Consider the following 70,997-nt stretch of genomic DNA (forward strand, 5'->3'; position numbering starts at 1 on the left):
TCACAGAACTTAGAACTTATTCTGTTTTTCCCTTTCCACACTTAAAACTATTTTCTCTGCTGAGGAACCTGGCTCTCATAATCCTTTATATAAATACACGAAATTCACTTCACATAAAATTAACTTTTTCAAGTGTACAATTTAGTGGCATTTAGTATTTTCACAGTGCTGTGCAGCCATCACCTCTGTCTTGTTCCAAAACAGTTCATCCCCCCGAAAGGATTTCCCATACCCGCTAAGCAGTCATTCCCCATTCTCTCCCCTCTCCTCAGCTCCTGGAAACCACTAATCCGCTTTATGGACTTACCTATTATGGACATTTCATAAAGTAGAATGATAAAATATTTGTGTCTGGCCTCTTGCACTTAGCACAATGTTAATAAGGTTAGTTTACACTGTAGTAGGTATTAATACTTCATTCTTTTTTGGCCATGACGCATGGCTTGAGGGATCTTAGTTCCCCCATCAAGGACTGAATCTGCGCCCTCAGCAGTGAAAGCATGGAGTCCTAACCACTGGACCGCAAGGGAATTCCCTGTACTCCGCTCTTTTTTATGGCTGAATACTATTCCATTGTCTGGATACAGCACATTTTGTTTACCCATTCATCTGTTGAATGACATTTTAGTTGTTTACATCTTTTGCCTATTGTGTGTAGTGCTGCTGTTAGCCTTTGTTTGTAAGTATTTGTTTGAGTACCTGTTTTCAGGACTTTCAAGTATATACCTAGGAGTAGAATTGCTAGGTCATATGGTTAATTCTATGTGTAACTTGTTGAAGAACTGCCAAAGTGTTTTCCACAACAGCAGTACCCTTTTTTGTTCCTGGGTAATAGATCCTTGTCAAATTTTGATTTGCAAATATTTTCTCCCATTCTTTGGAAGAAATCTTTTACTTTTTTCATAAGGGTCTTTGATGCACAAATTTTTAAATTAGGATGAAGTCCAATTTATCATTATTTCTTTTGTTGCTTGTGTTCTTGTTACCATACCTAAGTATGCCTTGCCAAATCCAAGTTCATAAAGATTTACCTCTATGTTTGCTTCTAAGATTCTTATAGTTTTGTCTCTTACATTTAGGACTTTGATCCATTTTGAGTTAATTTTTTGTAGATGGTATGAGGTAGTGGTCCAACTTTATTCTTTTGCATGTGGATATCCAGTTGTCCCAGCAGAATTAATGAAGAGACAATTCTTTCCCCATTGAATAATCTTAGCACTCTCTGTGAGAATCAATTGACCATAAAAATATGGTTTATTTCTGGACTCTCAATTCTATTCTCAATTCTATTCTGTGTAGGGATGGGCCCTTGGAGTTCCCTACTCTGCCATTTTCTCTGACATCACTCTATCCTTAATTTATTAACTTGCTTCATTCATCCCCCTGTATACAACCATCTCCCATAGCAGTTCTGTCCATGTTTCCACTCTCTCCCCTGATGCTTTCCTCACTCCAGTTGGGCTTTGGTATCACACAGCAGACCAGCCCCCTGCTCAGACACTTTCCTTACCCTACTCATGCTCCAACACCCCCATCAGAACATCCCCGACGTGGAAACCCTCCTCACCCTGCTTGGGCTCTGACACCTGACATCAGGGTGCACCTCTGCATAGACACCCTTCTCATCCATTTGCAGTTTTGCTCCCCACACTGAGTCATCCCACTATGGGAATATTCTTCTCACTGTGCTTTAACGTTCACAATTAGTGGCTCCCAAAAGGGATATCCAGGCTCTGACAACCCATGCTGGGCCCCATCCTGTGAAAACTCTATTCAAACTATGTTTTTATTCTACACTAGGAGGATTTTCTCAACTCTACCTTCCAATCTCTCTATTAAAGTTTTCATTTCTGTCAACATATTTTAATATCCAAGAACACTTTTTTGTTCTATGATTTTTAATATCATCTTGTTCTTATTTATGGATTCTATGTCTTCTTGTTTCTCTGAAAGGATGTTAATTATATAAATTTTTCTTCTAGTTCCTCTGTCATCTCTGTTTGTGTCTCATTTATTTTTCTATTTATTTTTTTTCCCTTTTGTATTAGTGGTCTTCCTGTTGATCCTTGGCTATCTACATCTAAGAGTAAGGGAGGAGGGTGGGAGGGAGGGAGACGCAAGAGGGAAGAGATATGGGAACATATGTATATGTATAACTGATTCACTTTATTATAAAGCAGAAACTAACACAGCATTGTAAAGCAATTATACCCCAATAAAGATGTTAAAAAAAAAAGAAATACAACTATTGAAATGAAGAAGAACAGAATTAAACATAAAAAAAAGAGTAAGGGAATAAAATATGAATTCGTACCTCTATGTATTAAACTTTACCTTAGGGGTTCTGGTGGAAATCAGCTCTTTACTGGAGGACACCCAAGTACCAATACATGGAGATCTATTTTTCAGGAGTTGTTGTTTCTGCAAAGAAAAATCTTGATTTCCTGTCTTTGGCTTAGATGCTCAAGTTTTGTCCTGGGGTGAGGAGCGCGATGATCCTCAGTACCTCTTAGACAGAGAAATTACCGCTGACCTCCTTTTCTTATTTGAGTTTGTGACCTCACATTTGAGTTCATGACCTCTGCTGTTAGAAGAGTTATCCTACATACGACAGAATTTGCATCCCTGTCAGTATTCTCTTGCCTCTGGTCCATCATGTTCATCCCCGTTTCCAGGTGCTTTATAAGAAGATAGCCTTGTTCTTGGGTGTCTACCCAAAGCCATTGCCAACCACCTCCCCCTTGCTTGTCCCCTATCATAAGTGTTCACCTTCCCAGAACACTTAGAAGCCAGGAGCGCTCATGTGTTCATGTGATCCGGTTCATGTGATCACAACAAACAGTGTGTTAGCCTAGGAGATTCTGGGGAAGATTTCTCCTCCAGGAGTAGAGGCAAGAGATGCAGGAGGAGAAAGAAAATGCCCTCCACCCGTTTCCTCCCCACCAACCTTTGAATGAGATGTGTGAGGACTTACACCATAAGGAAGCATGGAGGCCATCTCGGCTCATGAGGGCACCACAAAGGGCACCACAGACTCACTGAATCAGGGTCTTGATATCACTGAGCCATGGGTCCTTGTTGGCTCGTCGGCTTTCACACTCTGAATTTTCTTAATTACCTATTTATCCTCCTCCTTCTGTTCTTAGCTCCCATCTCCTTTTCCCTTTCTCCTCTAGCTCTTCACCCTCCTCACATCTTTTATGATTTTGAAGCTGGGATGGGCTGGGTAACGAACACAGAACACTTATAAGCCCCTAACTGCCCTCATGAAGTCTCTTCTGAAACAGGATGGGGTATGAACAAACAGAGGAGCTGCACCGCTATGTTCATCCTCTCAACTCTCCCATCTCTCCTCCTCCCTGCTGCCAGAGAGGCCCGCATCTGTCAGGTCATTCTTCTGTATGACGTCCTCCACCGGCTTCTCACCTCCCTCAAGGTAAAACTTAAGTGTATGAGCCTGGTCTCTTAACACTATTCACAGTGATTCCTGCCTCCTCTCTACCCTAATGTCCCTTCACTTCCCCTGTGCTCCAACCTTGTCAAGGCCCTGAGGGTTCTTGGAGTGTATGCTGTGCCAGTTCATCCAACCTTTGTGCCGTCAGAAACACACTTTCCCTCCTTTGTCTGCCTAACACATTTGAACTTTACCTCTGTTTAAATGTCATGTCCTCTCCAAAGTCTTCCTTCTCTTCCAGCCATGGTTAGCTGCTCGGCCTTTTAACCATTGGCCATTCTGCTAGTAGAGGTATCTCCTCTCTGAAGTGCCTTTATGTGTTCCTGGGTCTGTTTTTCGCATCAACCTGTGAGTTCCTTGAGAGGAGAATGGATTTCTTATTTTTGTGTCCGCAACATTGTGCATTGAGGTGTACCCAACCTGCCTTTTACTGGTCTCCTATTCTTAAAAAAGGATAACTTTCAGTTATGCTAACAAATAGACTGCCAAATATTTCCCAGCAAAGATGGGTTTATTCAGGATCAGCAGAGAATTGCAATTCAGGGTCTGCACCCATAGTGAGCCACGTGCAAGTCCCCAGTGGGAAGGGAACTTCTTTCTTTAGAGAGAAAAAAGAAGGTGGCAGGCTGTAGTAAAAAAAAAGAGCCCATGGCTTTTCTTTGGCTGAGTCCTTGCCAGGAAAGAAGTAGAGTCTTTCTTTTTCCTGTTGGGCTCTGCTATTGTCACAAGGTTTGAGAGCTCCCCCTTCTGGTCTCTCAACTCTATTTAATTGAAGCTTCTGTTTATTAATTTGTACACATTTATTGAATGTTCACAACGGCCCAAGTACAATAACTCCAAAACAATAAGCCACTTTGCAATCAATTTCTAAAACAGATAACTCGTCCGCAATCATGCTCTGAGGAATCAACTTTGGGGTTGAAATGTGTTTACAAACATTTATGTGACTTGAGAGGAGAAATATATAAAGTAGAAGATATAATGGCTTTCTTATTGAAAACCAAGTCAGAATTATAATTAATTAGTCCAGGTAATTTAATTAGTTATTGTTAATAATGTTACAGTTAGTGACATCTGACAGTCAAGGAGATTGATAAGACCTAGTCCCTTCCCCAGCCTCAACCCAGGCTATTTTAACGAGTGGTTGGTTTTTAAGTGGAATAAAGCTCTAAATATTGGGAAGAATTCATGTTTTTTCAATCTATATCTCTTGTATTTGGACAAAACCAGAGCTTCAGATAGTGTTTTTCTATGTCCTTGCTAAGTATAAATATTTGTAACAAAACAACTCAGATCATCCTGGAAATCTCATGTAGAAAGGAAAGCTACTGTACACCAAGATTAGAAATTCCAATTCTGGTTCATCATAATAAGAAAATATATGCACTTCCTGTACTAGTCCTTGTATGAAAGGAAGGATCTTACTGAGTAATAATTCATATATAAAGGGTACTAGAATGTTATAGATGGTGCAATAGAATTGGATATGGATGGGGAATCAACCTTGGGATCCAGTTGACAAAATAAAAGACCGATTTATAGGTTTTGTTTCCAATGTAGTATACAAATATTTTCCCACCTATAATGTTGTCCAAGTCAAGGTCAATTAATTCTTTTTCGAAAGGTAACCTATTAAACCAGTTGCCTTGATGATGCTGTGAGAAAGAACTGTTCATTCTGCTGACAAGAGCAGTGAAACTCAAAGTCAGTGGTTCTCAGACTGTGGCCCCAGATAAGCAGCATCAGCATCACCTGAAAACTTGTTAGAAATGTGAATTCTCAGGCTGCACCCCAACCTACTAAATGAAAAATCCTGCGTGGGAGTGCCTGAGTTTTAACATTCCCTCCAGGTGATTCTAATGCATGTTTAAGTGTGTGAACCACTGGTCTATGAAATGGGTCCTTCCAAAAATCCCAGAAATTTTGAGAGTTTCTGGCCTTACTAATCTTGATTTCCTAATCTTACATGTCATGAATCTCTACAATTTTCATTGTCATTGGTGGGTTTTTGTTTTGTTGTTTTTTAAAAAAATTTTGTTTGTTTGCTTGCTTTTTGCCCTCAAGGCAGACCTTTCAAACAGTAAGTGTTATTTTTTGTTGCTGCGTTGTTTTGTTTTTGGAGTTTTCATATAGAATTATTTTATTTGCACTTAAGCAGATGCATTAACAGAAGGTAGTTTGGTTATAGTCTCCATGTGTTAAATTATTTGCTCATGCGTTAATTCAGTTAATATTCATTAAGCTTCCAATATGTTCCAGGTATTCTTTTTTTGGGGGGAAGGGAGTTTGCAATTTTTTTAATTTTATTTTTTATACAATTTTTAAAGGTTACACTCCCTTTACAATTATTACAAAATATTGGCTATATTCCTCGTGTTGTACAATACATCCCTGTATCCTATCTTACATCCAATAGTTTGTACCTCCCACTCCCCACCTCTATACCACCCCTCACCCCCCTTCTCACTGATAACCACTAGTTTGTTCTCTATGTCTGTGAATCTGCTTCTTTTTTTGCTTTATTCACTAATTTGTTATACTTTTTTAGATTGCACATATAAGTGATATCATATAGCATTTGTCTTTCTCTGTCTGACTTATTTCACTCAGCGTAATGCCCTCAAAGTCCATCCATGTTACTGCAAATGGTAAAATTTCATCCTTTTTTATGGCTGATTAGTATTCTGTCATATCTATATACTGCATCTTTATCCATTCATCTGTTGATGGGCACTTAGGTTGCTTTCATGCTTTGGCAATTGTAAATAATGCTGCTAGGAACATAGGGGTGCATGTATTTTTTTCAAATTAGTGCTTTTGTTTTTTCCGGATATACACCTAAGGGTGGAATTTCTTTGTCACATGGTAGTTCTGTTCTTAGTTTTTTGAGAAACCCACATACTCTTTTCCACGTGGCTGCACCAATTTACAGTCCCAACAGTGTACAAGGTCTCCCTTTTCTCCACATTCTGGCCAACATTTGTTATTTCTGTTCTTTTTGATGATAACCATTCTGACAGGTGTGAGGTAATGTCTCATTGTGGTTTTAATTTGCATTTCCATGATGATTAGTGTTGCTGAGAATCTTTTCATGTACGTGTTGGCCATCTGCATTTCCTCTTTGGAAAAATGTCTATTAAGTTCTGCCAATTTTTAATTGTTTTTTTTTTTTGTTTTATTGATGTTGAGTTGTACGAGCTGTTTATATATGTTGGCTATTAACCCATTATTGGTCCTATCATTTGCAAATATTTTCTCCGATTCAGTAGGTTGTCTTTTCCTTTTATTGAGGGTTTCCTTTGCTCTACAAAAGCTGTGAAGTTTAATTAGGTCCCATTTGTTTATTTATTTTTTATTTTTTGCGGTACGTGGGCCTCTCACTGTTGTGGCCTCTCCCGTTACGGAGCACAGGCTCTGGACGCACAGGCTCAGCGGCCATGGCTCATGGGCCCAGCCGCTCCGCGGCATGTGGGATCTTCCTGGACCGGGGCACAAACCCGTGTCTCCCGCATCAGCAGGCGGACTCTCAACCACTGTACCACCAGGGAAGCCCCCATTTGTTTATTTTTGCTTTTATTTTCTTTACTTTAGGAGACATATCTCAAAAAATATTGTGACAATTTATGTGAAAGAGGGTTCTGCCTATGTTATAGTATACAGTTGTACATTTATGTCTTTAATCCATTTTGTGTTTATTTTTCCATATAGTGTTAGAGAATATTCTAATTTCATTCTTTTATATGTAGCTATCCAGTTTTCCCAGCACCAATTATTGAAGAGCCTGTCTTTCCTCCATTGTATTGCCTCCTTTGTTGGAGATTAATTGACTATAAGTGCATGGGTTTATTTCTGGCTGTCTATCCTGTTCCATTGATCTGTGTGTCTGTTTTTGTGCCCATACCGTTCTGTATTGATTACTATAGCTTTGTAGTATAATCTGGAGTCAGAGTGCATAATTCCTCCAACCCTGATCTTCATTCTGAAGATTGTTTTGGCTATTCCGGGTCCTTTGTGGTTCCATACAAATTTTTAAATTATTTGTTCTAGTACTGTAAAAAATGCCTTTGGTATTTTGATAGGGATTGCATTGAATCTGTAGGTTGCCTTGGGGAGTATGGTCAAATAGCAAGTGTTTCTGAAAGACTTAGAAACTTTTTAACAACTCCCATTGTTCCCTTGTCCCCATCAAGACTCATTCCAGCTCTGCTTCCTGTTCCCAGTCCAATAATTTCTCCCTAAGGATATCCCTTCGTCCCCAGGGTCATGCCGATGAGTTGTGTGTGTGAGGTATGGGCAGAGATCAGGAAGCTGTGAAGCTGCATAGAGAGGACCTCCCAGAAATATGTAAGACCTGAACTCTGTTCCCCCATTCGGGGCTAAAGGAAGGTGAGAGCCTGAGGATTTCCACTTCCGGATAGGTCAATGGTAGCTAGGTTCTTGAAAACACCTGCTGGAGGCTAGAGAGAATAAACAAGTGACATAGACTTGATGGTACTAAGTTTAAAGTTGGAGAAGAGCCTCGGAAAGTAATTGAGGGGATGTGTTTTTAAGCAGCTGCTTTAGGTTGCATGTAAAACCCAGTAATTTTAACAACCACTTATAGATCTGGCTTTATGAGATAGGGAACATAGGATAAGTAAATTCACTTTAAAAATCTCCACATAATTACCTCCTTAGTACATTAACTTGACAATATTTACTGAGCATGTGCTGTATCAGAGCGGCTGTTCCAAGTCCTGGGGTTGCCAAGATATTGAAATTACAATGTAGTAAGTTGAGGAGAGAAGCTGAAAAAATGAATGATGATAAACCCATAGCAGAGTATGTTTTCGATGTTTAAGAACACTGAAAAATGGGGAATTTGTTCTGTATGGGAGAAATGGTGACAGGAATGACAGAGAGGGTGATGTTTTAGTGGGCCTTTTCTAGGGTTGAGAAGGTATGAACAGAATTCCAGGGAACCAACATGGAAATAAATAAATATGGAGCATGTTTAAGACTTTAATCCATTAAAGAGCTAGTGGTTCATCAGAGGCGGAGATACCGATTAGAAAGGCAGGTGGAGCTTATGTTTTATAGCCCTGTGTGACATGCTGTGTTGCATGCACGTGTACGTGTATCCACCCTGACTTGATCCACAAAGTATTGGATGTGGCTCCTAAGGGGCTCTGGTGAGCATCACTACAAGGATAGAAGTGAGAGGGGAATGTGATCATTTCAGCATTTAGAAAGGTCTCATGGACAGCTGTGTAGAAAGTGGACTGGAGTGAAAAAAAATTGAAGTGAAAAATAAGAAGGGAGTGATCTCTCAGACATAGAGAATAAATGTATGGATGCCAAGGGGGTGGGATGAATTGGGAGATTGGGATTGAAATATATACACTGCTGTGTATAAAATAGATAACTGGTGGGAACCTACTGTGTAGCACAGGAAACTCTACTTGGTGCTCTGTGGTGACCTAGATGGGAGGGAAATCCAGGAAAGAGGGATATGTGTATACGTATGGCTGATTCACTTTGCTGTACAGTGGAAACTAACACAGCATTGTAAAGCAACTGTACTCCAATAAAAATTAATTTAAAAAAATAAGGGAGTGGTCTCTGATAGATAATGGATTGCATGAGGTCAGGGTGGGAGATGAGACGAGGCGGGGGTAGTGGGGAGGGCACTTAACCCTCACCTGTCACCTCTATCTCTCAACCTCTATGTCCTTCTTCCCCTTTGCTCCCATTCCTTCCCCTGTCCACCATCTTTCCATCTCTTCTTCCTTCACTCATTCTATTCCCCCATTTTCCTTCCTTATAATTTCCTTCCTCCCTTTAATTCTTCATCTATTTCCATTTCTTCTCCTTCAATATTTTTTTCTCTTCTACTCTTGGATTCAATAACATCTTCTGAAATTTCTGTCCTTTCAGAAGAGCTTTAAGTCTCCTTCAGACAATATATTCATTATCTATTTCTTCACTAATGATAGTTACCCCCTGCCTCTTGTCTTCACCTCTGATCTGGGGAGCCTCACCTAGTAAGGAACCACCGACTGTGAAGGATGGAAACAAATGGAATGCTCCAGATGTCCAGCTGTGTCCAGAGGCTCCCTTGCATGGACCTGCACACACAATAGCTTTTCACCCACTCAGCAGTTAACACCAGCTATTTATTAAGTACTGACTATGAGCAAGGATGGGTACTGCAGGGCACAAATAAATTATGAATCAAGACTTATGTCTGTAGCATATTATGAATTGTGGAGGAAAAATATAGACACATGAAAAGTTCATTAACATTATGATGTGCTAACTGTTGCATGAAAAATGATTGGTACAAAAATGTATTAGAGACTGGAAAGGGGAGGAGGTCTTTAGAGCAGGAGACCACACAGAGGAGAGTGATTACCATTTATTATTCCAGGCACTGTTCTAGGAACCTTATGTGTTATTTTATTTAATCCCCTAGACAATTTCTATAAAGAAAACATTTTTCTTATAGATGTGGAAACTGAGATTAAGAGAGATTAAGTAACTAGCTCAAGGCCAAATCTCAAGGAAATAGAGGCTTTGAAATTTGACTGCAGGTCCGTTGGACTCCAAGAGTCTTCCCACCACTATATTACACTGAATCTTTGAAAGGCAGGTTGCATGTGTTTCTGGATGGCTTTAAGATATCTCAAGAATGTGTATTCCAGCACCAACTAGTGAACTCTCCAGAGACAAGGCCATTTAATCATAACAGGTATTATGATCTGCACATAAATTTCCATCACCTAGACCTGGACACTGAACGCACTAAACGGGCAAGTAGTGACTTCATGCATCTCTGTCTGTGGTTTGTGTTTTTTAGGTGTATGGAGAAGACACCATGGAATCAGGGAACCTCACGTGAGTATCAGAATTTGTCTTCCTGGGGCTCTCACAGACTCAGGAGCTCCAGCTCTTCTTGTTTCTGGTGTTCCTGTTTGTCTCCACCTCCACTGTCATGGGAAACCTCCTCATCATGGTCACAGTGACCTTTGATTCTCACTCCAAACACCCATGTATTTTCTGCTCTGAAATCTGGCTGTGTTAGAGCTCTGTTTCTCCACAGTCACTGCCCCAAAGATGGTGGTGGACCTCCTCGCTGAGAAGAAGACCATCTCCTATCAGGGCTGCATGGCCCACATCTTCTCCTTCCACTCTGTGGGAGGGTGCATGGTTTTCTTCCTCTCATTTATGGCCTATGATTGCCTTGTTCCATCTCCCAGCCCCTCCACTATGTCACCATCATGAACACTCAGATCTGTGTGGGGCTGGTGGTGACTAACTGGGTGGGAGGCTTCATCCATTCCATTTCCCAACTGACTCTGATGATCCCCCTGCCTTTCTGTGGCCCCAATGTCCTAGATAATTTCTGTGATGTTCCACAAGTGCTGAGACTTGGCAGCACGGACACTTCCCTCCTGGAGTTCCTTATCATTTCCAATAGTGGGATGCTGGTCCTCATCTTGTTCCTCCTTCTCCTGACCTCCTACTCAGCCATCCTGGTGATCCTGAGGTCTCATTCAGGGCAAGAGGAGGAAGGCAGCTTCTACCTGCACCACTCACATCGTCGTGGTGTCTATGGTCTTTGTTCCAAGCATTTACCTCTACACCCAGCCCTTTACCTCCTTCTCCATTGACAAGGCTGTATCCATTAGCCAAACTGCCATGACCCTCATGCTCAACCCCATGATCTACACCCTGAGAAACAAGGAGATGCAGGCAGCAGTGAAAAGATTAAGGAGGTATCAGCTGGTTTATAAAAGGGAGTGACAGTGGGCGGATCACTTCTCTTTGGCTTTGTTTTCTATTTATAAGTTGGCGTGATAGCCACTGTTTACTTCTTCATAGCTTTGGAAATGTTGTGAAGTTCATCTTAGAACTTAATAATTTTGAAATTAAGCAACTCAGTTTTTTAGGAAAAAGGAAAATATCCTTATTTTGTGTGTGTGTGAAGGTTGATTTGAACACTCCTATGACAGTAAGATATGTTCCCCTGGAAATATGTTGGAAAGCCACACTCTCCTTTCTGCCTCTGGTGGACAGTTTTCCCTTAGGATGACAGCATTTCCCCAGAAGATCAGTTCTGTTTTCTGCCTTTTGATCTCTTTTCCCGATAACCCTTTTGTTCTTTGTCCAGAGTGATAGAGAACGTGCAGAACTTGGAGACTTGGCCCTAAACTGGGAGCCTTTGTCCCATTACTTACCAAACTAGTAACCTTGAATGAGCCACCTGACTTCTCTTGCATTCATGGATTCTTCCTCACCAAACTAGCATAAAGCAATATCTGTCTCAATAATTTCACTTTTGTTATAAGATTCAAATTTTAAAAATGTGTAAGAATATTTTGTAAACCATAGAACCTACGTAAGGATTATTGTTGTTGTCATTATTCCTGACATTTATTCTTCCATCAGTTGAGTAGTGTTTTGGAAGTAGGGCAGATATTCCTAAGTGCAGTGAGGGAGGCATGGAGAGGGTGGGAGCTGAAATCCAGAGGGTTCATGCAACATGCCCGAGGGTGAAACTGAGACTAGAGAGTGACATAAATTCAGGGGCATGCAGACACTATCAAACTCTTAGAGGAAAACATAGGCAGAACACTCTATGACATAAATCACAGCAAGATCCTTTTTGACCCACCTCCTAGAGAAATGGAAATAAAAACAAAAATAAACAAATGGGACCTAATGAAACTTAAAAGCTTTTGCATAGCAAAGGAAACCATAAACAAGATGAAAAGACAACCCTCAGAATGGGAGAAAATATTTGCAAATGAAACAACTGACAAAAGGTTAATCTCCAAAATTTACAAGCAGCTCATGCAGCTCAATATAAAAAAAAACCAAACAACCCAATCCCACAGAGGTGGGAGTCTGCGAGGGCAGAACCCAGGGCACGCAGATCCAATAGTGCCTGGTTCAGGTTCTTCTCCCTAATAATGGCGACTTCCTCAGTGTCCTGGGTTTTATTCCACTCATCTTGAGAAGGCTTCTACGCATCCTGGTAGAGGGTGTGGCCGCAGCACTGGTTTTGCATTTTCAAGAGACACTGGGCGTCCTCCCACTTCTCCTCGGCCAATTGGCGAAAAAAGTGGCCCACACAGTCCAGAGTCCCATTGTTGCTGTTGAAATAGAAACTCAAACAGGGCCACGTGGAGGACAGGCTCTTGGTGCTCCAGCCAGGCATCAGGGCTGTGCCACTGAGGTGGAACAGCCAAGTTCAGGACACTGGTCCACAAGAGACCTCCCAGCTCCACGTTATTTCAAATGGTGAAAATCTCCCAGAGATCTCCATCTCAACGCCAAGACCCAGCTCCACTCAACAACCAGCAAACTACAGTGCAGGACACCCTATTCCAAACAACTAGCAAGACAGGAACACAACCCCACCCATTAGCACAGAGGCTGCCTAAAATCATAATAAACCACAGACACCCCAAAACACACCTCCAGACATGGACCTGCCCACCAGAAAGACAAGATCCAGCCTCATCCAGAACACGGGCACCAGTCCCAACCACCAGGAAGCCTACACAACCCACTGAACCAACCTTAGCCACTGGGGACAGACACCAAAAACAACAGAAACTACGAACGTGCAGCCTGCAAAAAGGAGACCCCAAACACAGTAAGTTAAGTAAAATGAGAAGACAGAGAAACACACAGCGGATGAAGGAGCAAGGCAAAACCCCAGCTAACAAATGAAGAGGAAATAGGCAGTCTACCTGAAAAAGAATTCAGAATAATGATAGTAAAGATGATCCAAAATCTTGGAAATAGAATGAAGAAAATACAAGAGATGTTTAACAAGGACCTAGAAGAACTAAAGAGCAAACAAACAGTGATGAACAACACAATAAATGAAATTAAAAATTTTCCAGAAAGGATCAATAGCAGAATAACTGAGGCAGAAGAACGGATAAGTGACCTAGAAGATAAAATAGTGGAAATAACTACTGCAGAGCAGAATAAAGAAAAAAGAATGAAAAGAATTGAGGACAGTCTCAGAGACCTCTTGGACAACATTAAATGCACCAACATTTGAATTATAGGGGTCCCAGAAGAAGAAAAGAAAGGGACTGAGAAAATATTTGAAGAGATTATAGTTGAAAACTTCCCTAACATGGGAAAGGAAATAGTTAATCAAGTCCAGGAAGCACAGAGAGTCCCATACAGGATAAATCCAAGGAGAAACACGCAAAGACACATATTAATCAAACTATCAAAAATTAAATACAAAGATCAAGTATTAAAAGCAGCAAGGGAAAAACAACAAATAACACATAAGGGAATCCCCATAAGGTTAACAGCTGATCTTTCAGCAGAAACTCTGTAAGCCAGAGGGAGTGGCAGGACATAATTAAAGTGATGATGGAGAAAAATCTACAACCAAGATTACTCTACCCAGCAAGGATCTCATTCAGATTTGACAGAGAAATTAAAAGCTTTACAGACAAGCAAAAGCTAAGAGAATTCAGCACCACCAAACCAGCTTTACAACAAATACTAAAGGAACTTCTCTAGGCAGGAAACACAAGAGAAGGAAAAGAACTACAATAATAAACCCAAAACAATTAAGAAACGGTAATAGGAACATACATATCGATAATTACCTTAAACGTAAATGGATTAAATGCTCCAACCAAAAGACACAGACTGGCTGAATGGATACAAAAACAAGACCTATATATGCTGTCTACAAGAAACCCACTTCAGACCTAGGGACACATATAGACTGAAAGTGAGGGGATGGAAAAAGATATTCCATGCAAATGGAAATCATAGCAATTCTCATATCAGACAAAATAGACTTTAAAACAAAGACTATTACAAGAGACAAAGAAGGACACTACTAATGATCAAGGGATCAATCCAAGAAGATATAGCAATTGTAAATATTTATGCCCCTAACAAAGAAGCACCTCAATACATAAGGCAAACACTAACAGGCGTAAAAGGGGAAATCAACAGTAACACAATCATAGTAGGGGAATTTAACACCCCACTTTCACCAATGGACAGATCATCCAAAATGAAAATAAATAACGAAACACAAGCTTTAAATGATACATTCAACAAGATGGACTTAATTGATATTTATAGGACATTCCAATCAAAAACAACACAATAGGGCTTCCCTGGTGGCGCAGTGGTTGAGAGTCCGCCTGCCGATGCGGGGGACGCGGGTTCGTGCCCCGGTCTGGGAGGATCCCACATGCCGCGGAGCGGCTGGGCCCGTGAGCCATGGCCGCTGAGCCTGCGCGTCCGGAGCCTGTCCTCCGCAGCGGGAGAGGCCACAGCAGTGAGAGGCCCGCGTAACGCATAAAAAAAAAAAAAACAAAAACAAAAAAAACACAATACTCATTCTTCTCAAGTGCTCATGGAACATTCTCCAGGATAGATCATATGTTGGGTCACAAATCAAGCCTTGGTTATTTAAGAAAATTGAAATTGTATCAAGTATCTTTTCTGACCACAACGCTATGAGACTAGATATCAATTACAGGAAAAAATCTGTAAGAAATACAAACACATGGAGGCTAAACAACACACTACTTAATAACCAAGAGATCACTGAAGAAATCAAAGAGGAAATTAAAAAATATCTAGAAACAAATGACAATGAAAACACAATGACCCCAAACCTGTGGGATGCAGGAAAAGCAGTTCTAAGAGGGAAGTTTACAGCAATACAATCCTACCTTAAGAAACAAGAAACATCTCAAATAAACAACCTAACCTTACACCTAAAGCAATTAGAGAAAGAAGAACACAAAACCCCAAAGTTAGCAGAAGGAAAGAAATCATAAAGATCAGATCAGAAATAAATGAAAAAGAAATGAAGGAAACGATAACAAAGATCAATAAAACTAAAAGCTGGTTCTTTGAGAAGATAAACAAAATTGATAAACCATTAGCCAGACTCACCAAGAAAAAAAGGGAGAAGACTCAAATCAATAGAATTAGAAATGAAAAAGGAGAAGTAACAACTGACACTGCAGAAATACAAAGGATCATGAGAGATTACTACAAGCAACTATATGCAAATAAAAGGGACAACCTGGAAAAAATGGACAAATTCTTAGAAATGCACAACCTTCTGAGACTGAACCAGGAAGAAACAGAAAATATGAACAGACCAATCACAAACACTGAAATTGAAACTGTGATTAAAAATCTTCCAACAAACAAAAATCCAGGACCAAATGACTTCACAGGAGAATTCTATCAAACATTTAAAGAAGAGCTAACACCTATACTTCTCAAACTCTTCCAAATATAGCAGAAGGAGGAACACTCCCAAACTCATTCTATGAGGCCACCACCACTCTGATATCAAAACCAGACAAAGTTGTCACAAAGAAGGAAAACTACAGGCCAATATCACTGATGAACGTAGATGCAAAAATCCTCAGCAAAATACTGGCAAACGGAATCCAACAGCACATTAAAAGGATCATACATTATGATCAACTGGGGTTTATCCCAAGAATGCAAGGATTCTTCAATATGCACAAATCAATCAGCGTGATACACCATATTAACAAATGAAGGAGAAAAACCATATGATCATCTCAATAGATGCAGAGAAAGCTTTTGACAAAATTCAACACCCATTTATGATAAAAACCCTCCAGAAAGTGGGCATAGAGGGAACTTTCCTCAACATAATAAAGGCCGTATATGACAAACCCACAGCCAACATCGTCCTCAGTGGTGAAAAACTGAAACCATTTCCACTAAGATCAGGAACAAGACAAGGTTGCCCACTCTCACAACTATTATTCAACATAGTTTTGGAAGTTTTAGTCACAGCAATCAGAGAAGAAAAAGAAATAAAAGGCCACCTTATTATTTCTGGCTTCTCTTTCTGTATCTCAGATTAAATTTACTTATCCCTTCTCATTCTGGTCTCTATCACCTATTACCCTTTTTGGATAATTTTTCAGAAATATTTTCTGAAATATATCAGTCATTTTTCTGAAATATATAAATACACAAATATATACACATAGACATTATGTTTATATACTTAACAACTTATTATTTTTGTTACATATATTTTCTGTTTTATATATGTATATTATCACATGCATATGCATACATTGTAGTTCATTAATTCTCTTCATCTAATGTCTAATCCACCTGTTTAATTTTTAATCATATTTTTAATTGAATAGGTCATATTTGGTTATTTTGCAAATCTAATATTTTCTGAAATTATGTTGGTCTTCTTGTATCTTTCAATACCACTTTAAGTCTGTAAACATTTTACACATTAAAAACGTTTTATATAGTGAAAAAAAAGAAAGAAAGAAAAGGAATCCAAATTGGAAAAGAAGAAGTAAAGCTGTCACTGTTTGCAGATGACATGATACTATGCGTAGAGAATCCTAAAGATGCTACCAGAAAACTACTAGAGCTAATCAATGAATTTGGTAAAGTAGAAGGATACAAAATTAATGCACCGAAATCTCTGGCATTCCTATACACTAATGATGAAAAATCTGAAAGTGAAATTAAGGAAACACTCCCATTTACCACTGCAACAAAAAAAATAAAATATCTAGGAATAAACCTACCAAAGGAGACAAAAGACCTATATGCAGAAAATTATAAGACACTGATGAAAGAAATTAAAGATGATACAAATAGATGGAGAGATATACCATGTTCTTGGATTTGAAGAACCAACATTGTGAAAATGACCATACTACCCAAAGCAATCTACAGATTCAGTGCAACCCCTATCAAACTACCAATGGCATTTTTCACAAAACTAGAACAAAAAATTTCACTATTTGTATGGAAACACAAAAGACCCGAATAGCCAAAGCAATCTTGAGAAACAAAAACGGAGCTGGAGGAATCAGGCTCCCTGACTTCAGGCTACACTACAAAGCTACAGTAATCAAGACAGTATGGTACAGGCACAAAAACAGAAGTATAGATCAGTGGAACAGGATAGAAAGCCCAGAGATAAACCCACGCAATATGGTCACCTTATCTTTGATAAGGGAGGCAAGAATATACAGTGGAGAAAAGACAACCTCTTCAATAAGTGGTGCTTGGAAAACTGGCCAGCTACATGTAAAAGAATGAAATTAAAACACTCCCTAACACCATACACAAAAATAAACTCAAAATGGATTAAAAACCTATATGTAAGGCCAGACACCATCAAACTCTTAGAGGAAAACATAGGCAGAACACTCTATGACATAAATCACAGCAAGATCATTTTTGACCCACCTCCTAGAGAAATGGAAATAAAAACAAAAATAAACAAATGGGACCTAATGAAACTTAAAAGCTTTTGCACAGCAAAGGAAACCATAAAAAAGACAAAAAGACAACCCTCAGAATGGAAGAAAATATTTGAAAATGAAGCAACAGACAAAGGATTAATCTCCAAAACGTACAACCAACTCATGCAAGTCAATATCAAAAACACAAACAACCCAATCCAAAAATAGGTAGAAGACCTAAATAGACATTTCTCCAAAGAAAATATACAGATTGCCAACAAACACATGAAAGAATGCTCAACATCTTTAATCATTAGAGAAATGCAAATCAAAACTACAATGAGATAACATCTCACACCAGTCACAATGACCATCATCAAAAAATCTAGAAACAATAAATGCTGGAGAGGGTGTGGAGAAGAGGGAACTCTCTTGCACTGTTGGTGGGAATGTAAATTGATACAGCCACTATGGAGAACAGTATGGAGGTTCCTTATAAAACTAAAAATAGAACTACCATATGACCCAGCAATCCCACTACTGGGCATATACCCTGAGAAAACCAAAATTCAAAAAGAGTCATGTACCACAATGTTCATTGCAGCTCTATTTACAATAGCCAGGACATGGAAGCAACCTAAGTGCCCACTGACAGAAGAATGGATACAGAAGATGTGGCACATATATACAATGGAATATTACTCAGCCATGAAAAGAAACGAATTGAGTTACTTGTAGTGAGGTGGATGGACCTAGAGTCTGTCATACAGAGTGAAGTAAGTCAGAAAGAGAAAAACAAATACCGTATGCTAACACATATATATGGAATCTAAAAAAAAAAAATGGTCATGAAGAACCTAGGGGAAGACGGGAATAAAGACACAGACCTACTAGAGAATGGACTTGAGGACACAGGGAGGGGGAAGGGTAAGCTGAGACAAAGTGAGAGAGTGGCATGGACACATATACACTACCAAATGTAAAATAGCTAGTGGGAAGCAGCTGTATAGCACAGGGAGATTAGCTCGGTGCTTTGTGACCCCCTAGCGGGGTGGGATAGGGAGGGTGGCAGGGAGGGAGACGTAAGAGGGAAGAGATATGGGGATATATGTATGTATAGAGCTGATTCACTTTGTTATAAAGCAGAAACTAACACACCATTGTAAAGCAATTATACTCCAATAAAGACGTTAAAAAAAAATTCAGGGCCATGTCTGCAAGACTGACTACTTACTGCTATCCCCCCACCCACCCCCATTTTCAGACTCAACACTTCTTGCAAACAGGAATGGGAATATCCACTCATTTCCTCATTCATTTATTCATATTTGTAAATATTCCAGCATTCATTTGGGGCTTAATGCATTACTTATCCATAGAAAGTGCTCTATAATGGTTTGTTGATTATCTATCTCTATATATACCCCCCCATTCCCCTTCCTCTTTCCCTCTCTCCCTCCCGACATTGATTTCTGCCAGTTTAGTCTTCCTTACCTCCATCTGGGAATTTCCCCCCCCATTCACTGGTGTGCCTTGCTTGCTCTTTGCCTGGACCTCCATGCCACACAGCCATCATTTCTCTCCTCCACTATCACACTGGGTCTTTGGGGTTAAGCAGAGTTGAAGAGAAGAAATAGGCTATGGTTAGAGTTGCAAGGGGCTGCAAACCCAACAAGTTTAAATAAAAAGAGGGTGTTTATTTTAAGGATATAAAGCTCTTCTTGAAATAAAGTGAAGTTGGATATTACGGGAATAAGCAACTGTCAGTCTGACACAGCAGCTGAACCCTCCTTCTCCCCTCCTCCATTCATCAGTCCCCGCCTATGCAGTCGCCTTGTACATGGCTCACATGGGAGCCTCTGCCCCCAAACCTGACCTTTTCATGCTCCTTCCGCAGTCAGCTAGGTCAGTGTCTCTGGATTCAAATTCCAAAGTTCTATGAGAATAATCTGATTGGCTGAGGTTGGACCACATATCCCATGTGGCTGAGGGATGTGCAGGTCGTGTGACATAAGTGTGGCCATCCAAGCCCACCCCTTCAGCAGGGATTGTGGGTGAGGGTTGTCCCCAGAGAAGGAGCGTGTGTGTGGACAGACTCCCCCCAAACATGTCTGGCATGAAAGGAACAAGTAACACGCCTCTTAATTGGCACTATCCAGGAAACTTGTCATTAGTTCTGTCTAGACATTCATGTTTTTATTCATTCATTAAGTATTTATTGTGTCTACAATTTACTTCTTCTGTCTTACTTTGTTCTTTTTACCCCTAGGTTCTTGGAAAAGTTCCTGAATTTGTTTTGTCTGAACCAAAGAAAGAAAGGACAGGAGCCTGAGGAAGCAGGGCATTCTGAGAGGACACAGGTGGCTGTGGCAGTGGCTGACCCAGGAGGAGCCATCAGCTATTTCTGAGGGAGCTGGAATAGAGAGAGAGCTAAAAGCAGGAGAAGAGGCAGCTGGGGCACCCAAGGGCAATGATGCCTGCCTGGATCTCCACCTATGGCCGTGTCTCCTACAGTGCATTGACACAGGGACATACCAAGGACAGTGCAGAGGGTGCCTGTACAGGCCATAAGGGTTTTATTTTTCTCTGTTGAGTTTTAAAACAACAGGAGGTGCTTTTATAATTGCTATGCTCACTAAATAATGTCAGTGCTAAAATGCTCCTCCCTGCCAGGTGGGTTGCTCCCTACTCTTCATAAACCTGGTACGTGTGTGTGTGTGTGTGTGTGTGTGTGTGTGTGTGTGTGTGTGAGAGAGAGAGAGAGAGAGAGACAGACAGACAGACAGGATTCCGAGAAAGTAGGAGAATTAGAATTAGAGAGGGAAGAGCAGAGGCCTCATGAGGGAGGAGTGTGAGCGATTGAAAGAGGGGATCACATGCTCCCTTAGATTCTGCACAGGTGTCAATAAAGCAGCAAGGCTGTGGGGTGGCCGCTGAGGTGAAGGCTTGGGGGAGGGAGGAGGGTAAGCTGCAGCCTGTCTTCCATGACAGAGAATGTGCCCCAGGAGTCCCTGTATAGCTCTCTCAAGAACCTGGACACAGGGCCATGGGCCTTGGGCTAACCCCGCAGTGCGAACAGACAGAGAAGCCACGATGGCCAGGAGGCCTGCTGCTTTGCACTGGGAACTCTCATGGGGAAAGGACATATTGTCTCCCCTTCTCATCCTCCCCACCTCAATACCAGACGAGGGGGGCTGGAAAGAGGAAGGAAGAAGTGTGAGGAGATACACAAGTAACAAATGGACAAATAAATAAATAAGATAATTTCATAGAATAAAAGCTATGAAGGAAATGCAGGGGGCAGTGTGACTGATAGGATGGACAGCATTGTAAAATGTGGCTGGTGAAGCAATCTCTGAGGAGGGGCTAATTCAGCAAAGACCTGGGCAATGAGAAGGAGACAGTCAGACAAAGATCCAGGTGACGGGCAAGCATTCCAGAAAGAAGAAACAGCACGTCCTGGAGGTTAGAATGAACTTTTTGCCCAGAGGAAAAAGAAAAGGGGACAGTGTAACTGGAGTGTTGTGAACAAAAGTGATCTTGGTAGGAGGTGAGGTCTGAGGTGTTATGTTAGTTATCTACTACTGCCTAACAAATCAACCTCAAGCCTAACAGCTTAAAACAAAGCGATCATGTGTTATCTGTCACAAGTTCTGTGGGCCAGGAATTCTGGCAGGGCATGGGGGAGACAGCTCATCCCTGCTTCCAGATGTCTGGAGCCTCAGCTGGAAGACTCAAAGGCCAGGGATGGAATCATTTGCACTTTCATTCACTTACGTCTGGCTGTTGTTGGTATCAACTCGATGCCTAGGTGAGGCTATTGACTAGTTTCTCCATGTGGCCTGGGGTTCCTCACAACATGGTAGTTTCCAAGAACAAGTGCCCTAAGAGAGAGAAGGAGGTGGGAGCTGAATTCTTTCTACATCTAGCCTCAGAAGTCCCATAGCATCACTTCTACCACATTCTATTAGACAGAAGTGAGCATTCAAGGGAGGGGAATTAGACTCCATCTTTTAGATGAGGAGACTCAAAGAACTTGTGGGCATACCTTTAAATTACCACCGATGTTGATAGGAGCCAGATCATGAAAGCGTTTGAATTTTATTCTAACTGCAATGAAAGTCTTTGGAGGGTTTGGGTGTAGAAGGGAGTAGTGGCATGATATAACTTATAATTTAAAAAGGTTGTGTTGGCTGCTAGGCAGAGAATGGTTACAGAGGTCAAACCTGGTGGAGTGGGTTAAGAACTCGACTTGGATTCAAGTTCAAGTTCCTGCATTAATCAGCTGTTACCTTGGGCAAGTCTCCTAACAGTGGAGGGTAGGAGTACGCTTTTACATTTATATGGATTTACGCAGAGGTTTTTCCTCCCTCAGACCTACAGGGGCATGTCTGTTTCATGCCTCGCCTCTGTTAGATGCCTGTTTTTTGTTCACCACCGTAGCCCTAGCACCCAGAGCAGGCCCTGGATTGTAAAGGCTCTCCATAAATTTTTGTTGAAAGCATAACCAAACAAATAATATTGTAAAACCCCGCATTAGTCCTTGAAGACAGTATCCACCAACCCAATAAGCCTTTAGTAACTGGGAGAAGTATCGGGGGAGCACCTGACTCCATCTCTTCTGGGGTAATCCTGTACCCATTCTGGATGTGAGGCCTGATTCCATTCAGAACCATTATCACTGCCTAGATAGACACAGAGAGCCAAGACCTGCCCTGGCCCCAGAGCCCAGCACAAGTGGCAGACCCAGGATAGCCCACTCTGGCATCCAGTTGTCTTGCATTCATGGGACGACGTGCCTTCCAGGGACGAGGGGGGAGGAGCAGGGCAGAGCCTTATTCCCTCCCATGAGCATCTCAGAAGACTGTACTGGGGGCGTAGGACAGCAAGAGGGGCGCGAGAGAGGAACCCTCACTTAGCACAAAGGGCTCTGGCTAGTGGACTTTCTGTCCCTGACACTGGATGCTGGCTCCAGCCACCTCCGGTGCTGCCAAGGGGCTGGGAACACAGACCGCAGACTCATCACCTCACCAGTGAGAAGCTGAAGAGGCTGTGGCTGGCGGGACGGGGATAAAACCCGCACGATCGTTCAAGTCATTGTTCGCATTTTTGAACCTTCTAAATTGTAAGCGCCCCACGCAAGAGACTATTGCATTCAACAGGGTGTCTAAATTCCTACCGCTTTCAGACATTCATCCCTTCTGGATGCGTTGAGATGCCAGGAGGCAAAAATGGATGCGTGTGGGCTCTTTCTGGTGGAGAAACTGCGCAGCCATCCCTCTCAGGCTCTGGGACCCCGCCCACCCCCCTTGCTCCAGACTGGCTCCCATCCCCGTGCTGCAGCGGCCACCCTAGAGGTGAGGAGCTGAGGAGAGAAAATCGGAGCAGCCAGGGTGGCCTGTCAGCCTCTCCTCCAGTCCCACCCGTGGGGCAACCTTCTCAGGCCTGAGGCACCTTCCAGCCTGTGTGTGGAGGCTTCTCTCATCAGGCCTGTCAGCCTCTCCTCCAGTCCCACCCGTGGGGCAACCTTCTCAGGCCTGAGGCACCTTCCAGCCTCAGGTCACACCCATGCCCTTGGGAGCCTGGGGGAGAAGGAAGCAGCTTGTAGAGTCAGACCCAGGTTGAGATCCCTTCCTGGCTCCAAGATGGTGACACCTTCTTTCCTCTGTACCCCAACAATAAAACTGAGGTCCCGGGCGGCAGCAGCTGCCTTGTAGGGGTATTGTGAGAACTCAGATGAGTGTAGTAAAGCACAGAGCACAGGCTGGCGAGCAGCAAGGGCTATGGATCCCCCCGAGCCAGCCGCAGTGCCCCCCGCCCCTGCTGGAACCCACACCACCTGGCCTGTTACCCTACAAGCAGCAGTGCCCGGCGGCTCGTATGTCCCACTGAGTCCTCTCACTCATGACGTCGCTCAGGCAAAACACAGTCTGCCTGGTGTGCAAGCTCGTGGTCCTCCTCCCCTAGCCCCGTGCCTGCCCCTGGGAGTCCCCAGTCTGATGGAGGAGGTGAGGTACAGCTCTCAGGTAAGGCCAAGGCAGGCGGGAGGGGAAGGGATGGCCCTCAGCTGCCCCCACCCCCAGCCTGGACCTGCACATCTCAAGTGCTCACCAGGGACCACCCCTGCCTCCTGAACATCCCTGCCCTTCGCTGATTTTACCAGCTGATCAGAGAGGTCAAGCAGCCGGGGTGGCACTGGGCTCCCAGGCCAGCTGGCCAAAGCCCCATGGTGTTTTTCCTGGCTTCGCAAAAAACAGAACACTCTGAGCAGCCTCCCTCTGGGAGCCCTCAGCTCCGGTGCACACCCATACACACAGGACTACACGTTCACACACCCTTGGCCTGCCCCGGCCTCTGGCACGGGGTGCAGCCGCTGTCGTTTGAGCCAAGCCCCTTAGTCTCCCTGCAGACCTCAGTGTTCTTGTTATGAGAACAGAGCCAAGCGCCCCATTCACAGGCACCCCTGGGAACAGGAGCAGGCCCTGAGCCCTGCTCCACTGCAGCTGTCCCCACGGGGGCCGTTGGAGCTGAGCAGATAAAGAGATCCAATCAGGCCTGTGGCCAGCAGCTCCACTGTGGCTGGCAGACCGTTCTTGTGAAAGCAGTTGCAGAATCTTGAGGTTTCAAGATGGCCAGAGGAGGGCAGGAAGGAAGTTTCTTTGGTATTGGCAGCCAAAAGATGCCAGGATTGGAAGGCTCCCTCGTGGTCCAGGGTCTGGGCGTCAGCCTGGTAGGGCCAGGCCTGCAACAGTATCCAGTGACCCAGGGCTTGCCTGGCCCAGGGACAGCAACACCCCTGACCAGAGGCACAGGTCCTAATAGATGTACAGGCACAAATCCACCCCGACCCGAGAGCTGTGACAGGCGAGGCCGTAGATGTGTCCATTCCACACATATGTATTAAAGCCCTGCCAGGCGGTGGGTTAGGTGCTGAGGCTACAGTGAGCAACAGAGCAGGTACGTATCTTCTCTGCGTGGCTCTCACAGACCTGCAGGGAGCTGGGGCTTAATAAAATTCAAGCACAGAAATACATGTATAATCACAGCTCTGCTAAGCTCTAGGAACGCAGCTGCAAGAGTAAGGAACAGGAAGACCTGGCCACCCGAGTCATGGCCAATGGCACCGGGACAGTCAAAGTTCCGTGTGGATGGGGCCTGGAGGGTCAGCAGGAGTCACTAGGCACAAAGGCGAGGGGCCTTTGTGGTTGAGACCCATCGCACGTGGCGGGAGGCCTGTCTCAGGAGTTGAAGCCAGCGGGGTTAGAGGGCAGAGGAACAGAGAGAGGAGACAGAGCTCTGGAGAAAGGGGGTGGCTCACCCAGTCTGGCTCCTTAGGAGACGCTGCTTGGAGGGCCAAGATGAGTCCCAGAGGGGACGGCATGCTGGGACCAGTGTGCCAAGTCCCCCAGGGAGGGAGCTGGTGGAACACAGTTGAGGAGCTGGTTGGTCAGGGCCCCCGTCCCCAGGTGTTCCCAACCCTTCTTATGGCCCCCTTATTCCTAGTAGCCTCATCTCCTGTCACCCCAAATGGTCTTTTTTTTTTTTTTTTCCCCAAGTGGTCTTTTTGATGGGTCTCACTACAAAGCTTTTCCTCCTGTGTGGCTCCATCTTGGACTCTTATTTTGCCCATTTCTCTTTCAGAGGAAGAGCTCTCCCACACAACTCCCCAGCTGCTGAGGTCCAGCCAGGCCCCCAGCCTGTAAGGAGCCTGGTTCATCCCCAGCAGTGGGTTCTTGACTCCACCTATAGAGGCAGGAGCTCACGCAGGCCTTGCAGGGAGCTGAGCTTCTCAGACAGCCAACCCAGGGGGGCACCCCACCCTGGCCTCCATGCTCAGTGGGCTGCCCGTTCTCACACCCTTCCTGCAGCACCCACTTCAACCGCCTGCAGCTCCAGCTCCTGGCCTCCTGGCCTTGCACCGGGAATAGTCATGGGGCCCACCTAGTGCCCACCCGAAGGCTCCAAGTCTCCACCATGGTGGCGCTCAACCCCCTGCCCCACTCCACCTACCTGGCCTACTGGGGTCAGGACCCTGGGAGCTCCAAACCATCATCTGGGAAAGGAAGAGGAAATCACATCTGGTGGGGGAAGGGACGTGTCCTCCTTTGCAGGGTGAAAGAGGGCGCGTGGACTCATGGAGCTAAATCAGGACATGACATGGTTCACTCATGTTCCGCCAACATTTCTGAGCACTGGCCAGGCCCCGTGTGTTGGGTCCACAGGTGCAAACAAGATCGGGTCGGGGGTCCCCGTGGTCAGTCCAGGAGGGGGACATGGTGATAGCATGCCTTCAGTACAGCCCATTTTGTGCTGACAGAGCATCAGCATAGGTTACTCTGCAGACAGAACACAGACCATGTTGAGGGGTGAATGGGAAAGGGATGAGGGAAGGCTTCCTGGACGAAGTGGTGTCTCAGCTGGGCTGTGAAGATGAGTAGACGTGAGTCAGGCAAAGGGAAAGTGTAGGAGGACCCAGAGGCGAGGGAGAACATGGTGCATTCAGAAAGCTCCTGGGAAGTCAAGGCTGGAGTGTGGTGGGCAGGGGGGAGGTGTGCGTGGAGGCTGGAGAGGTCCTATGGGGCCTGGGAGCGTGGAAGGATTGGGGGGTTCCCGGGCTGCTGCTGAAGGGACATTGTGCATAGGCCCTGCGGACCGTGGCTGTGCACACTAGGATCCTGGAAGGGCCTGGGCTCATCCCCGGTTCAGCACATAAGCAGCCCCTCCCCCACCACCAGGCGCTCAGAGCCCGGTGCTCCCCCTCGACCCCCTCCCCAGGGACCCAAACTTGGGATGTGTGTGGAAGGATTTGAAAGCTTCCTGACTTGTCATTTAGTGAGGGCAAGAGGAAGGGGCAAAATGCCGGTACCAAGGCCGGGGCAGAGGACGAGCAGGAGATGGGGCGCATTGTCTGTAGGGAATTTAAAAGTACCAGCAGCACGGATGAAGTGTCGGACTGCTTCCTGTGCTCGTCACGTGTCAGCAATTCTGAACAATGTCAGTGATGAAACGCTTCTCCCCAAAGACATCTTTCGTTGGTCTAGATTCTAAACAATTGCTGCAATTACCGTTGCCTTAACAATTCTATATGTAAGCTTCAAATGAATGCATTTTTATCGCTTATCCTTTTTTTTTTCCTTTTTCTGCTGTACGCGGGCCTCTCACTGTTGTGGCCTCTCCCGTTGCAGAGCGGCCATGGCTCACGGGCCCAGCCGTTCCGCGGCACGTGGGATCTTCCCGGACCGGGGCACGAACCTGCGTCCTCTGCATCGGCAGGCGGACTCCCAACCACTGCGCCAGCAGGGAAGCCCTATTGCTTATCCTTTAATATGTACTGTGTTCCACGTGGAAGTCAATTTGCAGAATTTCCAGTTATACGGTGGCTCCCTCAGTTACCTGCATTTGCTTCGAGGGTAAGTTCTAAGGGTTCAGAATCATCCGAGCTGGCTCTTGCTATGCTTGTGCCCCTCATCCCCTGTAGCGTCACGTATTCTTGCTTTTAAACGGTTGGCTTAACATAAACAGTGTTAACTACTGTGATTGCAAAGAATGAAGAGACAGAACTTGACTTTCTTCCATTCTGTCACTCTTTGTGACCATTTGGAATGAGAATTTGTGTTTAAGATTTAAAACAGTGAAACAGAGTGCAAATTGTGAAGTATAATATTTTTAAAGTGAAAATTTTAATTATATGTGAATATTTTACTGAATTTGAATATCGTTAACGTTGAGATTTGTTCTTTAAAATTTTTTTGTTTATTTTAAAACTAAAAGAACGCATCAAGAAAACAGAAACTGTAATGATACATTAAGTATTAAAACCACCAATATGTAGGTAGTTTTTTCCCTTTATTTAAACACATTCATGTAATTAAAAAGTATTAATCCACTACTCTTTTCCTTTTTATCTTGTAGTTTTTTATTTCATTACTGGGATGATTATGTCCAAATTTAATAAGTGAGAATTTCCACACATTTCCTTTCTAGCCATTATTATTGCTTTTTTTCATTTAATGAGTGTTACTGAAAATAATTTTGTGGTGGAGAGGAGGAGGTATCAAAAACGAATCTGCTCCCATATCAGATACTCCAGGTCGCCACTGGGCAACACTTAGCCCCGAGGAAAATCTCTCCAGTGAGGTCCCAGTGGGCATTATGAAAAGCCCGTGGGGGCTTCTGAGGGACCTGTGGCCCTTGCCCACACTCCTCTCCTGTTGTCTCTGTGTGGTTGACCCTGACCACAGAAAAAAAGCAGATGACACAGCTGACCACTGTGAGACCTGGCGAGGGCCACGCATGTCCAGGCCTGCCCCCCAGGGAAGGTCAAAGCGGGAGAGGGGGCGGATCCCCAAACTGGAGACCCCCAGGAGGGCTTCTCCCTCTGCCACTGTCGCTCCACTCAGTTTCCAGTGGCCTGGCTTGGGCAGCCGGCACGCCCACTCCGACGGGAGGGTGCTCGGAGGCCAGGATCTGAACAACCCTGACTTTGGAGGCCTCCCTTCCTTTCTTCCTGCCCTCCTTCTTCCCAGGCACCGGGCCTGGATGCTCTGCAAAGCTCTTGCACTCACTGCCCCCCACCCTTCCACCTCATGGTAACTGCTGGAGTAGGCTCAGCAAAGGAAGCAGCAATAGGGCGGAACGACAAGGCTCGTCAGACAAACACCGTCCAGCACCTGCTGCATGCCTGGCCCTGGTAGCGTTTCACCTTTATTCCGTAACAGCTCTGCAAGGTAAACAGAGAAAGGCCTTGTGTTAGACCGTGAGGAGGCAGTCTCTGAAGCTGAGCAGCTGAGCCTGGCAAATGACGGTGCTGGGATCTGGACCCAGGCCAGGTCTCTATCACTGCTCTCTACGGTCCCAGAGATGGGACAACATGGCAGGGATGGGCCTAGAGCCCGGGTTCTGTCTCAAGCTTGTCCCAGGGGCCATCGCAGCCCGCAGCTGTGGCAAAACCCGTGCACACCTCACTACTGCTGAAGAATGAGAGTCCTCTCAGCGGGAGAGCAGAGCTCAGTCTGAGTCCTCTCCAGGGGGGACCCTGGAAGGAGAGCGACCTCGGCTCCATACGCCCTGCCCCAGCTTCCAGTCTCCTGGGCGCATATGGGATCCTGAGGGCAGGGGAGGCGAGCACATTTGGGGAGCACTCCACATCTTTTGCAATCTCTCTCCTTCCTGAGGGTCACTGTCCCACTCTCACAGGCCTGGAAGCTGAGGTCCAGGGAGCGGTGCGGTCTACCCCGGTCACATGGCGGGTCAGCAGCAAGGAACTCGGTGGGCTTGCTGCAACTGCACGGTGACGGTCCGTCCTGACCCTATGCAGGAGAGGGGCCCCCGCTGAAGACAAGGAGATAAGATCAGCTGGCCCAGGCCCTCAACTGGGGCTTGTGAAAGGGGTTGCTGAAGGGCCTGTTTCGAGAGCAACCGGCGGGCCTGTGCTGCTGCTGTGGGAAGAGGCTGCGGAGGGCGCGGCGGCTGCGTTAGGCGGGGCGGGGCTCCGAGGGCAGGAGGCGGGGACACCCGGCAGGCACAGCGACTGCTCTGAGGAAGGGATGGACACGTCCACCTGAAGAAGGGGCGAGCGCAGGCAGGCTGCAGGGTGCAGCGAGGGTGACTCTGGGGCTGAGCGCTGTCCAGGCAGACCAGGATGGGGTCGGAGCAAAGGATGAGCTTGGCTCATCCAGTGGCAGAAACCAGGAGGAAAGGCCAAGGGGTGTGAAGGCCTGGGCCCTGGAGGGAGCGCCGACTGGGGGCGTTCTACCCTTCAGATGCAGAAATGGAGGTCCAGCCAAGGTGGTGCAGGCCGAGTGGGGTCCAAACCCAGGTGGGTCGGAGCCCACCGCCTCCCCTAAGGAAGCCACTGCTGACCAAGCCCATAGAAATTCAGAATTTACACCCAGCATGTGGTGCAGACCTGCTACTGACATGCACTGAAGAAGCACGCAGAGAAGCGCTAAGCCCGAGGCAGGTCCTCAGCTTGCACGGAATCCTGCTGCCATCACTCCGTGGGGTGCTTCCCGGTGACTTCGCACTGTGTCCCCCGGATGGCCCATGAAGCAGCACCTTAATTTTCACTGCTAGGCCCTGCTTCCACCATCACCTCACCTTCCCCTGCATCTTGGAGAGAGCTGGAGCAAGGGGGAGGGACCGAATCATTGACCCCACATCATTCATCCCCTCAATCAACTTACTGAGCACCTACTGAATACTAGGCCTTGTGCTGGGGGCTGGGGAGATATGACAGTAAGGCAGACCTGGCTTCTGCCCTGTTGGAGGAGGAGAGGGACCTTTCCTATTATTTAGCCCAAGTCCCATTTTAGGAATGTGGAGACTGAGGCTCAGAGAGGGGAAGTGACTTGCCCAAGACCATACAAATAGTTAGGGGCAGGACCAGACGCAGCGCTCTTCTGAGGCACACCCAGCAAATATTCACTGAGTGACATCTGTGTTCTAGGCACTGCTCTGGGCCCTGGGAGAAATATATCAGTGAACTCGATAACAAAGAGGCTGGGGATGGAGTGAGCAGGTGAAAGAACATCTCCATGTTGCTGAGGGGTAAAGTGGGGTGTTTCAGTGTCACAACTGCCCCCAAAACGAGAGGGAAGTCCCAGAGCTCCACCTCAAGAGGCTGGGCTTCTGAGGCCCAGAGCTCCCCTCCCTCCCCCAGGACAGGCTATAAAAGTCCCTTCCCAGCTACTTCCACAGAAGAGCAGGAGGAGGTGAGAGGTGTGATCGCTTACCCCCCTGTGGCTGGGGTCTCACTGCAGAAATGAAGTTGCTCCTGGCCCTGGTTGGGCTCCTAGACACCCTCATCCTGGCCCGGCTCTCCGAGGGCACCACTCCAGGTAATAGCCCCTTGGACAGCCAAGGAGGAAGGCAATGGAGGGGGAAGCACTTGGGTCTGAGGGACCTGTGGCTGCCCTGGACCCTAAGCCTCCTTCCCTCTGAACAGCCTCCCCTAGGGTAGTGGAGACCTCAGTCCTCCAGAGCTGCATAACAGAGGCCAGGTTGCTAGTGGATGCTGCCTACAATCAGACTGAGAGGAGGTGGGCCTGGGCCTGGGTCTGGGGACTGCATGGGCCTGGAAGGGTTGACGATGGGGGATGGATGGACAACAGCCAAGGTCATCTCACCCATCACCTGCCCCTGGGCACCTTGGGAAAGTCCCATGTCGGTAGAGAGTCTCCCTTCTATCCATCCTTCTGTCTGTTTACACCGTGCTGACTGTCCACTGCCCAGGTTAGGGCTCTGCTGGGTGTGTCTGCTTCCTCTCTCCAGCCCTCCCTTCTCCTCTTCTGGGCAGCATCAAGCAGCGCCTTCACAGTGGCTTGGCCAGCCCCATGGACCTCCTGGCCTACTTCAAACAACCAGCAGCGGCCACCAGGAGAGTCGTTCAGGCCGCTGATTATATGCACGTGGCCTTGGGACTGCTGGAAGAGAAGTTACAACTCCAGGGGTCCAGATCCTTCAATGTCACTGGTACTGCGGAGTGGAAGGAAGCCAGGAGGGGTTGCAGGGTGCACGCCTTGGGGTGTTGGGAGGGGAGAGGGGAAAGGGATGGGAGGTACAGAACAGACCAGCTCTAGAAGAAGCTAGAACCCTGCCCACTGTCCCACCCGCAGATGTGCTAACGAAATCCCAAATGCGGCTGCTGTCCCAGGCCAGTGGCTGTGCACCCCAGGATGAAGCCGAGAAGTGCAGTAACGAGTACCGAACCATCACTGGGAGATGCAACAACAAGTGGGTGCTGGGGCAGCACCTAACCTGGTGGGGCCCAGTTCCCTCCTCTCCTCTCCAACCCTGCTAACCCCAGCCCACCCCCCACTGCAGGAGGAGACCACAGCTGGGGGCCTCCAACCAGCCCCTGGCGCGCTGGCTGCCAGCCGAGTATGAGGACAGCCTGTCGCTCCCCTTCGGCTGGACCCCCGGCAAGAGGCGCAATGGCTTCCTCCTCCCCCTTGTGAGTCAGGGCTGAGGGGCTGGAGGACGTTCCATCTCTTCTAAACGTGGGGAGTAAAAGCACAGCCCGGAGTCGGACAGGGCTCGAACCAGGCTGTCCCACAGGCTGGCTGATAACTCTGGGCAAGGACTCCGGCTGAATCAGTTTCCTTGGCCGTAAAACCCACTTAATATCGCTGTTGTGACTATTAGATAAAGTCCTTGATATAAACATCCATGTAGGATGTGATCTATTAATGCTAGCCATTACAATATTGTTTTTTTCTGAAAGAATTCATGTCAAAGTGCCTTGCTAAATATAAGAAGCAATACATCTTAATGTAGTTCTGGCTATTGACCTAAACTATTTCACATTTAACAATTTATCAATCTTCTATTCATATGCCAAAATAACAATCTGTCATCTACCCATCTATCAACATCTATGTATCAATTTTTCTTCCGTTGATCTTTCCATCTATCCAATTCTCTATTATCCATTGCCTAGCAACCAATCCTTGCATCTATCAATCAGTTCTACCATCTAATTATCCATTAGTCTATAAATTGATCTATCAGTTTCATCTATTTATCTCTCTGGAGAAGCTGGTGGGGTCTGAGCCAGCCAACCTGGCCCGTCCCCTTCCTGGAATTACTCCTGGAGTCCTCAGGAGCTGGGCTGGAGAGCATCCTTGTAGGAATGACAGCCACATAGGAAGTGGGACAAAGCAGGAGAGGGGAAGGGAGGGCAGGGGAGGAGGAGGGACTGTGTTAACTCCAGCAGGGGCAACCTGCCACCCCCTGAGTCCTGGGTTGGCTCTGACACCCTGCAGAGTCAGCGCCCCACGCTGATCTATCTCCCCACCAGGTCCGAGCCGTCTCCAACCAGATCGTGCGCTTCCCCAGCGAGAGGCTAACCACCGACCGGGGCCGGTCCCTCATGTTCATGCAGTGGGGCCAGTTCATTGACCACGACTTGGACTTCGTCCCTGAGTCCCTAGCCAGAGTGGCCTTCACTGTGGGCGTCGACTGTGAGAGGACCTGTGCCCAGCTGCCCCCCTGCTTCCCCATCAAGGTACTTAACCCCGACTCCCAGGCTCCTGATGTGGCCTCCACCTCTGGCCGAGAGCTGGGGCTGGGCATCTGGTACCTAGTGTACCTGCCTTAAGGAGCTGCCTGTGACTGGAGTATCAGACAGAGACAAGATGCACAGTCTGGCACAGACACCTGGTTCTGTGTGTGTTTGTGGTGGGGGTGGGGGGCAACCTGCCAGGAAGTCCCAGTGCTGGCCTCACAGAAGGGGAAGAAGTTGAGACTAGCCTTGACCCCTGGGTCCCTTTCCAACAAGGGAAGCCTTTAGGGTCTCTTAGCTCTTGCCCTTCTCTCCCTCCTGGGGTGGTCTGAGGGCCCTGCAGTTCTCACCATTTCCTGGGATCAGGCTGTGAGCACGGTGCTATCCTTCAGCTGAGAGGCAAGGATGGTGAGGGACACTAGGGAAGAAAAGACGGGCTCCAGGGAGCACAGCCTCTTCTGGGGACAGAGGGGACCCTCTGTGCACGTGTGCGCGCGCGCACACACAGACATACACACACACACACACACACACACACATTCGCTCGCCCCTACTGGGTAGGGCAATGTTCTCGCGACATGACACGTGAGGGCCCCTGGCTGGCTCCTTCCTCAAGCTCCTCTGGGGAACTGTCCCTTATCTTCCTATTATACCTTTAGCTCTTGACTTTTTTTTATTTATTTAATTTTTAACATCTTTATTGGCGTATAATTGCTTTACAATGGTGTGTTAGCTTCTGCTGTATAACAAAGTGAATCAGCTATACGTATACATATATCCCCATATCTCCTCCCTCTTGCGTCTCCCTCCCACCCTCCCTATCTCACCCCTCTAGGTGGCCACAAAGCACCGAGCTGATCTCCCTGTGCTATGTAGCTGCTTCCCACTAGCTATCTATTTTACATTTGGTAGTGTATGTATGTCCATGCCACTCTCTCACTTCGTCCCAGCTTACCCTTCCCCCTCCCCGTGTCCTCAAGTCCATTCTCTACATCTGCTTCTTTATTCCTGCCCTGCCGTTAAGTTCCTCAGAGCCTTTTTTTGTTTTTTAGATTTCATATATATGTTAGCATAGGTATTTGTTTTTCTCTTTCTGACTTACTTCACTCTGTATGACAGACTCTAGGTCCATCCATCTCACTACAAATAACTCAATTTCGTTTCTTTTTATGGCTGAATAATATTCCATTGTACATATGTGTCACATCTTCTTTATCCATTCATCTGTCGATGGACACTTAGGTTGCTTCCCTGTCCCGGCTATTGTAAATAGAGCTGCAATGAACATTTTGGTACATGACTCTTTTTGAATTAAGGTTTCCTCAGGGTATATGCCCTGTAGGGGGATTGTTGGGTTATATGGTAGTGCTGTTTTTAGTTTTTTAAGGAACCTCCATACCGTTCTCCATAGTGGCTGTATCAGTTTACATTCCCACCAACAGTGCAAGAGGGTTCCCTTTTCTCCACACCCTCTCCAGCATTTAGTGTTTGTAGATTTTTTTGATGATGGCCATTTTGGCTATTTCCTTACCCATATTAGGGAAGTTTTCAACTATAATCTCTTCAAATACTTTCTCAGTCCCTTTTTTTCCCTCTTCTTCTTCTGGGACCCCTATAATTCGAATGTTGGCATGTTTAATGTTGTCCCAGAGGTCTCTGAGATTGTCCTCAATTCTTCATTCTTTTTTCTTTATTCTGCTTGGTGGTAGTTATTTCCACTATCTTATCTTCCAGGTCACTTATCCGTTCTTCTCCCTCAGTTATTCTGCTATTGATTCCTTCTAGAGAATTTTTAATTTCATTTATCGTGTTGTTCATCATTGTTTGTTTGAGCTTTAGTTCTTCTAGGTCCTTGTTAAACGTTTCTTGTATTTTCTCCATTCTATTTCCAAGCTTTTGCATCATCTTTACTATCATTACTCTGAATTCTTTTTCAGGTAGACTGCCTATTTCCTCTTCATTGTTTGGTCTGGTGGGTTTTTGCCCTGCTCCTTCATCTGCTGTGTGTTTCTCTGTCTTCTCATTTTGCTTCACTTACAGTGTTTGGGGCCTTCTTTTTGCAGGCTGTGGGTTCGTAGTTCCCGTTGTTTATGGTGTCTGTCCCCAGTGGCTAAGGTTGGTTCAGTGGGTTGTGTAGGCTTCCTGGTGGAGGGGACTAGTGCCTGTGTTCTGGTAGATGAGGCTGGATCTTGTCATTCTGGTGGGCAGGACCGCATCCAGTAGTGTGTTTTGGAGTGTCTGTGACCTTATTAAGATTTTAGGCAGCCTCTCTGCTAATGGGTGGGGTTGTGTTCCTGTCTTGCTACTGTTTGGCATAGAGTGTCCAGCACTGTAGCTTGCCTGTCGTTGAGTGGAGCTGGGTCTTAGCGTTGAGATGAGATCTCTGGGAGAGGTTTCGCCGTTTGATATTATGTGGTGCCGGGAGGTCTCTGGTGGACCAGTGTCCTGAACTCGGCTCTCCCACCTCAGAGGCACAGGCCTGACACCCAGCCAGAGCACCAAGACCCTGTCAGCCACACGGCTCAGAGCTAAAGGGAGAAAAAAAGAAAGAAAGAGAGAGAGAAAGAAAATAAATTATTAAAATAAAAAATTTATTAAAAATATTCTTAAGCAATAGAAAAAAAGAAAGAAAGAAGAGAACAACAAACCAAAAAACAAATCCACCAATGATAACAAGCACTTAAAACTATAGTAAAAACAACAACAGGTCTTCCCTGGTGGCGCAGTGGTTGAAAGTCCGCCTGCCGATGCAGGGGATATGGGTTCGTGCCCCAGTCCGGGAAGATCCCACATGCCGCGGAGCGGCTGGGCCCGTGAGCCATGGCCACTGAGCCTGCGCATCCGGAGCCTGTGCTCCGCAGCGGGAGAGGCCACAGCAGTGAGAGGCCCGCGTACCGCAAAACAACAACCACAACAACAAAAACAGACAGAACCCTAGGACAAATGGTAAAAGCAAAGCTATACAGACAAACTCACACAAAGAAGCATACACATACACACTCACAAATAGAGAAAAAGGAAAAAAAAAATATATCTATATATAAAAAAATGGAAGAGAGCAACTAAATCAATAAACAAATCTACCAATGATAATAAACTCTAAATACTAAAGTAAGATAAACATAAAACCAGAAATAAATTAGATGCAAATAGCAAACCCCAAGTCTACAGTTGCTCCCAAAGCCCACCTCCTCAATTTGGGATGATTCGTTGTCTATTCAGGTATTCCACAGATGCAAGGTACATCAAGTTGATTGTGGAGATTTAATCCGCTGCTCCCGAGGCTGCTGGGAGAAATTTCCATTTCTCTTCTTTGGTCGAACAGCTCCTGGGGTTCAGGTTTGGATTTGGCCCCGCCTCTGCGTGTAGGTTGCCTGAGGACGTCTGTTCTTCGCTCAGCACGACGGGGTTAAAGGAGCCGCTGATTGGGGGCTCTGGCTCACTCAGGACAGGGGTAGGGAAGGGCACGAAGTGCGGGGCGAGCCTGCGGCGGCAGAGGCCGATGTGACGTCGCACCCGCCTGAGGTGCGCCGCGCGTTCTCCCGGGGAAGTTGTCCCTGGATCCCGGGACCCTGGCAGTGGCGGGCTGCACAGGCTCCCCGGAAGGAGGGTGTGGATAGTGACCTGTGCTCGCACACAGGCTTCTTGATGGCGGCAGCAGCAGCCTTAGCGTCTCATGCCCATCTCTGGGGTCCTTGCCGATAGCCGCGGCTCGCACCCTTCTCTGGAGCTCCTTTAAGCAGCGCTCTTAATCCCCTCTCCTCGCGCACCAGGAAACAGAGGCAAGAAAAAGTCTCTTGCCTCTTCGGCAGGTCCAGACTTTTTCCTGGACTCCCTCCCGACTAGCCGTGGTGCACTACCCCCCCTGCAGGCTGTGTTCACGCCGCCAACCCCAGTCCTCTCCCGGCGCTCCGACCGAAGCCCGAGCCTCAGCTCCCAGCCCCGCCCGCCCCGGCGGGTGAGCCGACAAGCCTCTCGGGCTGGTGAGTGCTGGTCGGTACTGATCCTCCGTGCGGGAATCTCTCCACTTTGCCCTCCGCACCCCTGTTGCTGTCCTCTCCTCCGTGGCTCCAAAGCTTCCCCCCTCCGCTACCCGCAGTCTCCGCCCTCAGAGGGACTTCCTAGTGTGTGGAAACCTTTCTTCCTTCACGGCTCCCTCCCACTGGTGCGGGTCCTGTCCCTATTCTTTTGTCTGTTTTTTCTTTTTTCTTTTGCCCTACCTAGGTACGTAGGGAGTTTCTTGCCTTTTGGGAGGTCTGAGGTCTTCTGCTAGCGTTCAGTAGGTGTTCTATAGGAGTTGTTCCATGCGTAGATGTACTTCTGATGTATTTGTGGGAAGGTGATCTCCATGTCTTACTCCTCCACCATCTTGAAGGTCTCCCTAGCTCTTGACTTTTAAGCCAAGCATAGCAAATGCCACCTCAATTTAGAGTTACATTACTTGATGAGCAGGTCTGTTTTCACGGAATTGCCAGCTTCCTGCAACCTGTCCTGGGTTTCCTCGACCTTCACTGTCTCCAAGGCACCAGCACGGAAAGGGGCTTAGGAAATGTCTGTTGAACTGAATGGAATGAAAGGAGCACAAACCTCATATCAGGAGAACTAGGTTCTAATCCCTCCTTCCCCGCTAACAAGTTGTCATTTCCCCTCTCTGAGCCTCAGTTTCCCCACCTGTAAAATGAAGATCTAAGGCCTCGTCCATTTTTTTTTTTTTTTTTTTTTGCGGTACCCGGGCCTCTCACTGTTGTGGCCTCTCCCGTTGCGGAGCACAGGCTCCGGACGCGCAAGCTCAGCAGCCATGGCTCACGGGCCCAGCCGCTCCGCGGCATGTGGGATCCTCCCGGACTGGGGCACGAACCCGTGTCCCCTGCATCGGCAGGCGGACTCTCAACCACTGCGCCACCAGGGAAGCCCCAGACCTCGTCCATTTCTAACCTTTCATGCCTCTATGACACAACGTGCTAAGGGTGCTCAGATGACCTGGTGAGCAGCGTGAGTCTGGATGAATCAAGGAGGGCTTCCTGGAAAAAGGGAGTTTTGAGCAAGGTTTTGAAGCAGGTGGGGGATGACCAGGAGGAGTGAGCTTGCTCGGGAGGGGCCCCAGTGTCACTGGCTCCTCTTCCACCTCAGATCCCGCCCAATGACCCCCGCATCAAGAACCAGCGTGACTGCATCCCCTTCTTCCGCTCGGCACCCTCGTGCCCCCAAAACAAGAACAAAGTCCGCAACCAGATCAACGCGCTCACCTCCTTCGTGGACGCCAGCGTGGTGTACGGCAGCGAGGACTCCTTGGCCATGAAGCTGCGCAACCTGACCAACCAGCTGGGACTGCTGGCCGTCAACACCCGCTTCCATGACAACGGCCGGGCCCTGCTGCCCTTTGACAACCTGCACGATGACCCCTGCCTCCTCACCAACCGCACCGCGAACATCCCCTGCTTCCTGGCAGGTCAGACTGGGGGGACGGAAGGACGAAACAGCCAGTCCCTGGGTTCCGGGTTGGGAAAGCCTCGTGGGACCCGATGGGGGTGCCTGGCTTCAGACCTCAATATTAGGCACACAGATCTGTGCATAGTCATCCCAGAATCAGTAAGTTGGAAGGAGTCCCTTTGTGAACCCGGTGTGTGGCCGGAGATCACCACTTGACTCTCTTCGGTGATAAGGGGCTCACCCCCTCTGCTGTTCATCTGGTGCGGCGCTGACTGCAGAAAGCCCCTCCCCCCCCCCCATTTTGATCCAATGCCCATCTGTTGCTCTTCATCATGCTTCTAGAACCTCGGAGAAAAAGCTCTTTCACACAGTAATAGCCTCTTTAATAACCTGAAAGTAGCTTTCACTTTCGCCTAACTTTTTTTTCTCCTCTGGGCTAAATTCCCTTAGAATCTTCAGTTTCCCCGCTGCTCTTGCCAGACACTGTCACCTGGTACCTTCTTCTGGAGGCATAATCTGAACTCTCCTGGGGGTCTTTGCCCCTGCCCCCCTTGCTGGGTATCATAATGACGGTCATTGCTTCTGGTTACTTAATATATTTAAATGTGCCATCTCTAATCCTTACAGCAGCCCTGAAAGGACAGCATTATTAGCACCCTCGTTTTGCAGATGACACACTCATCAGGGACGATAACTAACGTGCTCAGAGCAGAGTGTCAGACAGCAGAGTCCACAGTGAGGACTTAAGTCAGTGTAGTGGCCAGGTCTGGGCTCTTTCCACTCTGCTCCACCACCTCCTTTGCAGGGAGTCAGCTCCAGCCCCTTTTCTAAGGATTGTATGTTTCTTTGCTCCTGGCAAGAGCGGCTTGCGCCTTCACCAGAGGTTTACTTAAGAGTAGATTGAATAAGACCACATTACAAGGGCTTAGTTCAAAGCCAGCAAATGACTGTGTGTAAGGCCACCTTCAGGAACGTACTTTCCTTCCCGGCCTCTAGGAGAAGGTTGGCTACAGGAACAGGCTCTGCCCAACCTTCCTTCTTTCTCCTTCCATGGGGCTCCCTGGGGAGAGCGGCATGACACCAAGCCCAAGCTGGGGAGAGGTCCATCCCCCGGGAGAGAGCGTGCAGAAGGATACAACCCACAGGACAGGTTCCTAGAGTCACCCAGGACCCTCCACCAGCTGTGGATCTGGTAATCCTGCAGACCAGAATCATTAGGCAAAAGGGTTCTGCCCAAGACCAGCAGCCGCCCTGTTCCACCTCACGCAAACTCATTCCAGTAACTTAGGGACCTGAGACTCCGCTGTCCTCCCACTCCTGGCCCATTGTGTGTGTCAGTGGAGCCTCACAGCACAGCTGAGGAGATGGAGGGCCAGTGAGGGCCAGGAGTTTGGCCCAGGTCACAAAATCCCACCACCTCTTTCTAGTCCCCAGAGCTCTGTCTGCCTTAGCAGAAAGACATTGCTCTGGGAAGGACTATGGTGACTCTGAACTTGGGGTTTTCAAGGTGACAGCCGATCAGCTGAAACCCCGAAACTGGCAGCCATGCACACCCTCTTTGTGCGAGAGCACAACCGGCTGGCAACTGAGCTGAGACACCTGAATCCTCGGTGGACCGGTGACAAGCTGTACCAGGAGGCTCGGAAGATCGTGGGGGCCATGGTCCAGGTAGGGGACCCTAGGTCTCAGCATCCCTTAGAAGGCAATCTGGCGTGAGAAAGCCATCCTGGGGGATGTGTCTCAAGTCAGCTAGGTCTGGGTGATTGGGAGTGTTCCTGAGATCTGACCTGTGTCCCCAATACTTCCGCTAGCTCTCTCCGTGGCCCCGTTCATGTCACCCAGCCTCTCTGGGCCTCAGTATCTCCATCAGACAATGGGAGATTAACATCGCCACATTTGACATACTGCCAATAAAGAATCAATATGTCTGAGCAGCCCTTCGAAAAGCAAAAGGTCTGTCCAAAGGCAGGGGAGTGGGGTGGGTGGCCACAAAGGTAACGTTCCTCCTCCATCTTTTCTTCCAGATCATCACCTACCGGGACTTTCTGCCCTTGGTTCTGGGCAAGGCCAGGGCCAGGAAAACCCTGGGGCCCTACCAGGGGTACTACCCCAATGTAGACCCCCGTGTGGCCAACGTCTTCACGCTGGCCTTCCGCTTCGGCCACACCATGATCCAGCCCTTCATGTTCCGCCTGGACAGCCGGTACCAGGCCTCAGGACCCCACTCGCGGGTCCCACTCAGCTCCGCCTTCTTCGCCAGCTGGCGAATCGTGCACGAAGGTGACCAGGTTTTCCAGAGGCAGACAGGGCGAGGGGGTGGGGCCCAGCTTAGTGCCGGAGGCCAGGCTACTGCTAATCATCTCCCCAAGCGAGTGAAAACAAGGCAGGTGCCACCAAGACCCTCAGTCACGGGCCTCCCATCCCCTCCGGGATTAGAGGATTTCTAAAAGGGGAGGAGACTGGTGGTTGTGATCCTGAAAGGAGCTTGCCTTCCACTCCTTCTCAGAGAAGTGGGGGTGATTGCTTTTCTTGCCGGCTCCAGCTCCCTTCATGTCCACCCAGGCCACCGTTTCTGGATACAAACATTATAGAATGTAAGTGACTGGCTTGTCCAGCTCTGAGCTAGCTTGGCATCATGTGATGACCCTAGGGGCTTCCAAAAGGCTGGTCCAATCTGTGTTGCTCATATTCCCCGCCACCAGGTGGCATCGACCCCATCCTCCGAGGCCTCATGGCCACCCCTGCCAAGCTGAACCGTCAAAATTCCATGTTAGTGGATGAGCTCCGAGACCGGCTGTTTCAGCAAGTGAGAAGGATCGGGCTGGACCTGGCAGCTCTCAACATGCAACGCAGCCGGGACCACGGCCTCCCAGGTGAGGGGGCTGCCTGCCCCTTCCCAGGCTTCCCCAGAGCAGGGTTGCTGGTGATGGTTGGTTGGGGAGAGGGTTCAGAGAAGACCCTTGGCGCCTCCTTTCTGACTGGGACTGTCTACAGGATGCGCTGAGGCTGATGCAACAAAGCATCCCTGAGACCTCCTTGCTGCTGTTCTGCCACGTCTTCTCCATCCTCCATAGGGTCTCTAGCTTCAGGGTCACAACAGGACCAGGACTTGGACGCAGGAGCTGAACAAAGGAGATCAGGACTTTCCAAGTAGAGAAAAACAGTGGCTTTAAAAAGCAAGGAAGGGCTTCCCTGGTGGCGCAGTGGTTGAGAGTCCGCCTGCCGATGCAGGGGACACGGGTTCTTGCCCCGGTCCAGGAAGATTCCACGTGCCGTGGAGCGGCTGGGCCCGTGAGCCATGGCCGCTGAGCCTGTGCGTCGGAGCCTGTGCTCCGCAACGGGAGAGGCCACAGGAGTGAGAGGCCCGCGTACCGCAAAAAAAAAAAAAAAAAAAGGCAGGGAAGAGCTGCTCCATGCCCCACCACCCTGGCAAGATCCAGGGAGGCAGTTTCAGGGATATAGAAACTGGCTCTTGGCTCTAATTGGGCAAAGAGCCTGAGAGGCAGGTGGAGTAAAAAGTAAGACTACCTTGGTTGTTTGGTGAGGCCACAGAAAGACTTCATCTCAGGAAATAAGAAAAATTAGGCACTTTGCTAGGATCTTTAATGGATATTAACTCTTTTAGTCCTCCCAACGACCTTGAAAAGCAGCTGTGACAGACATTTTTATAAATGAGAAAATAAACTCAGAGACATCTAGTAATTGGCCCAAGCCCACATAACTAGGAAGTAGTAAAATTCGAATCAGTTTCAAAATTTCTCCTTTCATCCCCCTGTTCAATCCCCGATGTTAGGGGAAGGCTCTGGCCACAGCCTCACTCATCTCTCCCTCTCCCCATCTCCTACTTCCCTGTCTAAACACAACCCGAAGCCCCATCTGCCTCTGCTAATTTCCGGCCGTGAATAATAAAGGGTGGGCAGTTTCTACTGCACCTAACACAGCCCCCGGCTGGCACACAGCAGGCGCTCAAGAACCGGAGTTTCTTTGCTTCCCTACGCTTGGGTGCTCCTGACAGCTAGTGTTGTGGGCGCCCCCTGCTGGAGGTCTGATCTTGCTAGCTGCCCAAGCTGCCACACAGTGAGTTTCTGTACCCTCTAAACTGTCCCAGAAATAGTGTACTGATCGCAGCTCTTGCAGTCTCCTCCAATCCCTTCCCAAATTTGGAATTGGAAAGCCTGGTTTGGACTCCACTTAATGGTGGGGTGACCTTGGAAAAGTCACAGTTGCTCAAGCTCAGCGAATATCCATTGATAACATTGGGATTACAAAGCACCTCACAAAAACGTGAGGCTCCCGAGAGACAGCCACACAGCAGTGCTCAGTAATGGTGAAACATTATATGGTTTTCCTCTGTTCAGCTTGGGGGATGGTGTTTGGGAGTTGTAGTTCAATGGACAACGTTGGGCTGGTGTTTCTTTGAGTCATGGCAAAGCTATCTTCCTCCTATCTTAATGGTCGCCATCATATCATGTGACTTGTCCTGGTGTGGGATCCTGATGGCTGAGAAATCAGTATGGTCTTTGTTAGCTTATGAGGTGAAAAAAATTTTTTAATTCTAGTTAAAATTTTTAAATTATATTGAGGTATAATTAACATATCACAAAATTCACCGATGTAAAGCATATAATTCAATGATTTTAGTATATCTGGAGTTCTGCATCATACCTAATATCAGAACATTTTCATTACTCACAAAAGAAACCCAGTAATAATAGTCACTCCCCACCCCCACTCCAGCCCCTGACCATTACCAATCTTCTATCTCTACATATTTGCCTATTCTAGACCTTTCATATGAATGGAATCATATAGCATGCGGTCCTCTTCTGAGTAGATAAATTTTATCCATGTTCTTCATTTCTTGGTTCATTCACTCATTTACTCATTCGGGCCTTCTACAAATCTGAGAGTCTCTTCTGTTCTAGGTAATGTCTTACTGGTGCCTGATTAATGCCACGATAATATCATTGTGAGTGCTGGGTTAGGACAGCTTCTTACATTAGGACACACCCCTCAGCGTGTGCACAAAGCATGGCTGTCTGCTCGCACTGCAAATGAAGAGGGCGGTGGTTTGGTCTTTGGAAGGTTCAAGGCCTCTTCTGCCAGCAGGGATTCCCTTCTGCCCAATATTGCCTGACCACAGAGCTCCCTCAGGAGAAATCGCAGCGAGCAGAAGCTAATGGGAATCCGCAGGGGTAAGACTAAACTGCTCCTGTCCTCTTTCCCTACAGGGTACAATGCTTGGAGGCGCTTCTGCGGGCTCTCCCAGCCCCGGAATCTGGCACAGCTTAGCCAGGTTCTGAAAAACCAGGGTTTGGCAAGGAAGTTCCTGAATCTCTATGGAACACCTGACAACATTGACATCTGGGTTGGGGCCATCGCAGAGCCTCTTTTGCCAGGGGCCCGAGTGGGGCCTCTTCTGGCTTGTCTTTTTGAGAAGCAGTTCAGAAGAGCCCGAAGTGGAGACAGGTAAGTGCCCCTACCCTAAAGGGAGCAGCCCCAGAGGCAGGGCAGAAAAGCACTAGAATTTCAGGACTCAGCAATGAGAGAAAGTACTCTTTTTAGCTTCATCTCTTCCAAGTACACAGGATCTGAGACCAGGAGCTCCTCCCTGGAGAGCTTGGTAAGAGGCAGAGAGAGCACTTGCCTGAGTTGGAGGCACCTTTAACTCAGGAGAGAGACTTCTCAGCCTCACTGTTCCAGGCTTAAGGATCCCAGAAAACATGGGCACAAAAGCTAAATCTGGTTTCCCTCCAATAAGCTTGTGGTTTAAGACTTGACTTCTTATATGGATTTGGCATTTACCTGGGTTCAAATCCAGTCCTGGCTACGTAAATTACGGTGCAATTAATACTGGGCAACTTACTAGACTTCTGAACTTGTTTCTTCCTTTATAAAATGGGAATCATACCTATTTTGCAGGGATTTTGGAGAATTGAATGAAATAACGTATGTAAAGTACCTCACACACAGCAGGTGCTCATTCCTGTTCATCCCTGCCAAACTTCACCCACATCTCTCCGCTGTCTTGGTAGGTTCTGGTGGCAGAAACCGGGTGTTTTCACCAAGAGACAGCGCAGGGCCCTGAGCCGCATTTCCTTGTCTCGAATTGTGTGTGACAACACTGGTATCACCACCGTTCCGAGGGACATCTTCAGGGCCAACATCGATCCCCAGGGCTTTGTGCCCTGCACCTGCATCCCCAGCCTGAACCTGTCAGCCTGGAGGGGCAAATGAGGCTTCTGCAGGTAAGGGGGGCCTCCTCCAACAGCCCTGGGCTGGGTCAGGCCCTCACACCCTTCCCTGGACAGGACAGCTGAGTCCTCGCAGGCCCCTAAGCAGAAACAACAGAACTTGTCTCTAGCAACAGATCACGCTTTCACAGTGGCTTCCCAGTGTGCTAGCCTCTGGGTTGATAGTTAGCCCCAGGGCCCAGGACTTTGAGGGGCAATTAGGAAGTATCCAACTAGCCTCAGCTTGGTCATCAACATCCTAAGAACAGCTCAATCTCTGGACATCCAGCAAGTTCCTCACTTGCCCACTTGTGCTGCTTCCACAGGAGTCCATCCCAAGCCTCTGACCTTGGAGACCCTGGAGACAAGGAAACCTGGGGAAGACCACAAGGCTACCTCCTCCCCTGGAGCAACTGCTTCCTGCTGATGCTTTTGCTGGCTATAGCTCAGAGCTGGTTCTCTGGCTGGGAGTGACGGCCAGGGTTCCCAGCAGCAGTGAACCCTCCTGCCATGCGAGCCTCTTATGTAATAGGTCACACGTCAACTCCAGGTGCAAGGGCTCGTGAGCCAAGCAAGGGGGTCCTGAGGCCCAGGCAAGAAGAGTCATCTTCATCTCCAGCCACTCTCACCTATTTCCCACCCTGTCCCTGACCCCTGCCTATGACTGGGAGGCCACAGAGTCCCAGCCTCCAGCCACCCCATGGTCTTTCTCTGGAGCCTGCAGGCTGCACAGCACCCTCTGCTTCTCCCAATAAAGCACCCCTGAGGGCAGAAGCTGGTTTCTGCATTGGGCTCAGGGCGGGCAGGGGCTGGACCTCAGTCCCATGCTTTGCCCCAGATGTTTAAGAGGAGTGCTGCTAAGACACAGCTGGCACTGACCTTAAAGCCTCCCCTGGGGGCTGAGTTTAGAGCATCGAGAGAAACACTGTGGAGTAGGAAAAGGCAGGAAAGGGCAGGAGCGTTAGGGGCCCCGACATTAAGGAGAATGAATAGCTTGGCCGTGAAAGCGACCCAAGCAGAAAACCAGCCGACAGAATGTCAGTCAGTATAAAAAGTTTTTATGTACAAAAAACACAATAAAAGATGACAGCTAGCTAGCAGAAAGGACTGGGCATTGCCTTCAGCCTTCATTTACTATAGAAACAAGCCCCCAGCAGGAAGGGGAGGCTACCCTGGGAAGAGGAGGCTGGGTTCCCGGGCCAGGAGTGTAAGATCTCTCTCGCCTTCTTTCTCGGGCCTCCATGTGTAAAGCAGGTGTGGAGCAGGTGGTACTGCTGCCCTCTGCCACTGAGACCGTGAGACAGGCCGGAAAGGAGGCTGTGTCGAGGACAGAACTAACTCTGGGCTTCCCCCCAAAACTGGTCTCAAACCAAAAAGCCTGTCTTGTTGCGAAGGTCACTTGCAGTGGCTGACATGTGAAGACAGGGACCATATGGGGGCCACAGGGTCTTTGGCTTTGTTGCCACCCAGCAGCTGAAGACCAGGCAGGGGTCCAGCCCAGGATTCTCAGCTCTTCCGGTTCTCAGCAGGTCAGCGGGGTCTCTAATCAGAAAGATGAAGAGGGCCCAGGCCTTGGATATCACCCGTCTTGCCCTCGTGCACGGCGGGCCAGGACTGCAGTGAGCTAGGAGACCGTGGTTCCCGAGGGGCTCACGAGGTCCTGGGGAAGGCTTTCTCGGGCCTCCTGCATGCGGCGCCGGGCTCGACGGAAGGCTTCTGTGAGGGAAGCAGACACAGGAGTCAGCTGCCACGGTGTGGGGGAAACGGGGCGCACGGGGATGCTGGAGGGGGGTGTAGCTGGAATTGGGTGGGGGGAAGCCTACCTAGCACGTTGTGAATGGAACTTTGCTGGCTGAATCCCTCCAGACGGTCCAACACGCTCCTCATCCTCTTCCGGAGAGAACTTGACTCCATGAAGGCCCTGCGGGGGAGCCCGCCACATGGCCATGGCTGCTCCTGCAGCCCTCAGGGTCAGAAGCCCCGAGGCGGAGGGTGATGGCCACTCACCTGGACTGCTGCAGGCAATGCAGGCGGAAGGTGACACTGCCTGTGGTCTCTGTGCGGAGTCCAAAGCGGCTCAGACGCTCCCCCTGCGGCATCCGGTTAACGTCAGGTTTCTGTTGGCTCCTAGACCCCAGGCACCACAGTGGCCTCACTCCCATTCTTACTCCCATTCTTGGGGAGAACAGTTCTGTTGGGGAAACTTCATCCCAACACCCAGATTCCACCACCTCCCAACTGTAAATCAAGGAACATTCCAGCCTCGTTCGAGAATCAGCAGTCTTATAAGCTGCCTGCCAATCCTCTGATCCCTGAGGACTCAGGGATGGGCCGGAAGGAGGGGCCGGTTATTCCGACAGGGACCAGGGGAAACCTCTAAGTGTCCTGTTTTCCAGAGCTCTCCTAGGATAGCGGTGACGTTTGCACCTGGTGCAAGACGTGGCCGAGACAGGAGGGAAGGGACTGAGTAATAATGAAGCAATGAACAATGAAGAGTCCTTAACCCAGATTCCACCTTACTCCAGAAGAGATAGGGACGTAAGTTCCCAGCATGAAGTCTCCCCAAAGACAAAAGTCACCTTGAAGGTTCCTGGTATCCGCACGTAGGAGAGGTCCTCCAGTTCCAGAGAGCCACCAATGAAAAACCTCCTGAGCTCAGCCACCGGGCCCAGCTCCAGGGGCCTCCATGTAGGGACTGTCAGGGTGTGTGAGCCTGTGCAGGAAGAGGAGAACGGGGCCGGAAATGGCACGTGGTCCCTTGCTGCCTTCCCGGAAATGACACGGGCCTCGCCACCACCAAAACACCTGGTCTGGTAATGGCCTGACCTCTGGTGAAGGTCATCAGAGTGGTTTAGGGTACCCACTTGAAAATCAATCAGATGGAAATTCAGATCTCAGCTCTGCCAGTTATTACCTGGGCACCAGGACAAGTTTCTCAACCTCTCTGAACCCCATTCTCCTCATCTAATAACAACACCTATGCCTCACAGAGTGGTGGGGAGAATTAAAGGAGAAGCACTTAGCACACTGCCTGGCGCACAACAGAAGACAGTGGCTACTATTTCAAAAGGAACGCTGATCCACTCAATACACATCCACCGAGAGCCCATCTTGCCACGTGGCTGCTCCCTCAAGGCCACGAGTCAGATCAGAGGAGCCGGATGCAGAGCCCAGAGCTGCTCAGCTTCCCAGTTAGCTGTCATTTCACCCAGTTGTCTCTAACAGAGGGGGAACATTTCCTCAAAAGGAGCAAGGAAATCTTGCAAGTTAAGTGCTTCTAATTCCCAATCATCCCTACTCCTCACAGGAAGTGGTCGAATCTTCTGAAGTGTTAGCCTTGTTTCTAGGAGCTAGGGCACATGGGCCACACGAAGGGCAGGGATGAGCGGTCACCTGGGGTGGCAGGCAGCACCACAGCCCCGTAGCCTTCCACGCGATACCTCTGCCAGAAGTCCAGCGAGAGGACCTCGCAGTAGAGCACAGGCCATGCCGGGAGAGCACCTGCAGCCAGGGGGAGAAGCGGCCAGGTCATGGGAGGCCTTCACCAGGAGAGGGCCTGTCTGAGGGGCCCCAAGGCCGAGCACCTGCCAGGCCACTCACCGGCAGATTCATCCTCGTGGAGGAAGGAGGCCTCAAACGTGAACGGGTAGGAGAAGTAAGCCACATTATCCTAAAAAAGAGGAATGTTATTTTATACTCAGTGTCATGGGGTGGACGAGGGCTCACTTGGAATTTGTTTTCCCTGTAGCCAATGACAAGGTCACCATCCCAAGGGAAAAAGAAAAACTATCACCCCAGGTAGGAAATAAAAGGCTGAGAGGTGAAGGGACACCCAAACCCGAGCTGCTACCCCTCTCAAAAAGGCAGAGAGAACCCTTGGACCAGGCATCCCTGCAGAGCCCACAGCGAAGGGCCGGACCCAGCTCTGGAATCTTTCCCAGGCCGCGAGCGTGATAATCTTCAGATGCCTTCCCCCGAGCAGTCCTGTTCCCTTCTAGGTGCCCCCTCTCGCTGCCCTACCATTCCCAGGGACTTGGTGGCACAGGTCTGTGTTATTCCTGAGAGCTGCTGGAATGCTGGGCTTGACCAGCCTGAAAACCAAAGACCACATATAGTAAGTCAACGGGGAGGAAGGCAAGCAGTTGAGAAAAAGACAAAGTTCCCTTGTCTATTCACTCACTCATTCATGCAATCAATCATTCATTTCACATTCACTGTGTGTCTGCTATGTGCTACGACCAATCACTGGGGACATCTTGGTGACCAGATAAAAAAGCTTCCTGTCTCTCGTGGGACCACCATTCCAGTTGGGGGTGGGAGGGGGGAACAGACAACAAACCAACCAACAAAAAGACTATCAAGTAGTAATAAATGCTAAAGTAAAAATAAAACAGGGTGAAGGGACTGAGTGGCTTGAGGCTCATTTAGACGGGGTGGTGAGGGAACACCACTCAGAGGTGACACTTAGGCTGACACCTAAACTAAAGCAGAACCAGTCGTGCAAAGATTGGACACAAAAGCTTTCAGACAAAGGAAATGGCCCTGAAAAGGCCCTAAGGTGGGAATGAACTTGGCCTGCTCAAGAACAGAAATTACAACTGCAATGCTGTAAGGGAGGGATAGGCAGGGGCCAGCTCGTTCAGAGAATGGAGTTTGGATTTGGCTCTAAGAGGGAAGGGAAGCTGTTGGGGCTTTAAGTTCAAAAGAGACACAACTGGTTTACATTTTAAAGGCTCAGTTAGGCTGTGGTGTACGTGGCAAATGAAATGTAAGAGGGAGCAAGACAGGAAGTGAGAGGATAAATTAGAAACCTAAGGCTTTGGCCTAAGCAAGAGATGATGGTGGCTTGGCCCAGGGTCCTCGAGAGAATAGAGGATTCAAGACATCTTCTGGAGACAGAACTGCCAAGAACTCCTGATAGAATGAATGGCGGTAGGGAGCTAGAGAAAGTGAGGAGTCAAGGATGTCTCTTAGGTTTCTGGTATCAGAAACTAAGTAGATGACACTGCCATTCAGCTAAGATGGGCAAGACCATGAGGGCAGGTGTGAGGCAAGAGGGGGAATCAAGAAGCTTTTGGTCATGTTAAACAGGAACGACAAAGAGGTAAGTGGACGTGACTCTGGAGTTCAGGGGAGAGGCTAAGGCTAGAGAGGGCCATCTGGGAGTCTGAGACATACAAACAGTACCGAAGCTACAGGATGTGTGAGGCCACCGAGAAAGACCGTGGAGAGAGAGTAACAGAAGGCCAGGCCCAGCCTTGGATACTCTAATAGTTTTAGATCCACAGAAGATGAGGGAACAGCCAAGAAGGCCGCTGAGCCCCCAATGAGAGAGACGAGAGGAGCACAGAGCCAGAAGCCAAGAGGAGAGTCTCAGTGAGGAAAGTGAGCTGTGGTGAATGCTTCTGAGAGGCCAAGTAGGGTGAAGGCAGAGATGTCACCACAGGATTTCACATCTTGGAAGTGATCTATGACCTTGAAAAGAATAGTAACAATTTCAGTGGAGGAGTGGGGAAGGAAGTCTGACCGAATGCCTCTGGAAAACTGTCAGAATGGGTAAAAAGAGAGACTTATGAATATTACTTACTAGTAGATGGCAATTCCACGAAGAAGTGGACGTAAAGATTGTCAAACTCATAGCCTTGGGCTGAAACTAAGAAAACAGGAAACTGTTTCAGCTTATCCTCCTATCACCCTTAACACCCGCCCCAGTCCTAAAGGGCCTACCCACGTGTGGAAGCGAGTCCCTCAAGGGCCAGGAACTCCCTGTGCTTCCAGGAAAGACACATGCCTGAGCCTCCCGAGTGCTGCGGACAGCCCAAGGGCTCTACTAGGGCGGGGAGGATTACTCCACAGCTAAATCTGGCACTTGCCAAGCATCAAGGGACTTCTGTCTGGTAAGACACTTACCTACCTCTCCATTTACAAAGAGCCGGAGGGCACCTGGTACCGTCTGAGGTAGAGAGAAGTGGGGACAGATCAGGAGGTCTGAGGGAAGCGACACCTCTCCTCCAGCCTGCCCGTAAATCCCCAGAGGACCTGACGCTGGATGCCAGATCCAGGTGTGTGACTAATCCCGCTTCCTCCCCACCCGCCACTTCTCCATAAATCTGTTTCCTTCATTTCTAAAAGTGTGTAATGTAATGGAAAAAGCACCTAATTTAAATGGTGGGGAAGGCAACAAAGTGTGGGGTATTTACAAGAATGGCCAAGAGAAGCACCCACAGCTGCCTGCTGCCGTACGGCGAGAGGCTAGAGACCCCTGCTCCCTCTAGAGGGAGGTCAAGAGACTAGGCAGTTTCCTTTTTAAATTATTTGTGTATCTATCTTATCTCACTTTTTAACACCGAAAATCTGTTGCTAATACAACACAAAAATAGTGAAAGTTAATTTTTTAGAGAGAGAGAGGGAGACCACCAGGTAACTCTCTCCTTGTTTCCAGATCTAGAAATGGAACTCCTGGAATAAGAGAGGACAAAGAATAGGACCACAGGATTACGGACTTAAACTCTTGTTTTAAGAGCCAAACTACCTGACAAACAGAAATGACACCCCTCCCTCTCTATGGGGCATTAGGAAAAATATCTACATGAAGAGTAAGGAAGACACTTTTCATCTTTACGTTTATTTATAAAATTAATTACAAAGTAATACATGAATGCATTCCTGCTGATAAAAATTCAAAACCACCTAAGTTTAGAGAATAAAAAGTAAACATTCCTGACATGTCCCTCTCACCACCCAATAGCCATCTACCATTTCCCAATCCCACCCCCTCCCCAGAGAAAGCCACCCATAGGGTGTGTGCCCTTTGAGACCTTTTCCTATGCATTAACAGTTCTATATCAATATGCAATGCTTCTAAAACATAACAAGGACTATACTCTAAATGTTGTTTTTTACTTTTTTCCACTGAAGAGTATGTCTTTGGGACATACTTTAGAGAGAGAGAGAACTGTCACTGAGCCGCAGTCAGAACGCTCTGGCTACAGAAACCCAGCTGGCGGAGCTGCAGGAAACCCAGCTACTCACCGTCTCAAAGTCAGTGCCTACGAGGCTGTTGAGATACTCCTTGTGCCGGCCATAGAGCTGAGGAAACAAACCACACTGAAACTCAAGGTGCGACCCCAGCCAGACCAGGGTTCAGATCTGCATGGGAGGGAGAAAAGCAGCAGGAGTGGGAAGTGCCACAGAAAGCTGGAGGCCTAAGCATCCCAGACACTGACATCTGACAGTGAAGCACAGAGGCTCTGGAGTCCACTGGTCTGGGACCAACCTGGCTCTCGCACTTACGTGACCTCGGGCAGACTGCTTAGCTTCTTGATCTCCATTTCCTCATTTATAAAGTGGTAATAATAAAAATATTCACCTCAAAGGCTTGTGGTACAGTCTAAATGAAATAAAGTATGTGAAGGGCCTAGCACAGAGCATGGTAAATGCTCAAATAAATGGCCATTATTGTGATGATCTTATAATAGGATCGAAACCTTATATCTGACATGTCAGCAGTGCTTCCCAAGTCAGGCGAGGCCTCTAAGAGCAAGGCCTTGCAGCTGCTGACCCAACCTCGGCCGCAGCCTCGGCTCCCAGCTCTCTGGTTCCTGGACTGAACCAGTACTTACGTCCCTGAGCGCACGCTGCTCCCGCTCTTCCTCCTCAGGCTGTGCAAGGGAGGACACGCTGTCAATCGTATACTTCCACAGCTCCTGCTTCTCCCCGTCTGTCTCGATTCTGTAAGGTTAAAGCCACAAAGGGACTAACTAACTCAGCAAACAGGAGGTGGGGCCCTCGAGACCCAGCCCAGGGAGGAGCCGATTTACAGTTCTGTTATTCTAAGACGTAAGATGAGGAACAGTCAAGCCAGAGGAGAAGACCTGGCTAGTTCATCTCTCCCAGTTTTGATTAGTCCCTACACGCAGCAGCACAGAGAATTATTTTCACCTAACTATACTGATGAAGGTATCACTTTCAAATCCGGGTAGGTGCATATTTTCTGAGAAAAGGATGCCCAGTGTCCTAAGGGTCTATGACCTGGAACAGAATATGAAGCACTGGCTGGGAATTTAAAAGTTAGAACACATGAAGGGCTTTCAGAGAATCTCCTCAACTTGGGGCAAGAAGTGAAGCCAAGGAAAGCAATGCCAGTCTCCGCCATCCCCTTCTTCCTCTTCTCACCTGTAGGGCCCTCTGGAGCCAGTGAAGTCAGGTTTTACTGTGATCACACCATTACTGTCCACCTTCAGAGTACAGAGGACATGTTCATACTTCTTATAGCCAAGCCTAGAAACCAGGGAATTAACACCAGGGTTCAAGACTGCTGCCCCACCTCCAGGGAAAGAGGAAGAGGTGTTCAGGACACATCAGGGGAGAGGACAGAGGCTGGAGTGAGAATTGTCATGGTAAAATACTCTCTTCCAAAGAAAAAGTAGAAGGAAAAAATCCCTCCCTCCCATATACCTGGGAGGACTATAAAGGAGAGTGACGGTTAGTGACAGGAGAAGAGAATGAAGGTCTGAGCTGGGCAGTAAGAAGCTTCACTCACTTTCCATAGGGGCCCAGGTCTGCCATGATGTACATTGTCTGAAGAGGGGTGTTGATGACATGGCTGTTCCGGATGAACTCTTCTGAGGGTTCCCAGGTGACGATTCGTGACTTAAGGATGCCACCCTCCCTGGGAGACACCACAGGAAGGGTCACTTCCCCGGCACCCCCCGAACAGCCTGAAGGAGGAGCTCAGGGGAGCACACGAAGGTGGAGGCCCGCTGCAGGATGGGACGCTCGAGTTGGTGGGCATACGGGGAACACAGGCATGGACGGACCGCAGAGGCCGCCACGGCCCTGTACACACTTGCACTCACATCCCTCGCCTGTCCTGCCGCCGCCGCCTGACATTTGCCATTCGCTCGACCAAGAATGACGGCATTTCGCTGGCTGCGGTGGTCATTTTCTGACAGTGCTGGGAAAACAGAGCAGCCCAGTGTAAGCCTGCTCAGGGCCGTGTGGGACCAAGGACCTGGAGGGAAGTCTTCCTTCTGAAACTTCCCACAGAACCTGAACCTCAGCGCACGGCCACCTCACAACCACGCTGACGGCGGGCACAGTGGCACAAACAGCCCAAGGAAGAGCCCAACCAAGCCCTGGTTTGCCCGAAGGTTGCAGCGGGCCATTAGCCTTGAGAAATGAGTTTATTTATGCTCATCTTAAAATGAGCCTGCAATCTCTAAACACATACCGACAAAAAGTTTGGTGAGTCTGCCTGGTAGACGTTGACATCACTAGGTGGTTGGAAGATCTGAAGTGTAACACAAGTATTCTGTGGAAAACCCTCCCATGGGTAACTGAACACTATCTGTAATTTTCTTTTGTTTACCAAAACAGACAACCCAAATTTTATATGCTACCAACCCGCAGCTTTCCTGATATAAGCATCAACCTTTCAAAAGCATTCACTTAACGCCTGGCTCCTTGCAGAGATCTACAAGGTCACAGACAAAAATCAGATAATATAGGCACTCCCCTCCCTCAAGGAGTTTAAAATCTCACTAAGATGGCAGAATATGCAGAAGAAAATGTAAAAACAAGTCCATGAGGGTATAGCTGTCATGGGCAAATTGAGGATATAAGCCATTCCCCACGCAGTACTGAATCCCTCTTCAGACCCATATATTCAGTTTCGGCTGAATCCGTGATGAATTTTATCTAGATGGCTCTAGACTCCATCCACCTGTCTGATCTCATGGTGCACGGAGGAAGCCAAACCCAGTGGCTGCTTCTCCCAGTCTGTAGGCTGCAAGCCTATGACGAGAGACACTGCCGGCTCCCCCAGGCCCTCCAGCAGACGGAGCCGGGAGCGGCAGCCTCACCACCCGCAGACCGTGCCCACCTACTCCAGCTTGGCCGCCAGAAGGTCTGTATCCCCTTAACAGGCTTCCGAGTTAACATACAGACAGGCCGGAAAGCTAGGGGAGACGAAGGTGAAGGGAGCTACGGTGCTTGGGGAAGAATGCTACCTCCTCCAAATTGGTGTATCTATCAGAGTCAGTGTAGGTAAAGATTCGTCGGTTCTTCCTGCCATCCAGATCCTCCAGCTTCAGAATCTCTTGGCGGTACTGATGATCCAAAGGGCTCTGACAGGCTGCTTCATTTTGGTACAGATCTACTTCGAACTGAGGTCACAAAGAAACAAAGTTCTACTGAGAATATGTCAAATTTTGCTCCTATAACAGTTTGGTCAAATTAGTTCTATAGAGCTGATGCAACTTGACATGTTCTCATAGCCAACTGTCGTTTATCTAAACTAATGGAGGACAGGAGAGCCAACGAACGTTAGAGCTAAAAGGAACCACAGTGATAGTCTAATTCAATTCTGCTATTACAGAATTGACATACCAAAACAGTAATTCTGCTGTTTTGGTATGTGGCCCAGAGATGAAAAGTGTCTTACCCAGGATTATAAAACTGGGTAGTGGCAGGCACTATATTCCATTGACCCCATAAGCACAACAGTGGAAAGTATAAACTGTTATAAGCTTTCTGGAAATCAGTTTAGCAATATGTATCAAGAAACCTTCCCTGTGACTAGTCAGGTGGAAGGTGGACCAGGGGGAGGCAGACTGAGCAGACAAGGGACACTGGCTCACCTGGCTGAAGAGCTTCTCTTGCCACCCAATCACGACCTCCTCCTCTTCATCTACCTCCGGGCGGTGTCCACCTCCAAAGACAACAGAGTGAGTCAAATGTTTGAGCCAAACTAGCACCACTTCTCACTCTGTGGTTGGTTATAACCAAAGTCCCTGCTCTTATATTTGCCACAAAATCAGTTGGAGTTCACTGATCTATGAAGCACTCACTCTAGACTTACTCTATAGAGGCTGTGGATACGTGTAGAAGCCAAGATTAGGACCCAAGAAGTCTTAATCACTACTCTGATTTGAATAAAAGGAAGTCATGCCTTCCAGGAATTATTTGATCTAATTCAGTGTCAAGAGCTGAAATTTATTAGATATAGGCTGAATAGCTCTTCCTCAATCCCAACGGCCTACATTTGCTAGACAGGAACTGTGGCATTTTTATCTTCACTATTCCTGAAGCCATATATCTAGAATCACAAACACTATAACCTTAAGAGACCAAGTATCAGGAGAGAAAAGGAAAGACATACAACTGATTTTTTTTTTTAAAGAACCAAATCTAATACACACACTCCTAGCTGAGTGTGCCTTTTCCAAAGACACATGCTTCACAACCTGCCAGCTCACACTCTTGCCCAGGAATATTTTTGAACAGAAACAACAAAAGCAGAGAGACCAGTGACCTAATGCAAACACACTGTCCTCTCTTCCTCACTTTTCTGGCTTCCCAGATAAGGAAAACTGCTAGAACACAGACGGTGTTAATATGTACATTTTCCAAGCAGACCCCCATTTTTAAGCTGTTTTAAAAAGTGTTTAGTAGTATGTTTCAAGCTTGGAGTGATACTTTCTCTTAGGAAAAAAATGCCACAAATGGTATTTAGGTTGACAGGCAAATTTATAACGTATCTAAATTATGGTATTTGCTATTTCCCTACATTTGACCACAATTCGGATCTGCACCTTGCCGGCAGGAATCAAGCCTTATTCAATTTTACACAACATAATGTAGTAGTTACAATTGCCTGGGATCAAATCCTGGCTTCAACATTTACCGGCCCTGTGACCTTGGACAATAAACCCATCCTCTCTATACCTTTTCTCAGAATATAGACCTGGGTCTACTCTGTCTTAAGAGGTAACCTCCGCCCTAGGCCCTTCCCCAGATCCCCAAGCGGCCACATCACCACCATTCACCCACTGGTGGATGGGTGAGGCCTAAAAGTGGCCAAGTCTATGAGGTCCTTCCCGGGCTGGGCAGCAGGCTGGTGGTGGAGGTAGCTGCTTGATGTGATTCTTTGCAGGTGGACTCTGCCAGGAAAAGAGAAGCCCAAAATACTCGTTACAAAACACCCAACCAGGAGATGAACGCTGAGCAAAGATGGGGAAACAAAATCAGAAGAGGGTACGGCTACCAAGAATGCGGCGGGGTGTAGGCGACAGAGGGGATGTGAGTGGGGCACGGGGACCTAAGGAGAAGACGATGGGAGAGTGTACTGGAGACACAGGGCCTCGAGAAACTTGGGCGGGGCAGGGTCCTGAAAGGGTGGGTCTGGAAGTTGTGAGTGAAGAGGGTAGTGAGGGAGACGCGGGGAGACGAGGTGACAGCGGTCAGGACTGCAAACCCAAGTAAGGGTCCCAGCAAACAAGAAGTGAAGTTCAGGCTCTAATTATCTGACAGCATAAAAGCACGGGGCTCTGGGGTGATGCGACTACCGGAGGCGAAGGTTGCGCACGGGGTCCCAAGAGCGATACACGGCCTCTCCGGTGTCAGTGCTCCAGACGGTCTCCGCCATGACAGCTGCGCTGCGCGCGACTGTGCCGGAAAGCGCGCCGCCCCAGTTCCCCTGGCAACGGAAACGCTGGGTTAGGGAGGCGGGAACCCGGTTCCCTACGCGGCGCGGCAGAGCCCCGCCCGTTGCAGGCGCAGGCCAGTTGATGCCAGCGCACGCTTCGGCTGGGGCTCGTGCGGGGTTGCCGCTGATCCTGAGTGGGAACGAAGCTCGCTCACACCCAAGGCCAGACTTGATGCACTTTACAAATGAGGAAACTAAAGCAGCGCTATAGGCCCCTTTTATGCAGATTCAGACAGAAATGGTGATGGACACCAAACCCAAGCGTCCTGAGTTCTCAACTACTACTTTTTTCACCACACGACACAGCCTTCCACTGAATCCTGGGAAACTTTGGCCTCCTAATCGGTGGAGGTGACTCACAGAATGCACCCATTCTTCCCAAAGGAGTCAGGGGAGGTGATGATGGTTACCCAGACATGAAAATATATTCTTGGAAGAAGACAAAAAAATGTCAAGATTTATTAATCCTTGTGTTGGCATTCACTGAACCAGAGAAAGAAGAAACAAGGAAGCTAACAGTAAGGAAGGAAAAGATGTCATTATTGCACTGGGTTTTCCCCTGCGTGTGTTATTTCCGGATTTTTAAGCCACCTTAGATACCTCACTGGCCTTGGGAAGAGTCAACAAAATGCCATTATGAAGACGTGCTTCACTGGACTGCCAAAGGCAGGACACACCATAACCTTGAGTCTAGCTCCCTGACACCTTGGGGATGGCAACAATTTTCAGCCTTTGACATTTGCTGCTTCCTCAACAGAGTAGGCAATTGTCCCCTGAACTCAAGAATCTCATGCCAGTTTCATTATATGGCATTGGGAGCCCTAAGCAACAAAGCTGCTGTTGTGTAACACTAAGGACTCACCGTAACAATAGCCCTTTTTATTTAAGATCTGATACAGCCTGGGTGCTTTGTTTGTATTGTCCCCAATCCTCCTAAAAACCCCTTAAGTAGGTATTTGTTATTCTCATTTAATCAATGAAGTTATTGAAGGCCAGAGCTTGAAGGTTGAGCTCTAGTAAGTGGTGAAGGAGCTGAGGCAGCCCAGGTCTGTCTTTTGAAGCCTGAACACCTTCCACTCTGCTTCACGACCTCTCACCTACCAATTTATTCTATGAGAGCACACAGTTGCCAATCTGGGAAATAATTATTTCAACAGGTGAAACCATGGAGGCAGAATATTAGCTTTTAAGAGAAAAGCCACTCTAGTTTTTTCTTTTAAAGTTGTGAATAGACAACACTGTGCCACATGAACAGCAAATGATGAAGGTGGAGCCTGTACCAACAGTTTAGTTTTATACCAAATCAAACTTATAGCAAAGTCAATCTGACATAGACAAAGTAGGTACTGTACCACATGGTATGGAAATATAAGTTATTTGTCTAACCATAGTTGAATTATTTTTATACAGGTAAACTAGATTTTTATTCTCCTTATTTACTGGTATAAGTCAGGATTCTTAAAATTGGGATCCATGAGGAGAGTTCAAGGGGTCTATTGACTCTTTCCCTTACCAGTAGGGGGTACCAGTATGAGATTAAGAGATACAAAGTACTATGTATAAAATAAATAAGCAGCAGAGATATACTTTACAGCACAGGGAAATATAGCAATTATTTTGTAATAACTTTAACTGGAGTATCTATAAAAAATATTGAATCCCTATGTTGTACACCTGAACTAATATGTTCTAAATCAACTCTGCATCAATTAAAAAAAAACCTCCCTAGACTTTTGTGGGGGCCATTTTCTGGAAAGAGTCCATGGCTTTTATCAGCTTCTGGAAGGAGTTTGTACCCTGATATCAAGAGTAGCCTGATCCCCACTACATTTATATACTGACATCTTCTTAAACATCAAAAGTTTGGATTATATAGCATAAAGTCCAAAATCCCTTGTACCACCCCCAGCAACCCTTCCTCCCCCATCCCCAGTCAGGAAGGTTCAGAGTTGACATTTAATGTGTTCCCTAAAATAGAACCATTATTTGGAGTTTTTTTGGCTAGAAAACACTTACACAAACCATCACAAAGGGTAGATATTGCCTCCATTTCACATATTTATAAACCAAGACATTAATTGTACTACTCAGTCTTATGACCAAAAAGTATAGAGCCTGGACTTATGTTCAGGATGTTTTGACTCAAACCTATGGACTCTCCTTTGAACTGTGCTGTCTCCTTACATCTACTCCCACCCCCAACCCCAGTTTTTTCTTTCTTAAACCAGCCACATCTGAGCTATATCATAACAGTCCAATCGCTCTCTCTTTCCCCTCTCCAGTTGGTACTTTATAACTTACTTGGGCTCTCCCCACTACAAGACTTTAGGAAAGCAGTTCTTCAAAAATTATTCTGGGTCCCACAGTGTCTATGCTTTATGCCTAATTACTATGCCTTGAACTCACCTTGGTCCAGAGAAGAATCCTACTGAAATGGAACAATCTTATGAGGAGTAACAGACTTGACTCTTGCTTTTCTCTCTTTCTCCCTGACTTTGAAGATGGAGGAAGGGGCCATAAACACACCATAAAGCAGAAATTGTCAGATTGGATAAAAAGCAAGATCCAACTATATGCTGTCCACAAGAAGCTCACTTTAAATATAAAGACATTGATACTTTAAAAGTTAAAAAAATGGAATGAAATCTTGCCATTTGTGACAACAGGATGGATACAGAGGGTATTTTGCTAAGTGAAAAAAGTCAGAGAAAGAAAATTACTTCATGATTTCATTTATATGTGGAATCTAAAAAATAAAACAAGTGAACAAACAATGAAACAGAGATATAGATACAGAGAACAAATAGGAGGTTGCCAGAGGGGAGGGAGGTGGGGAGAGGAAAGAAATAGATGAGGGAGATTGAGAAGTACAAACTTCTAGTTGCAAAATAAATGTCATGGGTATGAAACATACTTTGTGGAGGATATAGTAAATAATTTTGTAATATCCTTGTATGGTGACAGATCAAAACTAGACTTACCATGGTGATCATTTTGAAATGTATAGAAATATCACATCACTATGTTGTATAACATAATGTTGTAGGTCAGTTATACTCCAAAAACAAACAAACTCATAGAAGAAAGATCAGATTTGTGGTTACAAGATGTGGGGGGTGGGGGGAGAGGGAATTGGATGAAGACAGTCAAAAGGTGCAAATTTCCAGTTATAATAAAAATAAGTACTAGGTATGTAAGGTACAACATGATAAATATAATTAACAGTGCTGTATGTTACACGTGAAAGTTGTTAAGAAGGTAAATCCTAAGCATCCTCATCGCAAGGAAAAATATTTTTTTCTATTTCTTTAATTTTGTATGTGTATTTTTATATTCTGTAATTTTGTATGAGATTATGGATGTCTACTAAACTTATTGTGATAATCATTTCATGACATATGTAAGTCAAATCATTATGCTATACACTTTAAATTTACACAGTGCTGTATGTCAATTATATCTCAATAAAACTGGAAGAAAACAAAAGTAGAAAAAGAAAAAGCAGGAAAAGAAAAAAAATGTTTTTAAAAGTTAAAGGATGGAAAAAGATATACCAAACAAACACTAATCAAAAGAAAGCTAGAGTGGCTATATTAATAACAGACAAAATAGACTTCAAAACAAGGGATATTATCAAGAATAAGGAGGTATATTTTGTAATGATAAATGCATCGATTCATCAAGAGGACATAAGAAACCTAAATATTTATGCAGTTAATAACAGAACTTCAAAATACATGAAGCAAAAATTGGTAGAAATGAAAGAAATCCACAATTATAGTTGGAGATATCAACACTTTTTTCTCTTTGTTTGTAATACAAGCATTTATTTATTTTCTTTTTTAAAAACAATATTACAATATTATATTAATTTCGGGTGTACAGCATAGTGACTCAATATTTTTATAGATTATACACCATACAAAGTTATTACAATATTATTGACCATACTACTTGTGCTGGACATTTATCCCTGTGACTTTTATTTTTTAAGTGGTAGTTTGTACCTCTTAATCCCCTTCACCTATTTTGCCCATCCCTGCACGCTCCTCCCTTCTGACAGCCACAAGTTTGTTCTCTGTATCTGTGAGTCTGTTTCTGTTTTTTTCTGTTTTATTATACTTTTTTCTTTTTTAGGTCCCACATATAAGTGAAAATGTTCAGTATTTGACTTTCTCTAACTTATTTCACTTAGCATAATGCCCTGTAAGCCCATGCATGCTGTTGCCTATGGCAAGATTTCATTCTTTTTATGGCTAATATTCCATTGTGTATAATATTCCACATCTTCTTTATCTATTCATCTATCAATGAACTCTTAGGTTGCTTCCATTCCTTGGCTATTGTAAATAATGCTGCAATGAACATTGCAGTGCATATATCTTTTTGAATTAGTGTTTTCATTTTCTTCAGATAAATACCCAGGAGTGGAATTGCTGAATCATATGGTAGTTCTATATTTAAGTTTTTGAGGACCCTCCATATTGTTTTCCACACAGCTATACCAATTTACATTCCCACCAAAAGTGCATTAGGTTTCCCTTTTTACCACATCCTCACCAACACTTTTTATTTGTTCTCTTTTTGATAATAGCCATTCTGAAAGGTGTGAGGTGATGTTTCATTGTGGTTTTGATTTGCACTTCCCTGATGATTAGTGATGTTAAGTATCTTTTTTTTTTTTTTTTTTTTTTTGGCGGTACACGGGCCTCTCACTGTTGTGGCCTCTCCCGTTGCGGAGCACAGGCTCCGGACGCGCAGGCCCAGCGGCCATGGCTCATGGCCCAGCCGCTCCACGGCATGTGGGATCTTCCCGGACCGGGGCACGAACCCGTGTCCCCCGCATCGGCAGGCGGACTCTCAACCACTGCGGCACCAGGGAAGCCCTGTTAAGTATCTTTTCATGTGTCTGTTGACCATCTGCATGTTTTCTTTGGAAAACTGCCAATTCAGGTCCTTTGCCCACTTTTAAATCAGATTGTTTTTTTATATATTGAGTTGTATGAATTCTTTATATATTTTGGATATTTACTGTTAACCTCTTTTTAGACATATCATTTGCAAATATATTCTCCCATTCGATATGCTGTCTTTTCATTTTGTTGATGATTTCTTTCACTGTGCAAAAGGTTTTCAGTTTGATGTGGTCTCATTTGTTTATTTTTACTTTTGTTGCCCTGGCCTGAGGAATCAGATCCAAAAAAATATTGTTAAGACCAATGTCAAAGAAGGTACTGCCTATGTTTTCATGGGAGTTTTATGGTTTCAGGTCTTATATTTATGTCTTTAATCCATTTTGAGCTTATTTTTGTATATGGTGTGAGAAAATGATCTAGTTTCATTCTTTTACATGTAGCTGTTCAGTTTTCCCAACACCACTTATTGGAGAGACTATCTTTTCCCCATCGATTGATTTGTGGATATTGAACCATCCTATTGTCCCTGGAATAAATCTCACTTGATCATGATGTATGGTTCTTTTAATGTATTATTGAATTTGGTTTGCTAATAGTTTGTTGAGAATTTTTGTGACTATGGTCATCAGGGATATTGGCCCATAATTTTTTTTTTTGGTAGTGTCTTTGGTTTTGATATCAGTGTAATGCTGGCTTCATAGAATGCATTTGAAAGCATTCCCTCTTCTTGGAAGATTATATGTTTCCAGAAATGTATCCATTTCTTCTAGGTTGCCCAGTTTGTTGGCATATAGTTATTCATAATATTGTCTTATGATTGCTTGTATTTCTGTGTTATTGATTATAACTTCTTTTTCTTCATTTCTGATTTTACTTGGGCTCTCTATTTTTCTCAATGAGTCTGGCTAAAGTTTATCAATTTTGTTTATCTTTTCAAAAAAGAGCTCTTAGATTTGCTGAATTTTTCTATTGTTTTGTTTTTTCAGTCTCTTTCATTTATTTCTGCTCTGATCTCTATTATTTCTTTCATTCTACTAACTTCGAGCTTTGTTCTTTTTCTAATTCCTTTAGGTATAAAGTTGGGTTCTTTATTTGAGATTTTTCTTGTTTCTTGAGGTAGGCCTGAATTGCTATGAACTTCCCTCTTAGAACTGCTTTTGCTGTGTCCCATAGATTTTGGAAAGTTGTGTTTCTATTTTCATTCATCTCACAGAATTTTTAAAATTTCATCTTTAATTTCTTCAGTGATCCATTGGCTTTTTAGTAGCATGTGGCTTAGTTTCCATGTGTCTGTATTTTTTCCAGTTTTCTTCCTGTAACTGATTTCTAGTTTCATACCATTGTGGTTGGAAAATATGACTGATACGATTCCAATCTTCTTAAATATATTGAGACTTGTTTTGTGACCTAGCACGTGATCTATCCTGGAGAATGTTTCATGTGCACTTGAAAAGAATGTGTAGTCTGCTCTTTGTGGATGGAATGTTCTATCAATGTCTATTAAGTCCACCTGGTTTAATTTATTGTTTAAGGCCAATGTTTCTTTTTAATTTTATTTATTTATTTATTTATTTATGACTGTGTTGGGTCTTTGTTGCTGTGTGCAGGCTTTCTCTTCTTGTGGTGAGTGGGGACTACTCTTCATTGCGGTGTGCAGGCTTCTCATTGCAGTGGCTTCTCTTGTTGCAGAGCACAGGCTCTAGGCTTGCGGGCTTCAGTAGTTGTGGCACACAGGCTCACTAGTTGTGGCTCCCGGGCTTAGTTGCTCCATGGCATGTGGGATCTTCCCTGACCAGGAATCCAACCCACGTCCCCTGCATTGGCAAGCAGATTCTTAACCACTGTGCCACCAGGGAAGTCCCAAGGCCAATGTTTCTTTATTGATTTTCTGTCTGCATGATACATCCATTGATGTAAATAGGGCATTAAAGTTCTCTATTATTATTGTATTACTGTCAACGTCTCCCTTTATACCTGTTAATATTTGCTTAATATATTTAGATGCCCCTATGTGTATATATGTTTACAAATGTTATATCCTCTTCTTCTATTGACACCTTATTCAGTATGTAATGCACCTCTTTGTATTTTCTTATAGTTAGTCTTTGTTTTAAAGTTACTTTGTCTGATGTGAATATTGCTACCCCAGGTTTTTGGGGTTTTATTTTTCATTTCTATTTGCATGGAACGTCTTTTTCCCATCCCTTCTCTTTCAGTCTGTGTGTGTCTTTAGCTCTGAAGTGAGTCTCTTATAGGCAGCATATAGATGGGTCTTGCCTTTTTTTTTTTTTTTTACCCATTCAGCCACTCTGTCTTTTGATTGGGGTATTTAGTCCATTTACGCTTAGAGTGATTATTGATAAGTATGTACTTATTGCTATTTTGTTACTTGCTTTCTGGTTGTTTTTGTAGTTCTCTGTTTTTTTCTTCTTTTAGTCTCTTCTCTTGTGATTTGATGATTTTTTTTTTTTTTTTTTTTTTTTTTTTAGTGTTATGTTCAGGCTCCTTTCTCTTTGTTGTTGTTGGGGTTTCTTTGGCATTTATTGAAAGTTTTTGGTTTCTGGTTACCATGAGTTTCATGTATATTGACTTCTACATGTATCTGTTTTAGTTGATAGTTTAAATTTGAACACATTCTAAAAGATCTATATATTTTTTTTTAATCTCAGAAATCTTTTTTTTTAATAGTAATCTTTTATTTATTTATTTATTTATTTTTATATTTATTTTTGGCTGTGTTGGGTCTTCGTTTCTGTGCGAGGGCTTTCTCTAGTTGCAGCGAGCAGGGGCCACTCTTCATCGCAGTGCGTCGGGCTCTTCACTACCGCGGCCTCTCTTGTTGCGGAGCACAGGCTCCAGATGCGCAGGCTCAGTAGTTGTGGCTCACGGGCTTAGCTGCTCCGCGGCATGTGGGATCTTCCCAGACCAGGGCTTGAACCCACGTCCCCTGCATTGGCAGGCAGATTTTCAACCACTGTGCCACCAGGGAAGCCCCAAGATCTATATTTTTTATTCCACCCTCTACGTTTTATGTTTTGATGTCATATTTTACATTTTTTGTGTATCCCTTAACTACTTATTGTAGTAATAGTTGATTTTATGACTTTTGTGTTTTAATCTTCATCCTAGGTTTTTAGGTGGTTAATCCACTGCCTTTATATGTATTTCCCTTTACCAGTGAGATTTTTTTTTCTTCGTGTATTTTCTTATTTCTTGTTATTGTCTTTTCTTTTTCACTTAAAGAAGACACTTTAACATTTCTTTTAAGGCCAGTTTGGTAGATGAACTCTTTAGTTTTTGCTTGTTTGGGAAACTACCTCTCCTTCAATTCTGAATGATAACCTTGCTGTGTAGAGTACCCTTGGTTGTAGGTTTTTTTCCTTTCAGCACTTTAAATATATCATGCCACTCCCTTCTGACCTGCAAACTTTTCACTGAAAAATCAGTTGATACCCTTAAGAGGGTTTCCTTGAATGTGACTCTTTTTCTCTTTCTGCCTTTAAAATTCTCTCTTTATCTTTAACTTTTGGTATTGTAATTATGATATATCTTGGTGTGTATCTCTTTGGGTTCATCTTGTGTAAGACTCTCTATGATTACTGGAAATAATTATCTGTTTCCAAGTTAAGGAAATTTACAGCCATTATTTCATCAAATACATTTCCTGCCCCCTTCTCTCTCTCGCTCCTCTCCTTTTGGTACTGCTATAATGTAGTGTTAATTTGCTTGATGTCCCTTAAGGTATCCTTATTAAAAAAAACACATTTGTTTATTTATTTACACTGTTCTGATCAGGTAATTTCCACTATTCTGTCTTCCAGGGTCCTTTTGCATTCTTCTGTATCACTTAATCTGCTGTTGATTCCCTCTAGTGTATTTTTCATTCCAGTTACTGTATTCTTCACCTCTGACTCGGTTCTTTTTTATATTTTCTAATTCTTTGTTGAAGTTCTCACTGTGTTCCTCTGTTCTTTTCTTGAGTTCAGAGGGCATTTTTATGACCATTGCTTTGAACTCTTTATCAGGTAAACTACTTACCTCTATTTATTAGGGGTTTTTCCTGGGGTTTTATCTTGTCTTTCCATTTAGAACATATATCTCTGTCTTCTCATTTTGTTTAACTTTCTGTGTTTTTATCTCTATGAATTAGGTGAAACAGTTACCTCTACCAGTCTTGAAGGCATGTCTTTGTGTAGGAGCATCCCTTTGCAGACTGTGTGTGACTGGTGGCTTTGGTGGGAGGGCTGAAACTAAAGCAGGTATGGGCCAGGCCTTTCTCTGGGGTGTGCTGGAAGCTGCAACTTGGCAGGGGGCAGAGGGCAGGAGGCTGGGGCTAGAGCCCTGCACAGGCTGGGCTTCTCCTGGTGCATGCCAGGGGCCACTGCCTTGACAGTTGAGGTGGAGATGTTGGAGCTGGAGCCCAGTACAGGCTGCAGGAGAAGCTGGTGTATTCTTGACAGGCCAGCAGAGAACCAGGTGCTTTTCAATCTGCTGCCTCTGTACTGGGACTTGGATTGAGTGAGTTTATATATGATCCCTTTAAAAGTGGAGTCTTGGTTTCCTACAGCCCTCCAGCTCTCCTGGTCATAAGTTCCACTTGTTTTCAAAACCAGTTAAGGGGGCTCATTTTCCTGGTGCCAGTCCCTATGGCTGGGGTTCCTGAGTGAGGCTCGAACCCCTCACTCCTTGGGGAGGATCTCTGAGTTTGTGATATCCCCTTCTGCTTTTGGGTTGCCTGGTGTGGGTGTGGGCCCTGACTAGATTGTGTCTCTGTCCCTCTTACCCATTTTGATGTGTTTTTTTTCTCTTTATATCCTTAATTGTAGAAGTGCTGTCCTGTTAGTCTTGAGGTCATTCTCAAAGAGAGTTGTTCTACATGTAGTTGTAGTTTTGGTGTGACTGTGGGAGGAGGTGGGCTCCAGCTCTTCCTACTCTACCATCTTGATCCCTCTTTCTCAACACTTTTTCTTAGTACATGATGAAACACATGGGCAGAAAATCAGTAAGTATATAGACTTGAACAACATTATCAACAAATTTGACCAAATTGACATTTGTAGAATGTCAACAGACATTCTCTACAGCAGAAAGCATATTCTTTATAAGTGCACAAGGACTACTAAGATAGACGATTTCTGGGCTATAAAACAAATTCTAATAAACTTAAAAGGACTGAAATCATATGAAATAAATTCCCAGAACACAACAGAATTAAACTAGAAATCAAAAACAGAAAGGTGTCTGGAAAATTCCCAAGTATTTGGTTTATAACAACATACTTCTAAATAATCCATTTTTCAAGAGAGAAATCATAATGGAAATTAGAAAATGAGTTGAGTGAAAAAGAAAACATGATATATCAAAATGTTGGGTATGCAGCTAAAGCAGTGCTTGGAGGGAAATTTATAGCATGAAGTGCTTCTGTAAGAAAAAAAAGCTCTCAAATCAGTTATCTAAATTTCAATTTTAATAAACTATGAGGAGAAAATCAAAACTAAGTAAGAAGTAGGGAGAAAATAATAAACATAAGAGCATAAATTTATGAAATACAATTAAAAAACATAAAAACCAGGACTTCCCTGGTGGTCCAGTGGTTAGGACTCTGTGCTTCCACTGCAGGGGGGCACAGGTTCGATCCCTGGTTAGGGAACTGGGATCCTGCATGCCATGTGGCACGGCCAAAAAAAACCCAAAGACAAAAACATAAAAAAAATTTCTAAAAAAGCCACTTCTGGAGTGGTGAAGGAAGGGCCTTTAAAAATTCACTCTTCCATAAAGCAATGAGAACCCTGGCAAAAATTATCAAACTCAACTTTTTCAAAACTCTACAAATCCTTGAAACAATCCAAGGAACATCTATCGAATAAAGAGAGCCAAATTTCAGTAAGAATAGTGAGCTTTGTCGCATTTTAGCTGTCCTATTCCTTCTCTCCTCTCCCCAGCATAAACTCATTGTGACTAGCCTTTTCCCCTGAGGGTAATGTCAAAAGGAATGAGTGGCAATTGTTTAACATTGCAGCTGCTTCAGGTGATGATAATACCTGAGATAAACAAGAAACTATCAAAAAAAAAACTTGAAAAACTGGGGAATGATAAGTTCATGGGAGTTTTCAAAAGCTCTAATATATTCTTGGGAATCTAGGTCATGCACATGTGCAGGGAGGTGTGTTTGCCCAGGAAAGATACGAGGTGACTGAATCTCTCATCTCTGGCTGATCTTGAGGCTCTGAAAATCATGATGTGAAGGCTAAGGCAGAGTTATAAAGTGTCTGCCAAAGAATTAACAGTGTACCTCAACATGTTCAGAGAGCCTTAGACAAAGGCTGAGAGACTTATTGATTTAGGGGATTTAAGGAAATCTCTATCCAGTCATTAGCTGACCAACAAGTTAACCAACTAAGCAGACTTCAGTTGGCAAACATGACAAAGAATACAGACTTTACAGAATTAGTTCAGAAAAGTCATTAAACAAATAAGCAGCAGCATCACCACCAACAAAGAGCAACAAGAAGCCCTGGAAAGGAGGGAGGGAGTTGCCACTTTATATTATTTTAAATGTCCAGTTTTCAACTAAAACTTACAAGACAAGGAAAGTATTGTCCCTACACAGGAAGAAAAGCAGTCCATAGAAATAGTCTCTGAGAGAGCACAGATAGTTGGAATATTTATGTGCATCTAGTAATTTTTATATAAATATGTCCAAAGAACTCAAAGAAACCGTATCTAAAGAACTCAAAGATCATATGAGAATGATGTTGCACCAAGTATAGAATATCAGTAAAGAAATATAACTTATTTTTTAACAAGAAACAAATATAAATTCTGGAGTTGGAAAGATTAATAAATGAAATGAAAAATTCACTAGAGAGACTCAACAGCACATGAACACTAGCAGAAGAAAAAATCAGTAAACTTGAAGACAGTCTGATTTAAATAATTCATTCTGAGGAACAGAGAGAAAAATAGATTGAACAAAAATGAACAGAGCCTCACAGACCTATAGGACACAATCAATTATACCAACAATTAAATAAGGGGAATCCCAAAAGGAGGGGAGAGAGAGAAAGGATTAGAAGAAATATTTGAAGAAATAATGGCTGAAATTTCCCCAAATTTGATGTAAAAACTATTAATCTACATTACCAAAGAGCTTAATGAACTCCAAGTAGTATAAACTCAAATGAGAATCTGGAAAGCAGCATAAGAGAAACAATTTTCATGTACAAGGAATTCTCAATAAGATTAACAGCTGATTTCTCATCAGAAAATATGGAGACTAGAGGCAGTAGTATGACATATTTCAGGTGCTGAAAGAAAAAGATTGTCAACCAAAAATTCTATACCAGCAAAACCATCCTTTAAAAATGACAGATAGGGCTTCCCTGGTGGCACAGTGGTTGAGAGTCGGCCTGCCGATGCAGGGGATGCGGGTTCGTCCAGGAAGATCCCACATGCCACGAGGCAGCTGGGCCCGTGAGCCATGGCCGCCGAGCCTGCGCGTCCGGAGCCTGTGCTCTGCAACGGGAGAGGCCACAACAGTGAGAGGTCCGCGTACCACAAAGAAAAAAAAAAAAAAGACAGATAAATTAAGGCATACTCCAAAAAACCCCAAAAACTGAGAGAATATGTCACTAGCAGATCTTCCTTAAAAGGGAGACCTTCAGGTTGAAAGAAAAGGACACAAGACTGTAACTCAAAGTCACATGAAAATAAAGAACACCAGTAAAGGTAACCACATAGACAAATATAAGAAAGAGTAATTTTTTGTAAGTCTTTTTTTCTCATGTATGATTTAAATGACAATTGTTAAAAGTGAGAATTTAAAACTGTGTTAATGATCTTATAATAACTAAAGATGCAATTTATATGACTAATAGTATAAAAGAGGGGGCAGAGAAAAGAGCTATATAGGAGCCAGTCTCTTGAAATTAAGCTGGAATTAATATGAACTAGATTAATTTAAGTTGTTAATTGTTAAGATTTTAATATGTTAATTGTAATCCTTAGGGCAACCACTAAGAAAATAACTCGAAAGAAAAAAAGAAAGAAAGAGAGAGAGAGAGAAAGAAAGAAAGGGAAATGATAAGGGTACATTAGAAAATATCTAACATAAAATAAGGCTGTAATAGAGGAACAGAAAACAAAATGACAGAATACATATAGAAAACAAATAGCAAAATGGCATATGTACATTCTACCTTGTCTGTAGCTATATTAAATGTGAATGGATTAAAAACACTGATCAAAGGGCAGAGACTGGCATAATGGTTTGGAAATATATGATCCAATCGTATGCTATCAATAATAGACACTTTAGATTCAAAGACGCAAATAGTTTGAAAGTAAGTTGATAGGAGAAGATCTACCATGCAAGCAGTAACCAAAAGAGAGCTAGAATGGTTCGACTAATAATATTAGGCAAAGTAAACTTTAAGACAAATATTGTTATAGAGACAAAGGACATTTTACAATGATAAAAGTGTCACTCCATCGGGGCTTCCCTGGTGGCGCAGTGGTTGAGAGTCTGCCTTCCGATGCAGGGGACACGGGTTCGTGCCCTGGTCCTGGAAGATCCCACATGCCGTGGAGTGGCTAGGCCCGTGAGCCATGGCCGCTGAGCCTGCGCATCTGGAGCCTGTGCTCTGCCACGGGAGAGGCCACAACAGTGAGAGACCTGTGTACCGCAAAAAAAAAAAGTGTCACTCCATCAAGCAGACATAACAATTCCTAAATTCAAGAATAAAGTAAGGAACATTACTACTGACCTTACAGAAATAAAAAGGATAATAAGGGAGTGCTATGAAAAATTATATGTCTGTAAATTAAACAGTTTCAATGAAATGGACAAATTCCTAGAAAAACAAAAACTAAATCTTACTAAAGGATAAATAAAAAATCTAAGAAGAGCTATATCAGATTGAATTGTTAATAAAAACATTCTTCCCTAACACACAATCCAACTTAAAAATGGGCAGAAGATTTGAATAGACATTTCTAGAGAAGACAACCAGAGGCCAACAGGTACATGATGCTCAACGTCAGTTATTATCAGGGAAATGTAAATCAAAATCACAATGAGATATCACCTCATACCTGTTAGAATGACTTCTACAAAGCCTTCTTAAATACAACGCCAAAAATACAAGCAACTAAAGAAAAAGTAAGTTGGATGCCATCAAAATTCAAAACTTCTGCACTTCAAAGGACAA

General features: G+C 45.8%; 2 protein-coding genes and 1 pseudogene across 5 annotated transcripts; 2 read left to right on the forward strand and 1 right to left on the reverse strand.

The window, feature by feature from the left end:
* The first annotated feature begins 10,310 nt into the window (after positions 1-10,310).
* On the forward strand, positions 10,311-11,239 carry LOC116746010 (annotated as a pseudogene).
* Positions 11,240-30,398: 19,159 nt separating this feature from the next.
* On the forward strand, positions 30,399-45,156 carry EPX (eosinophil peroxidase). The gene is made up of 13 exons (XM_032616779.1): positions 30,399-30,557; positions 30,665-30,758; positions 31,016-31,191; positions 31,335-31,452; positions 31,543-31,672; positions 32,519-32,725; positions 37,853-38,171; positions 39,660-39,820; positions 40,177-40,432; positions 40,855-41,025; positions 43,384-43,621; positions 44,188-44,400; positions 44,712-45,156. Exons 1-12 carry the CDS (start codon positions 30,482-30,484, stop codon positions 44,387-44,389), a joined length of 2,148 nt encoding a protein of 715 aa, XP_032472670.1. The 5' UTR covers positions 30,399-30,481; the 3' UTR covers positions 44,390-44,400; positions 44,712-45,156.
* A 267-nt stretch (positions 45,157-45,423) lies between these two features.
* Positions 45,424-56,834, reverse strand: MKS1 (MKS transition zone complex subunit 1). 4 transcript variants are annotated; one of them, XM_032616780.1, is made up of 18 exons: positions 56,733-56,829; positions 56,218-56,327; positions 55,026-55,096; positions 54,396-54,551; positions 53,244-53,341; positions 52,928-53,056; positions 52,561-52,665; positions 52,008-52,116; positions 51,418-51,474; positions 50,296-50,338; positions 49,973-50,038; positions 48,406-48,476; positions 47,986-48,055; positions 47,779-47,886; positions 46,965-47,098; positions 46,393-46,475; positions 46,209-46,306; positions 45,424-46,101 (listed from the first exon to the last, which is right to left on the reverse strand). In XM_032616780.1, the coding sequence occupies exons 1-18, from the start codon at positions 56,810-56,812 to the stop codon at positions 46,010-46,012; spliced, it is 1,680 nt and encodes a 559-aa protein (XP_032472671.1). In that variant the 5' UTR covers positions 56,813-56,829; the 3' UTR covers positions 45,424-46,009. The 4 variants fall into 4 exon arrangements, 2 of the variants coding, with proteins under 2 accessions (XP_032472671.1, XP_032472672.1); XM_032616781.1 differs by lacking the exon at positions 46,393-46,475; XR_004347545.1 differs by lacking the exon at positions 45,424-46,101 and having other exon boundaries at positions 46,241-46,306; positions 46,393-46,512.
* Positions 56,835-70,997: the final 14,163 nt, after the last annotated feature.

The sequence above is a fragment of the Phocoena sinus genome, chromosome 20 (assembly GCF_008692025.1).
Source record: "Phocoena sinus isolate mPhoSin1 chromosome 20, mPhoSin1.pri, whole genome shotgun sequence".
In the NCBI taxonomy this organism is placed as follows: Eukaryota; Metazoa; Chordata; class Mammalia; order Artiodactyla; family Phocoenidae; genus Phocoena; species Phocoena sinus.

What these genes read in the sequence shown, in the direction of transcription:
- MKS1 (XM_032616781.1), bottom strand. Translation starts at nt 56,812, where the DNA reads ATGGCGGAGACCGTCTGGAGCACTGACACCGGAGAGGCCGTGTATCGC. An exon ending in CGGCAGGACAGGCGAGGGAT is followed by an intron (nt 53,057 to 53,243) that starts GTGAGTGCAAGT and finishes GGTGTCTCCCAG; the next exon opens with GGAGGGTGGCATCCTTAAGT. An exon ending in AGCAGCGTGCGCTCAGGGAC is followed by an intron (nt 51,475 to 52,007) that starts GTAAGTACTGGT and finishes TTGTTTCCTCAG; the next exon opens with CTCTATGGCCGGCACAAGGA.
- EPX (XM_032616779.1), top strand. Translation starts at nt 30,482, where the DNA reads ATGAAGTTGCTCCTGGCCCTGGTTGGGCTCCTAGACACCCTCATCCTG. An exon ending in CCCCCTGCTTCCCCATCAAG is followed by an intron (nt 32,726 to 37,852) that starts GTACTTAACCCC and finishes CTTCCACCTCAG; the next exon opens with ATCCCGCCCAATGACCCCCG. An exon ending in CTGGCGAATCGTGCACGAAG is followed by an intron (nt 40,433 to 40,854) that starts GTGACCAGGTTT and finishes CCCCGCCACCAG; the next exon opens with GTGGCATCGACCCCATCCTC.